Source organism: Triticum aestivum, chromosome 5D (assembly GCF_018294505.1).
Source record: "Triticum aestivum cultivar Chinese Spring chromosome 5D, IWGSC CS RefSeq v2.1, whole genome shotgun sequence".
Taxonomy (NCBI): Eukaryota; Viridiplantae; Streptophyta; class Magnoliopsida; order Poales; family Poaceae; genus Triticum; species Triticum aestivum.
In genome coordinates this window covers 453,995,876-454,067,964 of record NC_057808.1, presented here as the reverse complement: position 1 = coordinate 454,067,964, position 72,089 = coordinate 453,995,876, and the positions used below count along the sequence as shown (strand labels likewise).

Below are 72,089 nucleotides of genomic sequence, written 5' to 3'. Positions count from 1 at the left end.
AGGCAGAGGGGCGGTGCGGCCGAGAGGGGTGAGGCGCACGTCGGGGGGCGTGGTGCCGTGGGTTAGAGAGGCGTCGTGGGAATCGCGAGATGAAACGTGATGGTCGCCGTAGTTGAACTTCCATGGACAAGCTGTCATGTCTACGGACACATGCACTGCATGCCGATCACTGGAAGGAGTAGCAGAGAAAGCTATATATGCGGATAAATAGTTCTTTATAGTCAAGCAGACCCATGCTACTACTCTGTTCCAAAGACATGCACACCATCGAAATAGTCCATCTATATCAATATACACCGAGAGGGAATAATTTTTTTTACAAGAGAGGAAATAGTTCATCCATCCATAATGCCCTCCTGCTGGTGCAGCCTTTTCTTCTTCTTCTTCTTCTTCTTCTTCTTCTTCTTCTTCTTCTTCTTGTTCTAATTCTCTGTGGGAGACGGCTTCGCAACAAGCTCTTTGGACCTTGCAGCTATCTCGAAACTCACACGGGCATCGAGGGCAGCATATTTTATTCGCTCGTACATCAAGGGATAATTCTCCCATCCAGACGACCTTAATGCCACCGTCTTGTCACCCTTCTGAAGATTTGTACCGAGCACAAAATTTGCTACGTCGAATAGGGATGGTGTCTGTTTATCACAATCTTCTACAAGAATTTTGATTCTGGTTTGTAGGTCAGCGATGCTTTTCAAATCAAGGTTGTACGGCTCCAGCTTCTGTTTGTCCCCTTCGATGGCTGCCCCACAGAAGTATACGTCCTCCCGAGACAAGAAATCGTGAAGCTCACCTGGTATGGAGGGCAAGTGTATGATGTGGTACACCAAAACATCATCTTCGAGGCACAGCTGAAGGACGGCGGCGCGCTGGATCTTCCCAAGGGCACGCTCTGTTGGAAATCTGCCCTAGAGGCAATAATAAATAGGTTATTATTATATTTCCTTGTTCATGATAATCGTTTATTATCCATCCTAGAATTGTATTGATAGGAAACTCAGATACATGTGTGGATACATAGACAACACCATGTCCCTAGTAAGCCTCTAGTTGACTAGCTCGTTGATCAATAGATGGTTACGGTTTCCTGACCATGGACATTGGATGTCGTTGATAACGGGATCACATCATTAGGAGAATGATGTGATGGACAAGACCCAATCCTAAGCCTAGCACAAGATCGTGTAGTTCGTTTGCTCAGAGCTTTTCTAATGTCAAGTATCATTTCCTTAGACCATGAGATTGTGCAACTCCCGGATACCGTAGGAATGCTTTGGGTGTACCAAATGTCACAACGTAACTGGGTGGCTATAAAGGTGCACTACAGGTATCTCCGAAAGTGTCTGTTGGGTTGGCACGAATCGAGACTGGGATTTGTCACTCCGTGTAAACGGAGAGGTATCTCTGGGCCCACTCGGTAGGACATCATCATAATGTGCACAATGTGACCAAGGAGTTGATCACGGGATGATGTGAGTTACGGAAGGAGTAAAGAGACTTGCCGGCAACGAGATTGAACAAGGTATCGAGATACCGACGATCGAATCTCGGGCAAGTAACATACCGATAGACAAAGGGAATTGAATACGGGATTGATTGAATCCCCGACATCGTGGTTCATCCGATGAGATCATCGTGGAACATGTGGGAGCCAACATGGGTATCCAGATCCCACTGTTGGTTATTGACCGGAGAACGTCTCGGTCATGTCTGCATGGTTCCCGAACCCGTAGGGTCTACACACTTAAGGTTCGATGACGCTAGGGTTATAGGGAAAGTATGTACGTGGTTACCGAATGTTGTTCGGAGTCCTGGATGAGATCCCGGACGTCACGAGGAGTTCCGGAATGGTCCGGAGGTAAAGATTTATATATGGGAAGTCCTGTTTTGGTCACCGGAAAAGTTTCAGGTGTTATCGGTAATGTACCGGGACCACCGGGAGGGTCCCGGGGGTCCACCAAGTGGGGCCACCAGCCCCAGAAGGCTGCGTGGGCCAAGTGTGGGAGGGGACCAGCCCCAGGTGGGCTGGTGCGCCCCCCCACCAAGGCCCAAGGCGCATGGGAGAGTGGGAGGGGGCAAACCCTAGGTCCAGATGGGCCTTAAGGCCCACCCTAGTGGCGCCCCTCCCCCCCCCCCCCGCTCCTCCCCTTGGCCGCACCCTAGATGGGTTTGGGGGCTGCCGCCACCCCTGGGGAGGGAACCCTAGATGGGGGCGCAGCCCCTCCCCTTCCCCTATATATACTGGAGGTATTTGGGGCTGCCAGACACATGAGAACACCTCTCTCTTGGCGCAGCCCTTCCCCTCTCCCTTCTCTCCTACGGTGCTTGGCGAAGCCCTGCAGGATTGCCACGCTCCTCCACCACCACCACGCCGTCGTGCTGCTGCTAGACGGAGTCTTCCCCAACCTCTCCCTCTCTCCTTGCTGGATCAAGGCATGGGAGACGTCACCGGGCTGCACGTGTGTTGAACGCGGAGGCACCGTTCTTCGGTGCTTTGATCGGAATCAACCGCGATCTGAATCACTACGAGTACGACTCCTTCATCCGCGTTCTTGCAACGCTTCCGCATCGCGATCTACAATGGTATGTAGATGCACTCCCCTTCCCCTCGTTGCTAGATTACTCCATAGATTGATCTTGGTGATGCGTAGAAAATTTTGAATTTCTGCTACGTTCCCCAACAGTGGCATCATGAGCTAGGTCTATGCGTAGTTTCTATGCACGAGTAGAACACAAAGCAGTTGTGGGCGTAGATGTTGCCAATTCTTCTTGCCGCTACTAGTCTTATCTTGTTTTGGCGGCATTGTGGGATGAAGCGGCCCGGACCGACCTTACACGTACGCTTACGTGAGACAGGTTCCACCGACTGACATGCACTAGTTGCATAAGGTGGCTAGCGGGTGTCTGTCTCTCCCACTTTAGTCGGAACGGATTCGATGAAATAGGTCCTTATGAAGGGTAAATAGAAATTGGCATATCACGTTGTGGTTTTACGTAGGTAAGAAACGTTCTTGCTAGAAACCTATACAAGCCACGTAAAAAAAACTTGCAACAACAATTAGAGGACGTCTAACTTGTTTTTGCAGCATGTGCTATGTGATGTGATATGGCCAGAAGATGTGATGAATGATATATGTGATGTATGAGATTGATCATATTCTTGTAATAGGAATCACGACTTGCATGTCGATGAGTATGACAACCGGCAGGAGCCATAGGAGTTGTCTTTATTTTTTGTATGACCTGCGTGTCATTGAATAACGCCATGTAAATTACTTTACTTTATTGCTAAGCGCGTTAGCCATAGAAGTAGAAGTAATCATTGACGTGACAACTTCATAAAGACACAATGATGGAGATCATGATGATGGAGATCATGGTGTCATGCCGGTGACAAAGATGATCATGGTGCCCCGAAGATGGAGATCAAAGGAGCAAAATGATATTGGCCATATCATGTCACTATTTGATTGCATGTGATGTTTATCATGTTATGCATCTTATTTGCTTAGAACGACGGTAGTAATTAAGATGATCCCTCACTAAAATTTCAAGAGACGTGTTCCCCCTAACTGTGCACCGTTGCGAAGGTTCGTTGTTTCGAAGCACCATGTGATGATCGGGTGTGATAGATTCTAACGTTCGAATACAACGGGTGTTGACGAGCCTAGCATGTACAGACATGGCCTCGGAACACATGCAAAACACTTAGGTTGACTTGACGAGCCTAGCATGTACAGACATGGCCTCGGAACACAAGAGACCGAAAGGTCGAGCATGAGTCGTATAGAAGATACGATCAACATGGAGATGTTCACCGATGATGACTAGTCCGTCTCACGTGATGATCGGACACGGCCTAGTTTGACTCGGATCATGTATCACTTAGATGACTAGAGGGATGTCTATCTGAGTGGGAGTTCATTCAATAATCAGATGAACTTCATTATCATGAACATAGTCAAAAGGTCTTTGCAAATTATGTCATACGCTTTAGTTCTACTGTTTAAGATATGTTCCTAGAGAAAATTTAGTTGAAAGTTGGTAGTAGCAATTATGCGGACTGGGTCGGTAAACTGAGGATTGTCCTCATTGCTGCACAGAAGGCTTATGTCCTTAATGCACCGCTCGGCGTGCTGAACCTCAGCGTCGTATGTAGATGTTGCGGAACATCTGACATACACGTTTTGATGACTACGTGATAGTTCAGTGCGTAATGCTAACGGTTTATAATTGTGGCACCAAAGACGGTTTTTGAAACGTCGCAGAACATATGAGATGTTCCGAAGACTGAAATTGGGATTTCGGACTAGTGCCCACGTCAAGAGGTATGAGACCTCTGACAAGTTTCTTAAGCCTGCAAACTAAGGGAGAAAAGCTCAATCGTTGAGCATGTGCTCAGATTGTCTGAGTACTACAATCACTTGAATCGAGTGGGAGTTAGTCTTCCAGATGAGATAGTGATGGTTCTCCATAATCACTGCCACCAAGCTATTAGAGCTTCGTGATGAACTATAAATATCAAGGATAAATGATGATCCTTGAGCAACTCGCGATGTTTGACACCGCGAAAGTAGAAATCAAGAAGGAGCATCAATTGTTGATGGTTAGTAAAACCACTAGTTTCTAGAAGGGCAAGGGCAAAAAGGGATACTTCATGAAACAGCAAATCGTTTGCTGCTCTAGTGTAGAATACCAAGGTTGAACCCAAACCCGAGACTAAGTGCTTCTGTAATGAGGGGAACGGTCACTGAAGCAGTACTACCCTAGATACTTGGTAGATGAGAAGGTAGGCAAGGTCGACAGAAGTATATTGGATATACGTTATATGAATGTGTACTTTACTAGTACTCCTAGCAGCACCAGGGTATTAGATACCGGTTCGGTTGCTAAGTGTTAGTAACTCGAAATAAAAGCTGTGGAATAAATGGAGACTGGATAAAGGTGAGATGACGATGTGCGTTGGAAGTGCTTCCAAGGTTGATGTGATCAAGCATCGCATGCTCCCTCTACAATCGAGATTTGGTGTTTGCGTTGAAACATGATTGGATTATGTTTATCGCAATACGGTTATTCATTTAAGGAGAATAATGGTTACTCTGTTTATTTGAATAATACCTTCAATGGTCTTGCACCTAAAATGAATCTCGATCGCAGTGATACACATGTTCGTGCCAAAGATATAAAATAGTACCACATACTTGTGGCACTGCCACTTGAGTCATATTGGTATAGAACGCATGAAGAAGCTCCATGTAGATGGATCTTTGGACTCAGTCGTTTTTGAAAAGATTGAGACATGCGAACTATGTCTATTGGTATATATGCATGAAGAAACTCCATGCAAATGGATCGTTTGGACTCACTTGATTTTGAATCACCTGAGACATGCAAATCATACCACATGGGCAAGATGACTGAAAGGCCTCGTTTTCAGTCAGATGGAACAAGAGAGCAACTTATTGGAAGTAATACATTTTGATGTATGCAGTCCAATGAGTGCTGAGGCATGCAGTGGATATCGTTATGTTCTTACTTCACGGATGATTTGAGTAGATGCTGAGTGTATTTACTTGATGAAACACAAGACTGAATTATTGAAAGGTTCAAGTAATTTCAGAGTGAAGTTGAAGATCGTCGTGACAAGAGGATAAAATGTCTGTGATATGATCATAGAGATGAGTATCTGAGTTACGAGTTTGGCACACAATTAAGACATTGTGGAAAGTGTTTCACAATTAATACTGCCTGGAACACCATAGTGTGATGGTGTGTCCGAACATCATAACTGCACCCTATTGGATATGGTGCATGCCATGATGTTTCTTATCGAACTACCACTATTGTTTATGGGTTAGGCATTAGAGACAACCGCATTCACTTTAAATAGGGCACCACGCAATTCCGTTGAGACGACACCATTTAGAGAAACCTAAGTTGTCGTTTCTTAAAAGTTTGGGGCTGCGATGCTTATGTGAAAAAGTTTCAGGCTGATAAGCTCGAACCCAAAGCGGATAAATGCGTATTCATAGAATACCCAAAAACAGTTGGGTATACCTCCTATTTCAGATCTGGAAGCAAAAGTAATTGCTTCTAGAAACAGGTCCTTTCTCGAGGAAAAGTTTCTCTCGAAAGAATTGAGTGGGAGGATGGTGGAGACTTGATAAGGTTATTGAACCGTCACTTCAACTAGTGTGTAGCAGGGCACAGGAAGTTGTTCCTGTGGCACCTACACCAATTGAAGTGGAAGCTTATGATAGTGATCATGAAACTTCGGATCAAGTCACTACCAAACCTCGTAGGACGACGAGGATGCGTGCTACTTCAGAGTGGTACGTGATCCTGTCTTGAAAGTCATGTTGTTAGACAACAATGAACCTACGAGCTATGGAGAAGCGATGGTGGGCCCATATTCCGACAAATGGTTAGAAACCATGAAATCCGAGATAAATGGATCTTGAGAAGAAGACGGACGTGGACGGTAATGTTACCGTCTATGAAGCTCGACTTGTGGCAAAGAGTATTTCCACAAGTTCAAGGAGTTGACTACGATGAGATTTTCTCATCCGTAGCGATGCTTAAGTCCGTCGGAATCATGTTAGCATTAACTGCATTTATGAAATCTGGCAGATGGATGTCAAAAACAAGTTTCCTTACCAGTTTTCGTAAGGAAAGGTTGTATGTGATACAATCAGAAAGGTTTTGTCGATCCTAAGGATGCTAAAAGGTATGCTAGCTGCAGCGATCCTTTCATGGACTAGAGCAAGCATCTCGGAGTCAGAATATACGCTTTTATGGAGTGATCAAAGTTTTTGGGTTTATACAAAGTTTGTTAGAAACTTGTATTTACAATAAAGTGAGTGGGAGCGCTACAACATTTCTGATAAGTATATGTGAATGACATATTGTTGATCCGAAATGATGTAAATTTTCTGGAAAGCATAAAAGGTTGTTTGAAAGGAGTTTTTCAAAGGAAGACCTGGATAAAGCTGCTTACATATTGGGCATCAAGATCTATAGAGATAGATCAAGACGCCTGATGATACTTTCAAAGAACGCACACCTTGACATGATTTTGAAAGAGTTCAAAATAGATCAGCAAAGAAGGAGTTCCTGGCTGTGTTACAAGGTGTGAGTATTGAGTAAGACTCAAGACCTGACCACAGCAGAAGAGAGAGAAAGGACGAAGGTCGTCCCCTATGCTTCAGACGTAGGCTCTACAGTATGCTATGTTGTGTACCACACATGAAGTGTGCCTTGCCATGAGTTGGTCAAGGGGTACAATAGTGATCCGGGAATGGATCACATGACAGCGGTCGAACTTATCCTTAGTATCTAGTGGACTAAGGATTTTCTCGATTATGGAGGTGAAAAGGAGTTCGTCGTAAAGGGTTACGTCGATGCGAACTTTGACACTAATCCGGATGACTCTGAGTAGTAAACCGGATTCGTATAGTAGAGCAGTTACTTGAAAGCTCCAAGTAGCGTGTGGTAGCATCCACAAAGATGACATAGATATTCGTAAAGCACACACGGATCTGAAAGGTTCAGACCCGTTGACTAATAACCTCTCTCACAAGCATAACATGATCAAACCAGAACTCATTGAGTGTTAATCACATAGTGATGTGAACTAGATTGTTGACTCTAGTAAACTCTTTGGATGTTGGTCACATGGTGATGTGACCTATGAGTGTTAATCACATGGTGATGTGGACTAGATTATTGACTCTAGTGCAAGTGGGAGACTGTTGGAAATATGCCCTAGAGGCAATAATAAATAGGTTATTATTATATTTCCTTGTTCATGATAATCGTTTATTATCCATGCTAGAATTGTATTGATAGGAAACTCAGATACATGTGTGGATACATAGACAACACCATGTCCCTAGTAAGCCTCTAGTTGACTAGCTCGTTGATCAATAGATGGTTACGGTTTCCTGACCATGGACATTGGATGTCGTTGATAACGGGATCACATCATTAGGAGAATGATGTGATGGACAAGACCCAATCCTAAGCCTAGCACAAGATCATGTAGTTCGTTTGCTCAGAGCTTTTCTAATGTCAAGTATCATTTCCTTAGACCATGAGATTGTGCAACTCCCGGATACCGTAGGAATGCTTTGGGTGTACCAAACGTCACAACGTAACTGGGTGGCTATAAAGGTGCACTACAAGTATCTCCGAAAGTGTCTGTTGGGTTGGCACGAATCGAGACTGGGATTTGTCACTCCGTGTAAACGGAGAGGTATCTCTGGGCCCACTCGGTAGGACATCATCATAATGTGCACAATGTGACCAAGGAGTTGATCACGGGATGATGTGAGTTACGGAACGAGTAAATAGACTTGCCGGCAACGAGATTTAACAAGGTATCGGGATACCGACGATCGAATCTCGGGCAAGTAACATACCGATAGACAAAGGGAATTGAATACGGGATTGATTGAATCCCCGACATCGTGGTTCATCTGATGAGATCATCGTGGAACATGTGGGAGCCAACATGGGTATCCAGATCCCGCTGTTGGTTATTGACCGGAGAACGTCTCGGTCATGTCTGCATGGTTCCCGAACCCGTAGGGTCTACACACTTAAGGTTCGATGACGCTAGGGTTATAGGGAAAGTATGTACGTGGTTAACGAATGTTGTTCGGAGTCCCGGATGAGATCCCGAACGTCACGAGGAGTTCCGGAATGGTCCGGAGGTAAAGATTTATATATGGGAAGTCCTGTTTTGGTCACCGGAAAAGTTTCGGGTGTTATCGGTAATGTACCGGGACCACCGGGAGGGTCCCGGGGGTCCACCAAGTGGGGCCACCAGCCCCAGAAGGCTGCGTGGGCCAAGTGTGGGAGGGGACCAGCCTCAGGTGGGCTGGTGCGCCCCCCCACCAAGGCCCAAGGCGCATGGGAGAGTGGGAGGGGGCAAACCCTAGGTCCAGATGGGCCTTAAGGCCCACCCTAGTGGCGCCCCTCCCCCCCCCTCTCCTCCCCTTGGCCGCACCCTAGATGGGTTTGGGGGCTGCTGCCACCCCTGGGGAGGGAACCCTAGATGGGGGCGCAGCCCCTCCCCTTCCCCTATATATACTGGAGGTATTTGGGGCTGCCAGACACGTGAGAACACCTCTCTCTTGGCGCAGCCCTTCCCCTCTCCCTTCTCCTCTCCTACGGTGCTTGGCGAAGCCCTGCAGGATTGCCACGCTCCTCCACCACCACCACGCCGTCATGCTGCTGCTGGACGGAGTCTTCCCCAACCTCTCCCTCTCTCCTTGCTGGATCAAGGCGTGGGAGACGTCACCAGGCTGCACGTGTGTTGAACGCGGAGGCACCGTTCTTCAGTGCTTAGATCGGAATCAACCGCGATCTGAATCGCTACGAGTACGACTCCTTCATCCGCGTTCTTGCAACGCTTCCGCATCGCGATCTACAATGGTATGTAGATGCACTCCCCTTCCCCTCGTTGCTAGATTACTCCATAGATTGATCTTGGTGATGCGTAGAAAATTTTGAATTTCTGCTACAGCCTTTTCTTCTTCTTCTTCTTCTTCTTCTTCTTCTTCTTCTTCTTCTTCTTCTTCTTCTTCTTCTTCTTCTTCTAATTCTCTGTGGGAGACGGCTTCGCAACAAGCTCTTTGGACCTTGCAGCTATCTCGAAACTCACACGGGCATCGAGGGCAGCATATTTTATTCGCTCGTACATCAAGGGATAATTCTCCCATCCAGACGACCTTAATGCCACCGTCTTGTCACCCTTCTGAAGATTTGTACCGAGCACAAAATTTGCTACGTCGAATAGGGATGGTGTCTGTTTATCACAATCTTCTACAAGAATTTTGATTCTGGTTTGTAGGTCAGCGATGCTTTTCAAATCAAGGTTGTACGGCTCCAGCTTCTGTTTGTCCCCTTCGATGGCTACCCCACAGAAGTATACGTCCTCCCGAGACAAGAAATCGTGAAGCTCACCTAGTATGGAGGGCGAGTGTATGATGTGGTACACCAAAACATCATCTTCGAGGCACAGCTGAAGGACGGCGGCGCGCTGGATCTTCCCAAGGGCACGCTCCGTGTACTCTGCGTCGAGACCGATGACCCTCGTCTCTACCTTTTCGAGGGAGTTGGATACATTCTTGATCCACTGTTGAACAACCCTTGGGTGGACGGTGACGGTGGCAACTATGCGCATCGAGCCTTCGACGAGGACATGTTGGACGCTAAAAACCTGCATCTCGATCTCTTTCGCCATTTGGAACCGCTGGAACGGAGGGCTATGGTTTGGAGAATTAGGATTAGATGGCTAGTCTAAGTGAAGTAGTAGATGATTATTTAAAGAGGTTAAAACAATGTGAACGTAGTGGGGTTTGGATGCAAATGAAGACGAAGGGGAGGTGAAGAAGCCGAGGAGAATCGGTTCCCGATGGAGAAGTAAATGGGAGAAGTGGCATGCAGGCAGTTGATTAGACGACTAGGTAGACTAAACGAAAAGGCTATGCGGGTAGACTGATGAGTCGTACCTGTTCGTGTACGTGCCCATCCTTCCTGATAGGTGGGACCTATGAATACAGATAAAAAAATGTGTCGTGGTTTTTTTTGAGCGCGTGAGTGGGAGACACAACATTCTCTGGTTAAGGAATACTCCCTCCGTTTAGGTGAGTATAAGTCACCTTATGAAAATCAGGTTTTCCTAAAACCTTTAGGCGTGGAGCATTAACTTCCTGCTCGATCCCCTCCCAGCCTCGTTAGCCAGCGTTCTCTTCCTCTGCTGCCGCGTTCTACCTTTCCATTTTTCCTCTTCTCAAGTGTGGAACGATCTGCATGCCATCCTTGATGCACCAAAACGACCATTGACAAAGCTGATACACACTTCTGTGATGCTATTGAACACAATGGCATCATCTACGCGATCGACAAAGCAGATGGCACCACGTATTGCTGGGACGGCGCGTGTAAGTTGTTTTCGCCTCATGTTAATGATGACGCCATGACACTGTTTGAACTTTTTGTGATGATTGGCATATCCCTGTTCGAGCAGAATTTGAGTAGAACTATGGCAATGTATTAGAGACGCCGTAAATCAGCTATATATATTTGGAATGAGTTAATTCATGCGATTGTGACCATGTCATTATAGCCAATTTGTACCCTGAATAATCAAACGGTTAGGAATATATGGTTATTATCCTTATTTTACAGTAATCTATATACTACTACTAAATATGACTGTGTACCAATGGCCATGTTAGTTTCCTCATTTTCATGATGTAGAAACATGCACCACACTGTTGGTTTCATCTAACCATACATTAGGGAAGTAAATGTGCATATGGAGAACTCTATATTTGGAAGTAGTGAAATCCTGCAATGCTTACCATGTGTACATACCTATATTCGCCCTTCAGCAATCAATGGCTAGAATAATATCCTCACAAATTTTTTGCCCACAGAACACGAGTATATAACAATGCATGGTCTGTTAGTTACCTTGAAGAATTTGTTTGTGAGGACAGAACATGATTACTCCCTCCGTTCCCAAATATTTGTCTTTCTAGAGATTTTAACAAGCGACTACATACGGAGCAAAATGAGTGAATCTACACTCTAAAATATGTCTACATGCATCTGTATGTTGTGTCTATTTGAAATGCCTAGAAAGACAAATATTTGGGAACGGAGGGAGTACATAACATGCATGACATGGTAGTTTCCTGTGAAGAATCGATTGCGAGATAACATGAGTATAACCATGCATGGCACTTCTATATTTTCGAACCCAGTATACATTTCCCTGTATTTTCCTCCCAGTTCCAATAGGGACATATCAATGTTGTTTCTTGCATTATCCTACTCATACTCTGAACAATGCTGATCTTACATTAACAACGCCTGTCCTTTTTGATATGATGCAGTGTCCCTACAGTTACTGCCCTTTGTAATCACACCACCTTTGCCAAAAACAGGGAAGCACAACTGGTTCCTCGCTCGATCAGACGATGGCAAAAGACTAATGATCATTCAGACACATGAGCCGGAAAAGTTATATTGCAAAAACCCCCACTGTATACAAGCACCGTGTAATACGTGAGTATCCGGACAGTGGATGTTACGTCTATGAGCAGGATACCAGCTTGTTGGGGCCTTTAGGATTTTTTTAGTAGGAGGCGGGTAAACAGCCTTGGTTCACACTCTCTGTTTCTCGGACTCAATTATCCGATTAATGAGGAGATCACCGTTGGCAAGGACCTTGATGGCAGAGAGGCTCTGTTTGCCATGGAAAACTGTGTCTACACGGCAAGCCCTAGGAGTTCGGGAGCAAACTCCCCTGATTGTCAACGATACAACCTGAGCCAAAAGAAGGTGAGAATGACAAAGGCATTCGGATTAACTTTGATCCTTGGATGTCTCAATTACGACAGGCAGTGATGTGGTTCAAGCCTTCAGGTTGATAGGTAATTGGGTTGTTGCATCGAAAGGGTGGAGTACTGGTGTCTCCGGATCACTGGTCGCTGAAGCGGGGCTGCAAATTATGATGGTGTTGGATCATCTCTTCGAATGACTTTGTTGTCTTTGCTGCTGGTTCTGGATGGGTAGTTCTTTCTTTTGTTATGCATATTCCTTGTCATTTGGTCATCCTCGTCTATGTCACTCTTACTATGTAATATTTGCTTCTGTTTAGAATGTCACTCTCGTCTGGATCTCGAGAGTCTGAGCGCTGCAGATCGGTGTGTTTTGGTGGTGTAGCAAGACTTCTTATGAACTATCATGTCTTGCTGTTTATGTCAGTAGTAGTCACTAGTCAGTGTTTGAATGTTGTATATATCGTTGTTTCGAACTGTTTATTGTCTCGAACTACTGGTGGGCTAAATGAGGGCATCACCATTCTCCAGTGTTCAGAGTGTATCTCCTTTTTTCAAGTTATATTATTTGAGCTCAGTGTCTTTTCGATGATGTACACTTGTTTGGGCCAGTGAGGTGTCGTTGAATATGGGCCGAGTAGTAACGCAATGCCAAACAGGTCAATTATGACTCTCAGGTCGGGCTCTCAAAAGATCCTAAAAAAAGGCCGGGCTCTCCAAAAAAGAAAGAATAAGGACTCTTAGGCCGACATGTGGGTGCCACCGGTGTTTTCGTGCGCTTGCGCGCCGAGAGCATATTGGCGCGTGCTCGAAATTCATGCTACCTTTTCATCCCCAGTCTCCCGCCCCTCCCCCACCTCTAGAATCTCGATTCCTACTCCAGTTCCCCCAAATCCCCCTCCTGTACTCCCTGTACTCAAGCGCACTATCATGTCGCCGGTCAACGCGGATCTCCGAGCCAGATATCCTGAGGTCCGTCCTGCCTTCGGTCGCTGCGTGCTGTCGCTCAACAGTGGCATGGCGGCGCTTGACGACCAGTTTGCCGGCAAAGTGCTGATGGTAACCATCAACGGTGACCGGCCTCCCGTCTCGCCGGACGACCTTGTCAAAGCTCTTGGCATTGCGCACGGCATCCAAATAAGTGACTTGCTCGTCGAAGTCTATCCACCACCGGCTGATTTCTTCGTCAGGTTCCGGACAACTTTCAACTGCAGTCGTGTGTTCGAATCTTCCTGACATTTGTTCTGTGATGGCGCGCTGGTGAGCTTTGATCGGTGGCACCCAGGATGGGGCTCAGTGCCCTCTGAGCTTGAGTTTTTAACAAAGCTTACCTTCCACGGCATGCCTCGACGTGCTTGGAACAGCGAGTCCATGAACGAGCTTATCAACGACCTTGGAGGTGAGCTCGTAAGTATGTTTGTTCCTCCAGACAGCTGGGCTCTGACTGTTATGGCATGGATGAAGAAGCCGTCCACCATACCGAAGGTGATTGGTGTTGAGATACCGGTGAAGGAACCGGGGTTGTACTATTCGTCGCCACAAAGGCCGCCGCGGACCATGTTAGGGATGTACCTGTATCGAGTGTTCGTGCATGTCGAAGAAGTGGGCAACCCATCAATCGAAGTCCTGCCGCCGCCGCTGGTGCCAGGGTCCGTCGACGACGTCCATTACAGGAGTCAACGTCAGACTTTCCCCGTGTTGCTCGGAACGATGGATGGCACAGGGCCTACTCCATCGCGCGGCGGAGGCCACTGCTTCTTTGGGAGAAGAGGCAGGGGTGGCTGCCTGGATGTGCTCTAATTTGAGGTAACAACTGAATCTTGTCAGATACTAGTTAAATCCGAGCTATGGGTGTGAAGCACTGATATGCCAGTACATTTGATTGTGACATGTTCTAATTTTGTACCTGAACTTTTTTTAGAAAGGGTTGTACGTCAACTTAATGTGCTAGCAGAACTTATTGTGTTGTCTGTCTGTTTTCTTTCCACAACATTCAAGATATTTCCCCGTCATTGATAAAGACGATGAACTATTATGTACGACTTTGTTGGTTTCAACATAGCCCTTCCCGTAGCGATCCACTGCTTTCATCCTGATTGTGCCGCCTGCGTGAAATTTTTGTATGCAAGTTCAGTGTGCTATGATGTTCTATATGATTGTGTCAACTATATAAGTTTTTACTGAGCATCAGCAATGCATATGGCTGAAAGATGTATTTACGAGCATCGACTGATGGGTCTCTCTCTCTATCTCTCTATCTCTCTCTCACACACACACACACATGCACACACACACGCACACGCACAAGTGGGACCCGTTGAATTATTTATTTGCTCGTGACAGCTTTTAATTAGGTTCCACTGTAATCTAACTTTTTTCTTAAGTTATTAATTGAGCTCAGTGACTTCAAAAAATTGTACAGAAGCCTTGTTTGGGCCTTTCCGGCGTCGCTGAATGTGGGCTGAGTAACCATGTTAGGTTGTACTGTACTATACGGGCCTTTTTTTTCAACATCAGCAATGCAACTCGGCCGACAGTTGTACACCCCGCTGGGCTGCAAACTTTCCTAGGAGGTATGCATTAGGCTTAACAAGAAAATGGACTTTAAGAAATAATAAATGAGATGTAATTATAATAACTGGACAGTTACTATGCACCAAACACATAATTAGTTTGAAAAATATATTATTTTTGGAATTTGAAATTTTTAATTTCATTACTTGTTGCGCGCGCAATATTTCGTTGGATTTTAACGTAATACAACTTTATTTTGAAATTATATTTAACCTGACTAGAAATTTCGGATAAAAATATTTCGGATCCCATCAAAATGTGGGAATTTTTTTGAATTCTGTTTTGAGCGGTTGTTTGAAATTATTAATCGTTGTCCTAGCTAGAAGTTGGGTTGTAATTTTAACAAACTGTAAATGGGCTGTAGTAAATTCCATTATAATTAAAAAATGGGATGTACATTCTTAGAAATCGCAAATGGGCTATATGTTCTCTGCCAAATCTGAGCTGTGGGCCTACTAAGTTGACGCGTACCAAGGGCTTTGTCAACTTAGTCAATATAAACGATTCTAGCTGCAGTGATCGTACGATGTCCATCCAACGGCCGTAGTGCTTCTTCAACCTCTGGTCTTCTTGCTCCAGCCGCCCAAAGCAGCGCCGGTCGTGTCGCGTGCTCCTGCCTCCCGTGGCCGGCTGTGATGCCGCGGAGGCCTCACCGCCCCGTACTACTCCCACCGCTGGCCAGGCCATCCCTCTACTCACCCACACCCCCTGTTATTCTGCGGCGACGGCAGCCTCACACCGCAGCCGAACCAGTGAACCCTCGTACTCCTCTCCGCGCGGGCTTCCACTGCTGCGTCTTCCCTGGCTCCGCGTCGTCCCCTTCCTAGGCCTCGCCGTCGTCCAGACCACCACCCTGGTGCTCTTGGCGCGGCGTGGTCAACGTGGTCAACGTGGTCAACGACCGACTTCCATCGGAAGAGTACTGTACGTGGAGAGGCTGACAGCTGGGTCCAGGCGGCCGCAAGGAAGTGCCTCCTTATTACGCGCAAAATAAGTATTCCTCCACCTGACAGTAGGGACCCACCGGACGCGCCACCTTATTTCGCGAAAAAAATGTTTCCCCCTTGACTGCCGGGACCCACCGGACGGGCCAGGGTATTTCGTAAAAAAAAAGTCCCCCCTGCTGTCAGCTCGGACCCACCGGAAGTGCCTCCTTATTACGCACAAAAAAATGAATACTCCCCCTGCTAGCTGGGACCCACCATGGTGGGAGGCTGACTTGTGGGCCTACTAAGTTGACTGGGACGGGGGCCTTTGTCAACTTTAGTCAATATGAACGATTCTAGCTCTAGTGACCATACGTTGTCCATCCAACGGCCGTAGTGCTTCTTCAACCTCTAGTCTTCTTGCTCCAGCCGCCCAAAGCAGCGCCGGTCGTGCCGCATGCTCCTGCCTCCCGTGGCCGGCTGTGCTGCCGCGGAGGCCTCACCGCCCCCAACTATTCCCACCGCTGGCCAGGCCCTGCGGCGACGGCAGCCTCACACCGCAACCAAACCAGTGAACCCTCGTACTCCTCTCCGCGCGGGCTTCCACTGCCGCGTCTTCCCCGGCTCCCCGTCGTCCCCTTCCTAGGCCTCGCCGTCGTCCACCGCCGTGGTGCTCTCGGCGCGACGTGGTCAACGTGGTCAAGGAACGACTTCCATCGGACGTGGACTGTACGTGGAGAGGCTGACAGCTGGGTCCACGGCCGCAGCAAGGAAGTGCCTCCTTATTACGCGGAAAATAATGATTCCTCCACCTGACAGCGGGGACCCACCGAACAGGCCACCGTATTTCGTGAAAAAAACGTTTCCCCCTGACTGCGGGGACCCACCAGCTACATCTTCGCACGCAATGAAGTGCATCCGGGCAAAAAAACGATTCGCCCCCCTGACTGCTGGGACCCACCAGCTACATCTTCGCAGGCAAGGAAGTGCCTGACAGTCGGGACCCACCTGGTCGAAGCGTACGTAGCATTGTCATTCTGGTCGCGAACGTGTACGTACATACTGGTCGATGTAGAGGCACGCACGTGTCGTACTAGAGGCGCGCACGTAGCATGTACACGTACGTACAGCGGCCAGTGTGCAAGAAAGAAAATACAGCCACGTACGTACATACGGGCAGGGTCTCGAACGCCTACTCGCGCATACGTACGGCCAGGGCTCGTGTACATGGCTGGGTCGGAACGGAGAAACAGCGTCGTCGTCGTGTTCATGGGGAGCCAACCGGCTGGGTCGGAACGGAATGCGTCGTCGTGTTCATCGGGAGGGCTTGGACGGAACAACCGATGGAAACGAGGCCTGGCGTACCGCAGAATGGAGGAAACGGCCTTGTGTTCGACCGGCCACATTTGAAATGGGATCCTGTTCATCGGGAGGGGTCTGGCGTACCGCAAAACGGAGGAAACGGACCTCCTACGGTCAAAACGGGGGTCCTGTTGATCGGGAGGGGTATGGCGTACCGCAAAACGGAGGAAACGGACTTGTGTTGGAGCGCTACGGTCGAAACGGGGGTCCTGTTCATCGGGAGGGGTGTGGCGTACCGCAAAACGGGACTCCACGGGACACTGTTCATCTCCACCGTCGAGCCCTCCAGCCTCCACGGGCTACTGTTCATCCACCGTCGACCTCCTCCAGCCTCCACCTGCTCCTGTTCATCCACGGGCTCCTGTTCATCCAGCCTCCACCATGCGCTACTCCACCGGCTACTGTTCAACCAGCCCTCTCCACGGGCTCCTGTTCAACCACCCCTCCACGGGCTACTGTTCATCCAGCTCTCCACCGTCTACTGTTCATTCTGCCCTCCACGGGGTGGTCCTGTTCATCCTGCCCTCCACGGGGTCCTGTTCATCCAGCCCCAACCGGCTCGATCGATCGGGGTCCTGTTCATCCAGAGGCAACACCACGGGGTCCTGTTCATCCACCCCCACCGGGAACTGTTCATCCAAACCCCCCAGCAACGCTCACTGTTCATCCAGAGGCAGCATCGATCGGCTTCAGTTAGCAGCAGTAGCGAAGGAATCGCTCGATCGGGTTCAGTTAACAGGCATCGATCGATCACTCGGGTTCAGTAACGCGTAGCCTGCAGTGCAATCGCTCGGGTTCAGTTAGAGCCCAATGCCTCGCTCGGGTTCAGTTAGAGCCAACGCCTCGCACACACACGCGTACGTCTACGAGAGAAACGCGCATCGCTCGGCCCCCGACCTCCCACCGTAACCGGGAACTCCCCGAAATTTACCTCGCCCTCGCTTCTACCCATGGTTTTTTCCGTCATGGACGGCCCAAAGAATGTCATGCAGCTGCGTCTCCGGCCCGCCCAGGACGAAAAGCCCATTTTCTGTCATGATTTTTTGTCATAGAAGTAGGAGCCCACCACATCTATGATGATACCAGGTTTTGTCACAATTATCGTCATAGAAGTGTCATATGTATGACAGAAAAAAATTCGTTTGGCCCAAAATGTCACGGATGTGTCTTTTTTTGTAGTGAACTCTAATGGTGTGAACACAACAATGCTTTATGTAAAAGTGTCAACCCCACTTGTGCTTAAACGATGAGTATGACCTATGATCAAATGTTCTCATTTGACTCCTAAGTCAATATACTCATATATAAATGACCTAGTCATCGCCAAATTGCTTGATAGATGCTAGGGTGACTGTGCATGCTTTGTCACATATTTCATTTGCCATTTTATTGTGTGAGCATGTTGATTGCATATTTTACTCATTTGAGGACATCCATTTGTTGCTTTGATTGTTTGGCTTTTTTTCTTTTGCCAAATGGATGGACAAGAATGCCTAAGAACACCCTCTAGCTATCTATTCTTTTCTCGTCTCAAACTCTATTCATGCTACATCACAAAGTTTGATCAAGTCAGATTCGAACCACTCTGTGTGAGCACTCGGAGTCCACGATTCGTCATAGACTTAAACTTTCAAAACCTCTTTGTGCATTTCGGTATGACCGAGTCATCCACTTCGGTCACACCGAGTTCACTAAGTTGATCTAGGTTTTCCATCTCGGTGCAACCGATTTGAACTTTTTGGTCACACCAAGTTGCAGTAACCGCTTGTGATTCTGCATCTCGGTGCCACCGAGTTGTTCCACTCGGTCACACCGACAAGGTCGGGATATATAAACCCACGGGTGAGAGTTTGGAAATTTCTTCAAACTCCTCAGCCCGTGCATGTGTCCTGCTCTGCCTCCTTGGGTCTCCGGATCGTCTCCTCGCTGCCAGCGACCTCCCGCCGCTGGTTTTCGTCGCCGTCAACGGAATTCTGCTCCGCTGTTGTCTCCATAGCAAACTCCCGCTCAACTAGGGTATGTGTTCGACTCTGTGTGCTATTTCCTTACTCTGATTCATAGCACATTGCTTTGCCATGATCTTTACCACGTATGAAAACAATCTATCCACAGAAAACATCCTTTAGGTTAGGTTAGGTTTGATTTGAAAATTTAGGGTTAGGTCTCCGCCGCACTCATCTCGGACCGACCGAGTTGTAGAAATCGATCTCACCGATTTGGCCTAGGCCATTGCACATGCGTTTTCGGTCTGACCGAAAACTGCAAATTGGTGCGACCGAGTTCGACTCTCTGTGAAACCCTAGAAATCTCGGTGCCACCAAACTGTGACTCGGTCTGACCAAGTTCACAACTTAGGTTCCAAAGTTGCTTCGGTATCACCGAGTTTAACAAATCGGTAGCTCCGAAATGCTTTCTGTGGAGAACTAAAACTAAGTTTTTGAGTCATCTGTTTTGCAAAAACTCTGCACTTTGTGATGCTCATCCACTCTACCTCATCTACATCTATTCACAGGGTTTGCTATCAGTGTGATTGCCAAGATGTCTGACCAGAGTGACAGCCAGAACAGATCTGAAGAGCAAGTGCAATTGAGTGAGGGCTCTGATCCCTCAAGCAACTATGATGAGGGCAGCAGGAGCACACCAAGTAACTTGCTCGAGGCAGCCACCAGAACAAGGAAGAAGAGAACCTCAGACTCTGAGGATGAGGACTATGTGGCTGTTGAGGATGAGGCCACCTCAAGGAAGAAAGTGCTGAAGAAAGAGAATGGCACAGCTGCTGCAACCAAGCCAGGGTTGAACAAGAAAGCACCTGTCAGGAGAGTCCCAATGTCTAAGGCCAGGGGCTCCACTCAGGAACCCTCCAAGTCAACTGGACGAGAAGATGCTGCTGAGGATAAGAAGAAGAAGGAGAGAAAGAGGAGAAGATGGTGCAAAAAGGTAGACCCCATGGCTGAATTTGTGAAGCATTCTTCAGAAGAAGAAGAGGAAGAGGATGCTGCACCAGCACCCAAATCTCAGAAGCTTATGGGAGATGCTATCAAGTCAGGGGCTGCAACATCAAAGCCCAAGACTGCTCCCAAAGCAACAGCTCAAGCTCAGAAACCCCCTAAGCCTAAGAGAAGCACCAGGAACATTCCAGATGAAGAGAAGAACAAGGCCCCAGTGCCTGATGTTGAAGAAGAGGATGATGAATCCCTTGTATTGAGAAAATTGAAACCCAAGATTCCAGACCATAATGATGCTCATCCAGTGGCAGAGGACATGCACATCAGGAAAGATGCTGGACTGAGATTGTGGAGACAGTCTGATCCCTATGCTGTGAGGAGGAGGACTGCAGTTGACTACAGGTTTCATACCAAAGAACAACAAGACTTCTATGAGACCATTCTGCTTGACAAGAAGCCAATTGTCTGTGACATGAGATGGGTTGATTGGGAATACATCAAGGAGAAAGAATACCACTTCCCAGGAGTATATGACAGCTTCAAAGCATGTGGAGTTGATAAGTTTGTTGGGCAGAAGCTCACAAAATGGAATGATGAGCTAATCATGCAATTTTATTCCACTGCTCATTTCTATCCAGATGGGAGGATAGTATGGATGTCTGAAGGTACAAGGTACCAATCAACGGTTGAAGAATGGGCCAAGCTGATCAATGCCCCAGAAGAACATGAGGATGACTTGGATGTGTATGCCAAGAAGAAGAAAGACCACAACTCTATGGCAAACATGTACAAAGAGATCCCTGATAAAGCTTTGGAGACACACAAGCTTGGATCTGTACACTATTTGTTGCCTGGTCTGCCTACTATCAACACCATCCTAAGGCACACTTTGCTACCCAAGTCTGGAGATCACAAGATGATTAGAGGACATTCCATGAACTTGCTGCAAATATTTGATATCCCTCAAAAATTCAAGGTCATGAGTCTGATTGTAGAGACAATCAAGAGGACAGCTGCTGACCAGAAGAGATCTTGTGGGTATGCTCCACATATTCAGGTGCTCATCAACTCCAAGATGGGCACATGTACTTACTTGTTGGACAAGGAGCATCTACCTCTATATCCTGAATTTGAAGAAAACAAAGTTGTGATGAATGAGGATGAACCATCATCAGCTCAAGCACACGAGAAGAGAGCTAAAGCTAAGGCAGAGAAAGCTGCCAAGATGCCAAGTGTTGAGGAAGCATCTCAGGTGTTCCTGAAGAGCAAGCAAGATCAGCTTGCATATCTGATCCAATCTACTTTGAGGATTGAGAAGGGCTTGGCCACCCTGACTCAGAATCAGGAGAGCTTGGAGAGGATCATAGAGACAAAATTTTATGATCTTGATCTGAAGGTTACTGAGATACAGACAACAGTTGAGCAGCTCCAAGAGGAAGCAGAAGAGAGGAAAGAGAAGGCAACTACAGATGCTTTTCAGCGAGTGCCAAGGAGTCAGAGGTCTGCTGCAGTGCCAGTACGAGATTCTAGAGCTACTTCATCTGCACCAGCAGCTACAGCTTCAGTGCCACCGCCAGCAGCCACTCCACCAGCTCCAACTACGTCAACAGATGCCTTCGTCCTTGGAGTTCTCTCTACACCACCTCTCGAAGTCCAAGCCTGAGAGACGCATAGCACTATGCATTTTTGAACTTTTTGGTAACTTGTTGCCAAAGGAGGAGAAATGTATAGATCATAGGCTTTGAGAGAGAGTGTTTTACTTCTTTGTCTCTCTTGATTTTGGTTGAACCTTTTGTGTGCTTGGTTGTTACTCTATGTTTGTGTGAGATACTTGTTTGATCATGTGTTTGATCATATGCTACTTTAATGCTTGCTTGGATGATATTATCTCTTATATTCCATATATGATCATTCACTTTGCTTGGTGATGAGTGCATGCTTTTAATTTCCATCATTTTGAGCGCTCCACCAAGATGTATGTGACACGGAAGAGTAACCCATGATCCTAATCGATTGTGCATTTGCATTCAAAAGCAAATTTTAAATAATGCACAAATTTAGGGGAGCTCTTGCTTATCACATAATTCTCAAAGCGATGATGTATTTCAATCTTATGATCATTTGTCGAAGCTTTGATCTATATATTGTCATCAATTACCAAAAAGGGGGAGACTGAAAGTGCAACTATCCCTGGGTGGTTTTGGTAATTCATAACAACATATAGCTCATTGAGCTAATGATATCTCAACATAAATATTTCAGGAAAGCTCAATGATTGGCATGGCATGTATTAGAAATGTGGACCCCTCAAAATGCTAAGGACAAAAGATTGGCTCAAGCTCTAAAGCTCAAGACTCTACATTTTACTTTTAGTTATCCAAGATCACATTGAGTCCATAGGAAAAGCCAATACTATTAAAAGGGGATGAGGTGTTGCTTAATGGGTTGCTTGCTCAAAATGCTTAGTGATATGCTCCAAAAACCCTCAACCACTTTCTCATATCCACATATGTCCCAAACCAAAAGTCCAACTCGGCCCCACCGAAACTTTCTATCCGGTGCCACCGAGTTCATTTGACATAGCCACTGCCACAAAACCCTAGTCACTTCAGTCTCACCGATAGGGATCTCGGTCTCACTGAGATGGGATTGCAAACTCTCTGTTTCCCTTCGTAACGTCTCGGTCCAACCGAGATGAGCGATCGGTCCCACCGAGTTTGCAATGCAAACTCTCTGTTTCCCCTTCGTAACATTTCGGTCTCATCGAGATGAGCGAATCGGTCCCATCGAGTTTTCCTGACCAACTCTCTGGTTAGCTTATTACCAAAATTGGTCCCACCGAGTTTGTGTAATCGGTCGGTCTCACCGAGATTACGTTATGCCCTAACCCTAATGAAATCGGTCCCACCGAGTTGACATGTCGATCCCACCGAAAAGCCTAACGTTCACATTTTGAACTAAATGGGTCTGACCAGTTCTCTGATTCGGTCCCACCAAATTTGGTGATTTGTGTGTAATGGTTAGATTTTGTGTGGAGGCTATATATACCCCTCCACCCACTTTTCATTCATGGAGAGAGCCATCAGAACATGCCTACACTTCCAACATACATTTTCTGAGAGAGAACCACCTACTCATGTGTTGAGGTCAAGATATTCCATTCCAACCATATGAATCTTGATCTCTAGCCTTCTCCAAGTTGCTTTCCACTCAAGTCATCTTTCCACCAAATCCAAATCTGTGAGAGGGAGTTGAGTGTTGGGGAGACTATCATTTGAAGCACAAGAGCAAGGAGTTCATCATCAACACACCATCTATTACCTTTTGGAGAGTGGTGTCTCCTAGATTGGTTAGGTCTCACTTGGGAGCCTCCGTCAAGATTGTGGAGTTGAACCAAAGAGTTTGTACGGGCAAGGAGATCGCCTACTTCGTGAAGATCTACCCTAGTGGTGCAAGTCCTTCATGGGCGATGGCCATGGTGGGATAGACAAGGTTGCTTCTTCGTGGACCCTTTGTGGGTGGAGCCCTCCGTGGACTCACGCAACCGTTACCCTTTGTGGGTTGAAGTCTCCATCAACGTGGATGTACGATAGCACCACCTATCGGAACCATGCCACAAATCTCCGTGTCTACATTGCGTTTGCTCCCTCCAAACTCCTCCCTTTACCTTCATGTGCACTGTTTTACATTCCGCTGCTATACTCTTAGACTCGCATGTGTAGGTTGTTTACTTGACTTGTGCTAAGTTACTAAAATCTGCCAAGACTTCAAATTAGGAAAAGGCTAGATTTTTATTTGGTCAAGTAGTCTAATCACCCCCCCTCTAGACATACTTTTGATCCTACAGGCATTGCAAGTTTACTTATAACAGAAGGTGAACCTAAAGCAGAACTGGATGGCAGTTCCTTACCTCCCCTTGTCTTAGAGGGACAAATCTTAGTCTTAGCATCCTTCAGGTTCTTCATAATGATAAATTAATAATAATCCCAAGTGACTCAAAAAATATAGCTATGCTCCCCGGCAACGGCGCCAGAAAAATGTCTTGATAACCCACGAGTATAGGGGATCACAACAGTTTTCGAGGGTAGAGTATTCAACCCAAATTTATAGATTAGACACAAGGGGAGCCAAAGAATATTTGAAGGTATTAGCAGCTGAGTTGTCAATTCAACCACACCTGGAGATTAATTATCTGCAGCAACGTGATCAGCAGCAAAGTAATATGATAGTTTTGATAGTAGTGACGGCAGCAATAGTAACAATAACAGTGATAGCAGTGGTTTTATAGCAAGTGCAACAGTAACGATAGCAATAGTAACTTAGCGAGAACAATATAAGATAAATTCGTAGGCATTGGATCGGTAAGTTGTTGGATGATATTCATCATGTGACAGTCATAACCTATGGCGATACGGCACTAGCTCCAGTCATAAATATAATGTAGGCATGTATTCTATAAATAGTCATACGTGCTTATGGTAAGAACTTGCATGACATCTTTTGTCCTACCCTCCCGTGGTAGCGGGGTCCAATTGGAAACTAAGGGATATTAAGGCATCCTTTTAATAGAGAACCGGAACAAAGCATTAACACACAGTGAATACATGAACTCCTCAAACTACGGTCATCACCGGGAGTGGTCCCGACTATTGTCACTCCGGGGTTGCCGGATCATAACACGTAGTTGACTATAACTTGCAAGATCAGATCTAGAACATGGATATAATGGTGATAACATAAACGGTTCAGATCTAAAATCATGGCACCCGGGCCCAAAGTGATAAGCATTAAGCATGGCAAAATCATAGCAACATCAATCTCATAACATAGTGGATACTAGGGATCAGGCCCTCAAAAACTAACTAGATTACATGATGAATCTCATCCAACTCCTCACCGACCAGCGAGCCTATGAAGGAATTACTCACTCCCGGTGGGGAGCATCATGGAATTGGCGATGGAGAAGGGTTGGTGATGATGAAGAACGAAGATCCCCCTCTCCGGAGCCCCAGACAGACTCCAGATCTGGCCTCCCGATGAAGAACAGGAGGTGACGGTGGCTCCGTCACGTGGATCGCGATAATTCTTTCTCCCTGGTTTTTTTTTCTGGAAATATGTGATTTTATAGCGTCGGATTCAGGCTCTGTGGGGCCACCAGGTGGGGACAACCCACCTGGGCACGCCTGGGGGGCAGGCGCTCCCTGGTGGGTTGTGCCCACCCAGGTGCCCCCCTCAGGTGGCTCTTGGCTCTAGAAATTCTCTTTTATTGTATGAGAAATCCTCACAAAGTTTCGTTCCATTCCGAGAACTTTTATTTCTGCACAAAAACAACACCATGGTAGTTCTGCTGAAAACATCGTCAGTCTGGGGTTAGTTTCATTCAAATCATGAAAATTAGAGTAAAAACAAGAGGAAAAGCGTTAGGAAAAGTAGATACATTGGAGACGTATCAACCACTCTGGTGCGGATCGTGCTTTGGTCGACCTACGAAGTTCAGTAGTAACTTGATATGAAGTTTCATGATCATCATCATTAGCTTCCTCTCTAGTTGGTGTAGGCATCACGGGAACAGTTTTCTTTGATGTACTACTATCCAATTCGAGAGAAGGTACAATTACCTCATCAAGTTCTATTTTCCTCCCACTCACTTTTTCGAGAGAAACTTTTTCTCTAGAAAGGACCCGATTTTGCCTTCGGATCCGTGGTAGAAAGTGTACCCAATTGTTTCCTTAGGGTATCCTATGAAGACGCACTTCTCTGATTTGGGTTCGAGCTTATCAGGCTGAAGCCTTTTGACATAAGTGTCGCAACCCCAAACTTTAAAAAACGATAGCTTAGGTTTGTTGCCAAACCACAGTTCATACGGTGTCGTCTCAACGGATTTAGACGGTGCCCTATTTAACATGAGTGCATCTGTCTCTAATGCATAATCCCAAAATGATAGTGGTAAATCGGTAAGAGACATCATAGAACGCACCATATCCAATAAAGTACGGTTACGACGTTCGAACACACCATTACGCTGTGGTGTTCCAGGTGGCGTGAGTTGTGAAACTATTCCACATTGTTTCAAATGAAGGCCAAACTCGTAACTCAAATATTCGCCTCCGCGATCAGATTGTAGAAACTTTATTTTCTTGTTATGATGATTCTCCACTTCATTCTAAAATTCTTTGAACTTTTCAAATGTTTCAGACTTGTGTTTCATTAAGTAGATATACCCATATCTGCTCAAATCATCTGTGAAGGTTAGAAAATAACGATACCCGTCGCGTGCCTCAACACTCATCGGACCATATACATCGATATGTATTATTTCCAATAAGTCATTGGCTCGCTCCATTGTTCCAGAGAACGAAGTTGTAGTCATCTTGCCCATGAGGCATGGTTCGCAAGTATCAAATGATTCATAATCAAGTGATTCCAAAAGCCCATCTGCATGGAGTTTCTTCATGCGCTTTACACCAATATGACCTAAACGGCAGTGCCACAAATATGTTGCACTATCATTATCATCTTTGCATCTTTTGGCATCAATATTATGAATATGTGTATCACTACAATCGAGATTCAACAAAAATTGACCACTCTTCAAGGGTGCATGACCATAAAAGATATTACTCATATAAATAGAACAGCCATTATTCTCTGATTTAAATGAATAGTCGTCTCACACTAAACAAGATCTAGATATAATGTTCATGCTTAACACTGGCACCAAATAACAATTATTCAGGTCTAAAACTAATCCCGAAGGTAGATGTAGAGGTAGCGTGCCGACGGCGATCACATCGACCTTGGAACCATTCCTGACGCGCATCGTCACCTTGTCCTTAGCCAATCTTCATTTAATCCGTAGCTCCTGTTTCGAGTTACAAATATGGGCAACTGAACCAGTATCAAATACCCAGGTGCTACTACGAGCATTAGTAAGGTACACATCGATAACATGTATATCAAATATACATTTGTTCACTTTGCCATCCTTCTTATCCGCCAAATACTTGGGCAGTTCCGCTTCCACTAACCAATCCCTTTGAAGTAGAAGCACTTAGTTTCAGGTTTGGGTCTAGCTTTGGGCTTCTTCCCAGGAGTGGCAACTTGCTTGCCATTCTTCTTTAATTGCCCTTTCTTTCCCTTGCCTTTTTTCTTGAAACTAGTGGTATTGTTAACCATCAACACTTGATGCTCCTTCTTGATTTCTATCTCCACGGCTTTAAGCATTGCGAAGAGCTCGGGAATTGTCTTGTTCATCCCTTGCATATTATAGTTCATCGCGAAGCCTTTATAGCTTGGTGGCAGTGATTGAAGAACTCTGTCAATGACACAATCAACTGGAAGATCAACTCCCAGCTGAGTCAAGTGATTATAATACCCAGACATTTTGAGTATGTGTTCACTGACATAACTGTTCTCCTCCATCTTGCAGCTATAGAACTTGTTGGAGACTTCATATCTCTCAACCCGGGCATTTTCTTGAAATATTAACTTCAACTCTTGGAACATCTCATATGCTCCATGATGTTCAAAACGTCCTTGAAGTCCCGGTTCTAAGCCGTAAAGCATGGCACACTGAACTATCGAGTAGTCATCAGATCGAGCTTGCCAGACGTTCAAAACATCAACTTCTACTCCTGCAGCAGGCCTTTCACCTAGCGGTGCATCAAGGACATAATTCTTTCGTGCAGCAATGAGGATAATCCTCAAGTTATGGACCCGGTCCATGTAGTTGCTACCATCATCTTTCAACTTAGCTTTCTCTAGGAACGCATTAAAATTCAGGGGAGCGGTAGCACGGGCCATTGATCTACAACATAGATATGCAAAAGTATAAGACTAAGTTCATGATAAATTAAGTTCAGTTAATCAAATTACTTAAGAACTCCCACTTAAATAGACACCCCTCAAGTCATCTAAGTGATACGTGATCCAAATCAACTAACCCATGTCCGATCATCACGTGAGATGGGGTAGTCATCAATGGTGAACATCTCTATGTTGATCATATCTACTATATGATTCACATTCAACCTTTTGGTCTCCAGTGTTCCGAGGCCATGTCTGTACATGCTAGGCTCGTCAAGTTTAACCCAAGTATTCCGCATGTGCAAAACTGTCTTGCACCCGTTGTATGTGAACGTAGAGTCTATCACACCCGATCATCACGTGGTGTCTCAACATGACGAACTGTAGCAACCGTGCATACTCAGGGAGAACACTTTTACCTTGAAATTTAGTGAAGGGGTCATCTTATAATGCTACCGCCGTACTAAGCAAAATAAGATGCATAAAAGATAAACATCACATGCAATCAAAAAATATGTGACATGATATGGCCATCATCATCTCGTGCTTTTGATCTCCATCTCCAAAGCATCGTCGTGATCTCCATCATCACCGGTTCGACACCTTGATCTCCATCATTGCGTCGTGGTCGTCTCGCCAACTATTGCTTCTACAACTGTCGCTAACGCATAGTGATAAAGTAAAGCAATTACATGACGTTTGCATTTCATACAATAAAGAGACAACCATATCCTGCCGGTCGCCGTTAACTTACAAAACATGATCATCTCATACAACAACGTATATCACATCATGTCTTGACCATATCACATCACAGCATGCCCTGCAAAAACAAGTTAGCTAGACGTCCTCTACTTTGTTGTTGCAAGTTTTACGTGGCTGCTACGGGCTACTAGCAAGAACCATTCTTACCTACGGCAAAAAGCACAACGGTGATTTATCAAGTTTGTTGTTTTAACCTTCTTCAAGGACCAGCTGCAGTCAAATTTGATTCAACTAAAGTAGGAGAAACAGACACCCGCCAGCCACCTTTATGCAAAACTAGTTGCATGTCTGTCGGTGGAACCGGTCTGATCTACGTGGACATGTAAGGTTGGTCCGAGCCGCTTCATCCCATAATACCGCCGAATCAAAATAAGACGTTGGTGGTAAGCAGTATGACTATCACCGCCCACAACTCTTTGTGTTCTACTCGTGGATATCATCTACGCATAGACTTGGCTCATGATGCCACTGTTGGGAAATGTTGCATGGAAAACAATTTTTTTGTATGCACACACAAAGATCTATCCATGGAGATGCATAGCAACGAGGGGGGAGAGTGTGTCTATGTACCCTCGTAGACCATAAGCGGAAGCGTTTCACAACGCGGTTGATGTAGTCGAACTTTTTTCGCGATCCATCGATCGAGTACCGAACGTACGGCACCTCCGAGTTCTGCACACGTTCAGCTCGGTGACGTCCCTTGCCTTCTTGATCCAGCAAGACGTTGAGGTAGTAGATGAGTTCTGTCAGCACGACAGTGTGGTGACGGTGATGGTGAAGTGATCTCCGCAGGGCTTCGCCTAAGCACTACGAAAATATGATCGGGGGAGTAAACGGTGGAGGGGGCGCCGCACACGGCTAGGCAATCGTTTGGTGTGTGCTAGGGTGCCCCCACATATATATAGGTGGGAGGGGGAGGGGAGGCTGCCAGGAGGCGGCCAAGTAGGACGAAACCTACTTGGGGTCTCCCCTTGGCCGCGCCCCCTGCCATATTTGCCAGAGGGGGAAGGAAAGAGGAGGGAGGAGGGAAGGAAGGGGGAGGCCGAATCCCCCCTTTCCTTTCCCTTCCCCTCTTTCCTTCTCCCCCTGGTTCGGCCCATATGGGGGGTGCACCAGCCCCTAGTGGCTGGTGCGTTTCCCCTCTTGGCCCATAAGGCCCATATCTTTTGCCGGGGGTGCCCGAAACCCATTCCGATGACCCGATAAGTACCCGGTACCCCTCGAAACACTTCCGCTGTCCGAATACCATTGTCCTATATATAAATCTTTACCTCTTGGCCATTTGAAGACTCCTCGTCATGTCCGTGATCTCATCTGGGACTCCGAACAACATTCGGTCACCAAATCACATAACTCATATAATACTATATCGTCAACAAACGTTAAGCGTGCGGACCCTACGGGTTCGAGAACTATGTAGACATGACCGAGACACCTCTCCGGTCAATAACCAATAGCGGAACCTAGATGCTCATATTGGCTCCTACATATTCTACAAAGATCTTTATCGGTCGAACCGTTATGACAACATACATAATTCCCTTTGTCCATCGGTATGTTACTTGCCCGAGATTCGATCGTCGGTATCTTCATACCTAGTTCAATATCGTTACTGGCAAGTCTCTTTACTCTTTCCATAATACATCACCTCGTGACTAACTCCTTAGTCGTTTGCTTGCAAGCTTATGATGTGTATTACCGAGAGGGCCCAGAGATACCTCTCTGATACTCGGAGTGACAAATCCTAATCTCGATCTATGCCAACTCAACAAACACCTTCGGAGATACCTGTAGAGCATCTTTATGATCACCCAGTTACTTGTGACGTTTGATAGTACACAAGGCATTCCTCCAGTATCCGGGAGTTGCATAATCTCATAGTCGAAGGAATATGTATTTGACATGAAGAAAGCAATAGCAATAAAACTGTATGATCATTATGCTAAGCTAACGGATGGGTCTTGTCCATCACATCATTCTCCTAATGATGTGATCCCGTTATCAAATGACAACTCATTTCCATGGTTAAGAAACCTTAACCATCTTTGATCAACGAGCTAGTCTAGTAGAGGCTCGCTAGGGACACAGTGTTTGTTTATGTATTCACACATGTATTAAGGTTTTCGATCAATACAATTCTAGCATGAATAATAAGCCTTTATCATGAATAAGGAAATATAAAATAACAACTTTATTATTGCCTCTAGGGCACATTTCCTTCATCAGGGTCATGTGGGGCGATAGTTCTAGACCACAGAGGTAATTTTATTGCTGCATCGACTTCTCGATTTGAGCATGTGGCAGATGTCGTCTCAGCGGAAGTGGCGACATTACTTGAAGGTTTAAAATTAGTTCAAAGCATGGGGTGTCACAATGTCTTGGTGAGGATGGACAACTCTATTGTGGTTGATGCTATATGTCTAAATGAGAGACATTCTATGGTGGCGGCTCCAGCTTTAGATGATTGTAGAGGGTTATTACGAGAGTTCGGGAAGGTTACTATTGAGCGTTGTTGTAGAGAATCAAATGTAGTTTACTTCATGAGCTAGCTGAATGGGGGCGTCCAAACACCCCTTCCGTATGGGTGGATGCACCTCCAATTTCTATTGCTAAATTTTTAGCAGACCATGTAAGCATGATTTGAGTTTAATAGAGCTAGCCATAAAGGCCTTCCCGTCAGAAAAAGGTCCCACCACAATGTGCAATGCATTGTTAGTTTATGAAATATTCCTATAGGTACACCTAAAAAAATAAATATTCTTATAGGTACCCCTAAAAAAGAAATATTTATATAGGAAAACTAGAATGAAAATCATATTGCGTTCGACATGGAGGCAAATAATATCGAGAAAAGTAAACATGTAAAGTATTTAAACCCCCTTAAAAAGAATAGAAAGACATAAAAGTACAGTTATAAACACAAAAAGAAACGACATGAGGAGGCGCGACCGTTTGAGTATTGGAGGCGCGGTGGCCGGCCCTACTTCGGGCGGCGACGACGGGCCATCTGACCTTGGATCGGCGACGACAGCGTGGAGGGCCTATGGACGGGTCGGCTGCATGCATGGTCTGGCCTCCATCCACGTCTGATCTGGCCGATGCGGCCTGCTCGCTGCGCGACGGCGGAGATCGATGGCAGTCCCGTGCACACGATGCTGGATGGAGGTTCGTCGAGCAGATCCGGGTGAAAACCTTGCTCTGGGCTAGTTGCCAAGGCCGGCAATGGAAACGCTCTTTTGTGTCGCCCCCTTCTTGAAGGCATCGACATGGAGAAGCTCCAAACCTCTATCCGCTACCTCCAGGGAAAACCCTACACCAGTCGATTGGATGATGTCGGCGCTCTTGTGTCGTCCTCCCTGGGGGCATCATTCTTGGAGGTGTGCATTGGCTCGAGGGACCAGTGGACGGTTTCAATGGTGAAGCAGCATTTCATGTGACACATCAACGACGTGGAGTCTTGGCGGCATGGTGCTGCAGGGTCTCGGCAACAGATGCGTGATAATGGATGCGCGTAGGGAGGTGGCGTTGTCTGGCGTCGTGGTGGCATCGACGATAGGTCTGGCAAGGTCGATGTATCGATACTTGCTCTGAAGATGGATCAGTTGAAGACAGTTGTGGCGGCCTGTGCAGGTGCGCATGTGGTGCCCATTGAGAGTGCGCTGGACTGGTGTGTGCCCCAGACCCGACAATTGCGGCTTGGTTGAGGCCTCCGGTTTTAAATGTTGGGTTTGGTGTGAGGATTGGGCAGGCGGCCTGGACAATAGGCACCCCTTCATCAAGTTGATAAGAGTAGCGATAGATGTTGCAAGATGTGGCTTCAGACTTATTGTTGTATTATTTTGTAAGGTCTTGATCAATAATTAGTAAAATGTTTGTATGCATTGCCTTGATGCAGAGGTGGGGGCCATCCTCCTTTAAAAAAACAAAAATAAAAATAAAAAATAAAAACATAGACAAGCGCGATTTTTTTTCTTTGAGCAAGAACAGGCCCGAAAAAATAGAACGAAAAAAAAAAGACGGCGCTGTTGTGGGCCGGGCGGGGTAGGGAATAGGACCCAACACGTAGAGAGAGCTTCTGAACGGCCTGCCACCTACGGCCCACGAGAGAGAGGGCGGATCTGACTCACGTCCGGCCATAATCTAACGGCAGATGGACTAGGGCACGGTTGCACGAAGACGAAGTACCCTTCCCCCTTGGTCGGCGGCGGCGTTGTGTTCTGCGTTCCGGCTCCCTCTCTTGCCCCTTCTCTTGGCGAGCGACGGCTGGGCGATACTGCTACGGTTGCCGCGCGAGTGCGCCATCCTTCGCCTTCTAAGACTCCACACCAGGTAAGACACATTAAACTCTGCTAGTAGATCGGAAAGATTGTTTTGTGGCGGCAGAGGGGTCGTCGAGATCCCACTTTTCTTTTGGTGAAGATGGTGTGATGGTGTTTGTTCTTGGTAAGCCCTGCGCGGCTACATGTGTCGATTTAGTTCATTGGAAAGCTGGGTACATCTTCTCTAGCGGTTCGATTTCTCTCAACAGTATAGCCTGATTGGTTGCATACCGCGTTTGCCTACATATCCACTAAGAGAATCGCATGATTTCTAGGATTATTATCTACAAGTAGCGCGACAAGCATAGCATAGCAGCGCACTGTATTATCCATGTGCAATTCCAGATTAAACTGAGTTCCATGGTATCCCTTTTGAATTTTACCGTGCTTGTTTTGGTGTGGCATACTTAACAACTATGCCCTTGTATCTTCATTGGGCACCGTTGTTTGCATAGCCTTGGGAATTGGGTCTTATAGAATCTACATAGACATAGCCCTCTCTCTCACTCTCTCTCTTTCTTTCTCACTCTGTGCCTCGCCATAAGACTGGTACTAGTGTCTCTTTGATTAGTTAGTCTGTGATAGTTTTTCAATGTTGCTTTATTATTGTTTATATGACCCTGCATTTTGCCCTTCTCAAGAAGAAAATTTTCTGCTTCAGTTCTTGAGAAGATGCTGAAAATTAAGAGGGGTGGTGCTGATCTCACAAGAAGCTTGCATGGGAACAGAAAAGCTAAGAGGGCGGCGATTATCTCAAAAGAATCTCCCATAGGATTAGGAGACACAATCCAGATCTCAGGTCTGCCGGTTCATCTTCTTTTCAGCATGTGGTTTTCACTGCTTTATTTGAGCACTCACGTTTCTGCCGTATGATTCTTCTTTAACTAGGTGACTTGCATAGGCACTCAAATCAAGATGTCTTGACTGAGCTCAGTGATGAAGTTAAATCAAATATGTTGAAAAGTGTTGCCTCACTTGCTGTGTGCAGTGGTGATTACACACTTCTTTATTTCCAAGAAATCTATAGAAATGTTTTTCCAACAAACATCACCACTTACAAATGATTTGTATTACAATCTTCTGTAGGGGACACACTCTTATTTGCATGCTCAGGCATAGCCATAGAGCGTGAATTATATGTTACAAAGTTTGTGACTTCACCAAAATTGGCCCTAGTTTTCAACAGTGCTAGAATGGAAAAGAAGCATGACAACGTAAAGGTTTGTGCTGCCAATCATCCCTTAATAATATGTTTGCTTAAGATGATTGTGATCATTGTGTGCTTGTCCTATCATTGTAGATTGAGGTGCGCCATGTAGGCAGTGAGGTTTACCAGGGTTTCTTAGACAGCGATGATGTAGATGAACACTTTTCTGTTGTCAAGGTCAAGGCCTTCCTTGATGTTAATGTTGGACTTATTGAGCATGCTGAGGGGATTCTGCCTTATGGTAAGGTGGTAGTTCTAGGCCGTGGCACCTCGGGTGAATTAATGGCAAAAAGTGTGATACTGGCTGGCGACGTAAGTTGTTCTAAATATAATGAAGATCCTGTGTTGTCTGTGGAAAAAATAACGAAGGTACACTTGCACTATGATATGAGCATTTTAATCTGTTTCTGTTCTATGCGCTAAACTGTACCTTGGAGGCAATAAAAAATGATTCTTTTCCTATTTAATTCTTGTTCAATTTCACTTCATTTTGTTCAAATGTAACCCTTGTTGTCTGTCACCTGTTATTTGTGTTAGGATTGGGAAGGTGGGCCACTTTTTTCTTTGGATGGGAACTTTATCGGCATGAACCTTTTTCTGGTTATGGAAAGAGCTTTTTTTCTACCATGGGGTGTAATGGTCTATCTGGTGTATAACTTTAAGACTCCCCTAGAGAACAGGTAAAGGTTTTCCACCGTCAGAAAGATATTTCTGTCCATGGGCATGTAGCACAGTTGCCCTGCAATACAAGACTAGTCACATTTCTTTTTCATCTGTTGAATTGAAAAGAAATGTGCTCGCTAGAAGGAATTATGACGTTTCCCTATTCTGATTATTCTTTGGCATTTGCTCAAAGCTCTATGTTTTTGTGAAATATGTATATGCACACAATGTGGTGTCCTCTTTAGTTTATCCTGTTGCATGCATACGACTCTACCATTTAGTTCTTTGGCAGCATGTTGCATATTAATGCACATGTTTGATCCATTTTGCTGCTGGGTTAGCAGTCACATTGATTTTCTTGGGCAGGCATGGAGAAGGACCCACACATGAGATGTTCAATCGCTATCAAGACGGTGAGCACACAGCCACTCTTTGAGACAGCTAAACTTGTGGTATTATGCAAATTGTTGTATTCCCTCTGTCCTGAATTAGTTGACTCAGATTTGTCTAGATATGGATATATGTAGACACGTTTTAGTGTTAGATACATCCGTATCTAGGTAAATCCAAGTCAACTAATTTGGAAAGGAGGGAGCTATTGCTTACTTCGTTGTCTCGCACTCTCATGTCAAGGAAGCCACCACCTGCTCAGGCTCGAATCCTTGTGCTCGCAAAATGTCGGTGCCTCCCTGGAGTGACTTCAGCGAGTTTCAGGGTCTGGCACTCCCCTGTTTTAAGATGAAGCTTGGGGGATGTCATATCTTGTAGTAGTTCTTTTTTTAAGCATCAATTTGTACGGTCTTCATAAGTAGTGCAAGTTCAACTATTGCATTTCTACTCAATAACCATCACAACTAGTTTGGCCTTTTTTACATGTACTTCCATGGCGTTAGTGCTAATCAGTCAACCTTTTCAGACACTGTTCTTGGGTATGCTATACCGTTCTACTCCCTCCGTTCCAAAATAGATGACTCAACTTTATACTAACTATAGTACAAAGTTAGGTCATCTATTTTGGAACGGAGGGAGTAACTTGTAACCTGAAATGTTGCTCAGTTTGTCATCATAAGCTAATTAATTAATTTTATGTGCTGATCACTATGCATAGAATTTTATGTGCATTTACTTGTATTTTGTACTGGTATAATATATATATCTCAGTGTTATAATCACCTGACCTTGTCCTTATTGCGCCAGTTTATAAAACTGGTATCGAGCATAGTCTGTTTGGGGATGTTGACAAGATGGGTTACCCCAAGCTACCAGTAACTATGCTGGATGGTGAGTCAGTGTTTCTAGATTTGCCGACTTTTGTGCATCACGCCTCTTTACAGCTCTGCTGTGCCACTAACAACTATGCCACCTTGTATATAACACCAGATGGCTTGGTTTTGGTTAATACTTTTGAAGACACCTTTGGCGACGTATGGGGTGAAGGTGTCTGGAGGGAACTTGGGAAAAATGCTTCTGACATAAGTCGCATTGTTGTCGCACTTGCTTCCTTCAATGGTAATTTTACACCAATGTGGCATTTACCGGTATATATTTGTATCTGTTTACTGCCTGTTAATAATCAAAATCATGGCAACGGCAGGTGAAAAAATGTTTTCTGCATGCACGGGTTTTTTTATTCGATGGAATGGCTCAACAACCATTCTGACATCTGCAAGCCTGGTTAGAGATCATTGTGATGAAAGCAAGATTGTTGAAAACTTGACGGTTTGCGCTCCTCGCTCTATGATTGATTTCTGTTCTTTAGAGATTGTAGAAAACTTCTGAAATCTCACTGTATAATTTGCAGATTAAAGTATTGCTTCCAAACAAACTTGTCCGAAAAGGGAACATAGAGCATTACAGTCTACATTACAATGTCGCTCTAGTCAGTGTCGAGGATTGCCGTGTTATCCGACCAGCAAAGATTCAGCTTGATTGTATTGGTATTTCCCGTGTAGCAGCTGCAGGGCGTTGCTTCAGATCAGGCACGATAATGGCCACAAGTGGGCGTCTGGTTTCCTGGTCAGGCAGGCTTGATTGCAAGTTCATTTTACGCTCCACATGTAAAATCAGTAAGGTCGGTACGGCTGTTGCTGTTTGTTGCCTACCTTTTACATGGTGGAAGCTAATCGTCGCATCAAAATTACTAGTTGATTACCATGATGTCTGTTTGGATTAAAACTGAGAATATGTTTATGCCACCTTACCAGGCCGGGATTGGAGGACCCCTTTTTAATATGCGTGGAGAGGTTATCGGCATGAACTTCTATTCAGAGAAAATAGGCACCCCATTCCTGCTATGGAATGAGATTGGCAACATCCTGGCGTATTTTAAGGAAAAGAGGTATTTCAAAATTTCCTTTTTGGGGTATTCGAGTGTTTATCCGATATGTTGTTGAGATGAACATTTTGATTGAGAAGCCTGCTGAAGCGAGTTCAGCCAGGCATAATGTTGAGTGATATAAATAAATGTATTTGTTGGTGTGTTTGACGACAGTGATGCTGGTGAGGTTGCTAAGGACAGTGGTTCCTCTTTCTGGAAAATGGATGGGGATAGCACAGTCCGGTTAAACAGGTAAGGCATCCTGAGACACACACACTCCTATCAAATTAGTTACAATGAATAGTTTCGGATATAAAGTGGTACTCCCTCTGATCCTGGTTATCAAATTAGACGCGTTTTATGTGTTTTGTTCGCTCATTTCAGTCAATACATAGTCCATCTTGAAATATCCAAAATGTCTTATACTAGTTCCGTACACTGGCATAAGACGTTTTTGCAGTTCGCAAAAACGTCTTGCATTAGTGTAGAGAGGGAGTAATTAGGAAGGGAGGTGATATTTACATTGAACTGCTGCAGGTGGCCTGTGCCGATGCCATGTTGGCGTGATCCTGACGATCCATCTTGGAGCTATCCTGATGATTGGATTACGGATGCACCCAGGGATGAGCCGAACATTGAAATCCCACCTGGCGAGGAGTTCAGATACGGATACATAAGGGGAACGAGATATAGAAACCTTGTAAAGGAGTGCTGGGTTCCCTTGACCAAGAAGTGGTGATATCTCTCACTGTATATCAATCTCCGTGTTCGATGCAGCTGCTTGGGTTGGCTAACACTCGAGAACGAAGGGACCTTTTTACGCGCCTGCACTGTTTAGAAGCTACTACGACAATCTCTTGTTCTTAGTCTGTCTTAATATTACTCTGTTCTTAGTGAGCTCTTGGGTGTGCACCTAGCTAACTGTTCGTGCGTTGCCAAGGGCAACAAAATTTGTATAAAAGAAAAGACCTTTCAGGATGATGAGTTGATCACACCGTGGTTCAACACAAATACGTCCTGCCATGTGTTGGCCCTGTGCTCTGACGATGCCCGTGCACGCCTCGGCCAGCCCAAGGCAGCCCGCGTCGTCTTACTCCGGTGTACGTTTTCCTTGGTGTTAGAACTAAGAACAAATATGATTAACAATTTCACACAAAGAGCAATTTTATTCGCCAACATCATACAAAATTGCGCTTCATACACTGGAACAAATATTATGAACAATAAGAACAAATTTCGGAAACGGATGATACTATTTTTTAGTTTGTGCGACAAATGGGATATACAGTAGCAAGCAACGGTCGTAGTGCAGCGGAATCCTATTTGGCGCATACAGGCAGCAGCGGAGCTTGGTCTAGACCAACAGATTTTTGCAACCATTGAAGAATATGCTCTATTTTAGGCCTAACCAGTATTTAAACTAGAGAATAGCCCCTCCCCATTAATTTGTCCCCCTTCAGCTAATGGCCTCCTTTTGGATTATGCTGAAGCTCCGCCACTCCATACAGGCAACACTGCAAACCAGCGCTCATAGCTGTCGTTGTACATGAATGGGAGTGTTGTCTCCGGTTTTGGGAAACTTCTCGCCCCTTTTTTGTTTGGTTTTTCTTTCTTTTTTTGATTTTCATGAACTTTTTATTTTTAAATTTTTTTGCAAAGATTTTGAAAGCTGCAAATTATTTCAAAATTGTGAGCTTTTTCGAAACCATGGACTTATTTTTAAATTCATGAAGTTTTTCTAAATTCAAGATTTATATTTTTTTTACTTTTTTTACAAAATTGGAAAATAAGTCAATATTTTGAACTTTTTTTTCAATCATGTGAAGCTTTTTTTTAAAGGAAACTGGTCAACCAAGTGGCTGGTGCACAGTCGATCGGCTCACCATGTTAACGAGTGAACAGAAAACGAAAAGAGCGCTGGCTTGTTGGGCTGGCCCATGCACGAGGAGTGTGCGAGGGCGAACGTGCTAACCGGCGCCAAACGCGCTGAATAGGAGCCCCCGCAAGGGTCATTTTTGTGGGCCAAGGGCGAGACTAGTGGTGCATCTAGCCGCCGCCATGTCTCATGCTTGGCACTCCCTCTGGATTTTTTTTCTGTAGGCGTTTTCGGGTTTTAGATGGGTTTTTTCTGTTTACACCTTGCCTTTCCTAGGTTTTGGAAGCAAAAATTGGCGAAAAAAAGTTCCAAAAAAAGTTATGGGAAAAAATTTGTGCTTCTACAAGAGCACATATTTGCTTTTCGTGGAGGCATAGAATTGCTTCCGCGAGAAGCATAGTGCGCTTCTAAGAAAAGCGAAAAAAATCACAAATTTATTTTTCCTTGAATCTTTATTTGCTTCCACGAGAAAAGATGCATATAATTCCTTCCGTGAGAAGCACAATTCTTCTTCGCGGAAAAGGGGAAGTCACGATTTTTTGCACGAATATTTTTTTGCTTCACGAGAAGCCCAATTTTGCTTCTCGTGGAGTCACAAATTTGCTTCCGCGAGAAGTACAGTTGTGCTTCTTGGAAAGAGAAAAATTGTGATTTTTTTGCGCAAATTTTTCTTTTGTCATGAGAAGCACAATTGTGGTTCCCAAAAAGGGAAAAATTATGAATTTATTTTGCATGATTCTTTTTGTGCTTCCACGAGAAGCACATATTTGCATCTCGTGGAGGCACAAATATGTGCTTCTCGAAAAGCAAAAAAAACACATGTGCTTCCGGCTTTGGGGTTTTCCTTTTTATGGGTTTTTTGTGAAAAAAGTTCGTCGAAACCTATTACATGGGATCTAATTTGAAATATCTCAACGCGGGAAATCCAACAGTGAAATTGGTTGGGGATTTGGATGCACTGTTTGAGAGATAAAATGTAAAAAAAATTCTATGAAAAAAGGAAACTCCCAGGTTGCGACAAGTGCGCACATGTCAGCGTCTGAGAAGGTGAAAATGACCTTTGCAAGGTGTTCAGTGTGTGGAATACATAATGTGGTAGAATGAGAATAGCTATGGTGGCACAAAGTAGGAGTTAGAGACAAAGCTTTTCTTAGAGGCGAAGTGAATTTTGTAATTCCGGTTATCTATCTGTAATTTCCGACTCCTTCCATTCCTATGACTATCATTTTAAATCCATGTTGTGTGGAGGCGTAGCAAATAATAAAATGGGCAAGTCATTCATCTTCGCGGCAGGGAGCTCTCACTTCTTATAAAAGACTTGGGTGGTAGACAACAAAATAAGGTCATTGATACGTTGGTAGGTCAATAGCTAAAAGATCCTCAGTTTATGAGTTTGGTCCTAGTTAGGTTGGAACTATATGAGTGTTTTAAATGGACAACAAATTTGTGGATCTTTTCAGTTTTAATGAAGGATTTTATTGATCCCTTGATCTTTACATCAAGATGCTGCAAGTAGCCAACACAAAGTTTAGAATTACAAAGATCACGAAAACATTTGAATTCATGAACTTTTTTTTAGTTCACGAAAATATTTGAATTCACGAACTTTCTTTCGTGTCCGTGTTTTTTTAATTTCATGAACATTTTTTAAAAATTGGCAAAAGAATCAATATTTTGAACCTTTTTCAATCATGTGAAGCTTTTTAAAAAGTAAACCGGTCAACCAAGTGAATTGGTCCATGGTTGATTGGGTCAACCATGTTAACTGAGTGAACAAAAAACGAAAAGAGCGCTGGCTTTGTTGGGCTGGCCCATGCGCGAGGAGTGTGTGAGCGCCAACATGCCAACATACTAACCGAATAGGAGCCCTCTTGCGGGAGCCGGCAAAGGTCATTTTTGTGGGATAAGAGCCCTCCAGGTGGTGCATCCAGCCACCGCCACATGTCATGCTGGGCGCTACCTCTGTATTTCTTTTCTGTAGGCATTTTCGGGTTTTAGATGATTTTTTTTTGGCTTTTCGTTTTACACTTTTTTTCCCCAAGATTTGGAGAACACAATTGGCGAGAAAAAAGTTCACAAAAGAAAGTTATGGGAAAAAAAATCGTGCTTCTACAAGAGGCACATAATTGCTTTTCATGGAGGCACATAATTGCTTCCGGGAGAAGCATTGTGTGCTTCTCAGAAAAGGGGAAAATCACAAATTTTAATTTTTGCGTGAATCTTTTTTGCTTCCACGAGAAGTGTTCTTTTGCTGATATTATTACCAATATTCGACACTAGGTTATTCATAGATTACTATACCTTCCCTATTCATTGCGGTTGGTTATTTGTTAGGCACAAATTTTCTTCCGTGAGAAGCACAGTTGTCCTTCTTGGGAAAGGGAAAAAAAATCCTGATTTTTTTGCATAAATATTTTCTTTGCTTCAATGATAAGCATAGATTTGCTTCCTGTTGTGCTTCTCAGAAAGGAAAAAAAAATCTTTTTTGATGCGAGAAAGGGAAATATCTGGAATTTTATTTTGCATGATTTTTGGGTGCTTCCACGAGAAGCACACATTTGCATCCCGTGGAGGAACAAATCTGTGCTTCTCGGAAAAAAATAACGTGCTTTCGGCTTTGTTTTTGTTTTTCCTTTTTATGGTTATTTTGTGAAAAAAGCTCGCCGAAACCTATTAACATGGGATCTAATATTAAATATCTCAATGCGAGAAATCCAACGGTAAAAATATTTTCGGATTTGGACGCACGGTTCAAGAGATAAAATGTTAAAAAAAATCTACGAAAAAACAAAAAAAAACAGTCAAGTTGCGACAAATGCGCACATGCAGTGCGTCACTTGTCAGCGTTTGAGAAGGTGAGAGTGACCTTTGCAACGGGTTCCCCTTAACTAGTGATTTCGGCTTTAGTGTAGATTTCAGTATTGAACTCATAACCTCTGTTGGGCCAAATCCACGTTCAAAAGGCCATCTACGTATTAAGATGGATACTTGGTTGGCCCAATAAGTGAATGAGATTGGGCATTTAGAGGGCCACGAAGTGGAATGATCGTTATCATTTATGGGCTGTTGTTTCTCTTTATGAAAATGGGCTCTCACTTTCCATTCTCACATAGTATACGGCTTTTACTTCTGAAAATTCTACATCCTCCACGACTGTGCGTCCGCATATCTTAATCCCGGATTCCTTGCAAGTAGACTCGGCCGAGCAGGTGACTCGTTTCTACTAGGCTCATCAACGCTCTGTTCGGCTGTTCCACCATTTTACTAACGGAAACCAGTCTCCTCTGTGGTCGCCATTCTATCATGGCCAAGCAATAAAACGCCACGCACCTCGTTGCTTGAGATGAGACCAGAGTGTGGCATACATGATGTGGTAGAAAGAGAATAGCTATGGTGGCACGGAGTAGGAGCGAGAGGCATAGTTGTTCTTGGCCGTGAAGTGAATGTTGCAATTCCTGTTTTCTACCTGTATTTTCCGACTCCTTCCATTCCTATGACTACCATTTTGAATCCATGTTGTGTGGAGGCGTAGCAAATAATAAAATGAGCAAGTCATTCATCTTCGGAGCAGGGAGGTCTCACTTCTTATAAAAGATTTGGGTGGTAGACAACGACATAAAGTCATTGATCCATTGGTAGGTCAATGGCTAAAAGATTCTCACTTTATGAGTTTGGTCCTAGTTAGGTTCGAGGCTATATGAGTGTTTTAAACGAACAATAAATTTGTGGATCTTTTCATTTTTAAATGAAGGATTTTATTGGTCCCTTGATCTTTACATCAAGATGCTGCAACTACCCAACACACAGTTTAGAATTACAAAGTTCACAAAAAACAAAGCCCCAATGGCTAATCTCTTATATTTTCGTAGAGATAAAAACGAGCTAAGTAGACCAACGACTCCAAGACGCCAAGTGAGTTGTGTCATGCGAAAGACTGGAGATGCATGAGGCCATGTGATCATTGATGAACTGCTCCGGTACAAGCACTGGTGCTGAGTGTGATGTTAAATCTTCCAGTCATCGACGACGTCAACTATTCCAGGTGGTCGGTAACTCCACGAGCTTGCCAGGATTATCCCATGCATATCGATTACTGAAATTTGAGAAATTGTGCGATACGACGAGGTAGCCGAACTTCTGAAATTAAGTGTCGCCGATTACATGCAACGAAAGAACGTACACAAGCTCCCAATTATTTCACATGCGCAAATTAGCTAACACATATTACTCCTCCTCCGCAAATATAAAACGCGTGTGTTTCGAAAAACTATTTTGAACATGATTTGTATAACATTATGGGGATGATGTTAAATTAATATGCTGGAATTGTATCAGAAATACTTTTTAAATAATATTGTATTGTATAATCAGCACATTTGGACTAATCGTTGGCCGAGTTAAATCTTGTAAAGTATGTGGCCTTTGTATTTCTTGCAATGAAGAGAGTTGTACTTGCATAATAATAACACTAGAGATTTATAAAGTTATAGTTGCACATTCCTTATCCTTAAACTTGACCTTCCATTGTACTCGTGAGAAAAATTCCACAAAAAGAAAATCCCCCTTTGACTTCTTTTCAAAAAATACAAATTTTTGGTCAAAATAGTGTGAATAGTGACCTATAATAGCAAATAAAATTTGTCTTTTTTGCTCTGAAGTCAACGTTGGTTTTTTGTTACTAGTGCAGAAGTAAGTCAAGTTTATTATAAAAATAGTTCTTACCTATTTGACTTCTTGTTTAATTAGTAATCCCCCCCCCCACCCATATAGGTTAGGTGCGGGCCCCACATGTCAGTTAACGGTCAAAGGAATGGTCAAACAAACGGTTCGTTTAGGTGCGGGCCCGACTTGTCATAAACCGGTTTAATTTCTTAGCCACGGGCGTTTTGGGTTTTTTTAAACAGCTGACGCCGGTTTCGGTAGTTATCAGTCACAAACAAAAATATGGTAGTTTTTTGGAACCATAGGACGAAAAGTGGTAGTTTTATGCTATTTACTCGTGTATCTACTACCAGGAACCAAAGTGTATTTCCCCACATTTCCTGTCCCATAACGAGTAGTATGTGCCCCTGTGCTAGTTGTCCATGATCTTGAGGATTTTATATTTCAAACTAATGAAAGCAACACGCCATACATGATATATTTTGATCGTTGGGGTTTAACACAAAATTTGAAGGATTGTACAGTTCCCAAGATTTTTACTATAACTGCTCTTAAGCTGCTAAAAATTTCTATGACATGTATTATTATGCCTACAACTTCGTATGAATCTCAACATAAGCTCAAATTGAGAACTAACGTATGTCGGATGAACAAAAGGGTGCTTATTCCACATTCTACCACGGGCCAAACTTTGTAGGAATCCCTATTTTTTCTATCTTTTGTTGTTCAAAGAGGTAGTTTGCCAATACATATCTTCTTAAGTTTAGTTTGTGCTGAGACAATCACCAGCCTTTATATATATCCCAATTCCTGGAATATTACTAACCGCGTTTCGCAAACCAAAATTCCGAACAACTGAAAGAACAATCCCTAGAATATCACCACCAGCATGTGGTTGTCATCGATAAGGTCAGGTTGGCTCTAGTTGATGAGCAGAGATAGCGGTGTGCCTCGACTGCTCGTCCTGGCGGCAGTAGTGTTCGTTCGGTGGTCAGATTAATCTACGAATAATTTGGTTAAAAATGGAAAGTACACATCGTAGTGCTGTTGCAGGTGTAAAAAAACACCATGCTCATGTGTACATACCACAGCAGAGAGAGGTACGTAGCATCCCTACCCTGCCCATGGGGAGGATCCGTCTCCAACCAGAAGAGATACTACTACTGCTCTACAATGCTCGTGTGCCTTAAGTGGGCTAAGCAATCGCCTATCGGCCGTGACCCATGCCAATCAAGCATGGTGTAGATCGCCACATGGTATGCCCTTGGCTCGTTGGCATGGCCATGGCGATCGTCCGCGGAGGGAGTGGGGGAGACGGGCCGGGGTTATTGATTGGCTGCCGGCTTCGTTGTGTGGGTCCCGGGTATCGTTATCCCGGAAACATGGGCGACAGAGTACAGTGGAGACGTCAATGCGTCGATCGTGAGGTTGACATGACCTGTCAATGGAACAAGCATAAAAGCATCCTTCTCTTCTCTTCTCTGCCTGCTGGCCGTCCGTCCGTGTACACTCTACTTCTCATCACGTCGCTGTCGTTTTATTTATTTATTTAACTCACCCTGAGCAGAACTACCACGAGGCTGGAGAGGTCCGGTCTTGTGGTTTTTGGAAAGTGCAATTTTTCCAAGTTCAAAAGACACACGCCTAGCTCGCGACGACCTCGAGGAGGTACCACTGAGCTAGGGAGATCTTCCTGGAGCAAGAAGCCATCCGACTTTTTTCGCGTCCCTTGCCGAGTGAACCTGAGCTGAAAGATTGGATCGCAAGGTTGAAAAACCGCAACGGGACGCAACGCCAACGTGTAGTACCACCACCATCACTCACTCGCTTTTTCCGCACCCGTACGTGCACCGTTTCGCCCTCTGGTCACGTCTTTTCGACCACGACATACGGCTGCAGTTCCCGTTGCCAAACGGATATGGAGGGAGCGAAAAAGCCTCTGCCTCTCTCTCCCTCTAGCTAGCCATCAGCGAGGAAAAATGCATCGTCGTCGTCGTCCTTGCAAGCTGTTCACCACTACTTACTTATGATCTGCATCAGCTAGCAGTGCATATGCATTCCCATTGTCACATCGGCCGAAAGCGCGCGCTTATCGAGATGGACGCATAAAAAGATCTACTAGCTAGTAGCTAGGATTCGTATATGTTGGTGGTTTTGCTAGCTAGATCTTGCAAGCATATGCCATTGTTAGGCGTCGATCAGAAGTGCTCCCTTTTTTCCAGGCGAAATCGTGTCAGTGGTGTTTTACAGGCAGCTGCTGTCAGATTACGTGTGGAAAACAGTAATCATTTCGGCTTATGATGATTTCGGCAGTTGGGTAAGCTAGCGGTGCAAGCAAAGCTGATGCACATATGCCAACCTTTTCCTTGGTAAACCGATGGGGCATAAGTTGGGGAGAAGGGAGAGGGTACGTGCACAGGAAGGAGGGACGAAGAAGAAAGGAATAAAGCATATGCTAGCGCCCTACAGTAGCTGCACTACCACAAGCACTCGGGCCTTTTCAACAAATGGGTTTGTTTGGAAGCATTGAGCATACGGAAGATTCCGATGTTGCTTCTCAGATTTTTTCCCCCCGTTGGACGGGATGCATCAACCCCTCTTGCATTTCAGATTTTTTTTCGACAAAGTACAATATGTTGTCAACCCACTATACCCGGCCTCTGCAAAAATACATCAATGACCTAATCCTGACATTGAGGATGCACACCTCCAAATACAAAAGGTATCAAATCTTGATACATCAATCCCGGTCACACGTTTCATATCTTGATTCGGAACACCGTTGAGAAAAAAAAAGTACCAAATTCAACTGTGATAGTGTTATTTGCCCACTTTGAGTCTGGTTTGAATTAACTACCGCTTAATTATAACATGTTCCCTTTTTATCTAATGCTGTGTGTCGGACTTTTATGTTAGCAATTTTTTGGCATGATAAATGTACTTCTGTATATACATACAGAATTATTTATGCTTTTATACAGTATTTGTCTAGTTATAACCTGGCTGCACCACGAGAACATGTTCATCGGATGTTGTATTTTCTCCAGGCAGAATGCCCGTGTGAATATCTAGCACGTATGATTGTACCGATGCTACTATCTTTTATCTTCAAAAGTGTACCTTATTCACATGTGACTAATACTCATTTCTTAGGCATTTCATAACTATGTTTTCCTTCTCGACATATTGAGTAAAATAACATGTCTCAAGTAGTTACAATGCCAACAAGTGATCATGGTACGTTTTTACAGGTTGGACTTATGAGATGAGGTGGTTGGCTCGCGATAAAAACCCGGAGGCACGCCGTCAAAATAAGAGAGAGAAGGGGGGTGGGGCTAGTGTGGAAGAGGACGCATACGTCTATAATGCTTTGCCACCAATCGAGGGATGGGCCCGAGGCTCAGGGATTTGGCTTTAGCCCCATAGGTACTAACGGGAGTCTGTGATCAAATTTTTTTGAATGCAAGAAGATCACGAAAAGTTATTGCTTTTGCCCCATGCGCAGCCCCTCTATGGCTCTGCTCACCCAATCATCGTCAAGCAGGCATCGCCCCGCCGCTCCTTCTTCGCCGTGCATCGTCAGTTGTAGCTCAGATCATCATCGTGAGAGATTCCTCACTGACATATCACAACGCGCACGTCATGCAAACAACTAACAGTTGTTGTGCGGCTGGCCCTTCTAATTTCTCGACATTTTGAGTAAAATAACACGTCTTAAGTAGATACGATACCAAAACGTGATTATGATACCAAAAAGTAATGCTACATCCACGGAAAGGCCTTTACGGGTTGAGAACAAGAAAGCCATCCATCCTGACCCTTTCTTCCAATTCCTCAACATTTTGAGTAGAATAACACATCTCAAGTTGTTATGCTACCAACAGGTGATCATGGTACACACTTGAGTAATGCTACATCCACGAAAAGGCTTTTACGGGTTGGATTTATGGGATGAGGTGGTTGGCTCGCGATAAAAAACTAGAGGCACACCGTGAAAAAGAGGGGGGGGGGGGTAGTTTGGAAGAGGACACATACGCCTATAATGCTTTGCCAACCATCGATGGATGGGCCCAGGACTTAGGGATTGGCTTTAGCCTCATGGGTAATAACTGGAGTCCGTGTTTATCTTTTTAAAATAAATAAGATCACAAAAAATTATTGCTTTTGCCCCATGCGTAGCCCCGCTGTGGCTCTGCTCACTCCATCATTGTCAAGCAGGCATCGCCCCTCCACTCCTTCTTCGTCGTGCATCGTCATTTGTAGCTCAGATCATCATCGTGAGATATTCCTCACCGACACATCACAACACGCACGTCATCCAAACAACTAATTGTTGTTGTGAGCCTGGCCCTTCCTTCTACATTCTCGAAATTTTGAGTAAAATAATACGTCTCAAGTAGATATGATACCAACAAGTCATTATGGTACGCACTGGATGCTACATCCACGGAAAGGCCTTTACGGGTTGGGAACGAGCAAGCCATCCATCTTGACCCTTCCTTCCAATCCCTCGACATTTTGAGTAGAATAACACATCTCAAGTAGTTATCATACCAACAAGTGATCATGGTACTCACTCGATTAATGCTACATCCACAGAAAGGCTTTTATGGGTTGGATTTATGGGATGAGGTGGTTGGCTCACGATAAAAATCCAGAGGCACATCGGGAAAATAGGTGGGAGGGGGGCGGGGGGGGGGGGGGGGGGGTTATAGTGTGGAATAGGGCACATATGTTGGTAAGGCCCCCTCCCCTTAGGTTTGGCATTTTCCCACGGATCCAGTGTCCTCCTTCTTTCCACCCATCGAGGGATGAGCCTGGGGCCTAGGGATCCATAGGTAGTAACCGGAGTCCGTGTTTTAATTTTTGTATTTTTTTAAAGGGGAATATATTAATATCAAGTAGATACCAATTACACCCAGCCTCTGCACCAACATGATGCTTAAAAATATCTAGGATGACCCGACCAAAAACAAAAAAAAAGAGAGAAAAAAGAAAAGAAAAAGAAAAAATGACCCTGCCACGATGATCAATCACCCGCAGTAGTAGCACTCTAACCATCACCAAATACGCATCTGGACTACAAAGAAGGTTCTCCAAAAGCAACGCCTCCAGGAAGGAAACAATGCACAAACTTTGTCGTTACCCGATCAAAGATCATATGTTTTCACCCTGAAGAAAGACCGCATTCCCAAAATTAATGCGTTCAACAAGGCCACTATCAGGCACAACCAATAAAGGCCAGACCTTGGGTTTTCACCCTGAAAATCATGACTCACCAATAAAGAATTCCTCCAATGCTGCCGCTCCCACTTGCTGAGGCTACTACTACAAGTCACGTACCACCAGGCTCACAGGAACTCGTGCCCGGTCTGGACGGGAACTTTAATTTTTGTAAATACAAGAAGATCATGGAAAAATATTGCTTTTGCCTCATGGACAACCCCATTGTGGCTCTGCTCACCGCAGCATCGTCAAGCGGGTGTCGCCCCTCAGCTCCTTCTTCGTCGTGCATGTGAATTGTAGCTCAAATCATCATCGTAAGAGATCCCTCACTGACGCATCACAACACACACGTCAGGCAAACAACTAATGACTGCAGTGTTCCTGGATTCTGATATGGCTGTGACTAAAGAGCTGAATTTGCAAAAAGAAAAGAGCTGAATTTGCTGGAAAAAAGTGGTGTAAGCGAGAATGTATTTTTTTTTGCCGCAGGTGCGCTTGCACCCTTAGTTTAGAAGAGTCAAAAAAATATATTTGATAGCTAAAAAATCCTCAAAAAATTACGTCGCTTACACAGGGTAGTATACTACAGACGTGCAATTTTGCATGAAAAATATTATACCAGTTCATGTTACTCATAAGAAGACAAAGAAAATAGTGGCCGGAACAACACCTTTTGTGCACTGAATATATTATCTGGTCACGTGGCAAGAAATCAATTTCGCACCGAGACTTGTATTAAAGTCTACATGTACAACTATTAGTCACATCACGCGCGTATGTGAATTTGTTTTGTTTTTAGCCAGGCGTGTGTGCTCCCGAGTTTACGTTTCGAGTCCTTGCGCTACAACGGGACGACGTACGGGGTTTCTTGATGGATCCCCCACGGGCCGCGGCCACGGAGGCACAAAGGCCCAGCCCACCCTGGGACGAAAGAGGAAAGTTTACCCTGTGAGTGGGGATGGCAATGGGTACCCATTACCCACGTACCCTGTGGGTAAAAACCCTATTAGGGAAAAGGTATGGGACAAAAATTTACCCATGAGTATGTAAATAGAGAAATCTCAAACCCATCAGGTAGAGCGGGTATGGGTATGAGATCATATAACGCATACCCACATACCCATGTACCCTTACAAAATCTAACAAGTACGGAAAAAATATCTCTAGCCTTTGTCATGAAGTTTGTGAACTTAAAAATGTATGACTATGTACTACCGCTTTTGACTATGTGTTGATGTTTTGATGTGTTGTTGTTTACAAGAAAGTGTTGAAGTTTGTAAAATGTGGTGTGTTTATGATATGTTGTTGTTTATAAGTACGTATTGATGTTTATTATGTGTTGTTCATAAGTATGTATTGATGTTATTATGTGTTTATGATTGTATCTTGTTGTTTATGATTATGTGTCACTCCAATTGATATTATGCAGACATGGGTATTTTTACCCACGGGTACCCATTTACCCTGTCGGGTGATGGGTATGGGAAAAGTTTATACCCACTCACGGGTATGGGTACGGGTGATGGGTATGCTTAGATGGGATGGGTAAGGGTATGGGGTGGCTCCACCCGTACCCAAACCCTGTGGGTGCCATCCCTACCTGTGAGCCACCTGGTCACACACACGCCAGTCCCTATAGCCTAGCTAGGCACCCTTCACCTTTGTGGCGTATACATACATACCCGTCCCTGCACACTTGGCTGCAACCGTATATCAACTTCCTTGTAGTGGCTCCAAATAACCCTGGAGCGTTCGGTTGGATACTCCTTATCTTGGAGACACATGCCTGAGTTCATCCCTCATCCTAGTGCATGTATGGTCCTATCTAGCAGAGTAGCTAGCTAGCCTCACGGTCAGGGAGCAGGCCACCAGCTAGTAGCGACCACAGGAGCACACGCGCGTGCGTGCGAGGGGATACCGCGTATAGGCGCGGCGGCATGGCCGCACGGAGGCGTTGGCATGGTCACCACGCTCTCAGGTCGCAGCCGTGCATCCCGTCGCTGCCACATGACCCGCCTGCCATTAATAAACACGCAGTATGCTGTATTCCAGACTTTGTTAACAAGTATACTATACTAGTATGGTAATAATATAATACGACGTACGTGCTGGACCGATGATCATGGGTGCAGTGAAGTGCAGGGTGACAGAAGGTGGATCAAAAGCGTCCCGTCGAAATGACACAACATGGGTCTGCTCCCGTGCCTGCATCCGGTCCCGGTCGGGGCCCCCCGCCCGACCCGGCCTCTTGGTTCGGTAGGTGGAGATCGCCGCGACCCCCGGCCCTGCGGCTGGCTAGCTTTCTCACCGGTAACTCTATCTCTTTGTTTTGGCCCGTTCATTATCGTGTACTCTCTTCGTCACAAAATAAATATCTTAACTTTGTACTAATTCTACTATAAAATTGCACGAGTCACTTATTTCGGAACAGAGGAAGTAGTTATGTAATTTTTCATGCCAGAGAAAGTTGTTACGTAAGTATATGTAGGAGTACGTAGAAAGTGAGAGGTCGATGCTGGCCGTACGCACGCAATTAATGGCATATATACGCGACGGGACGACGAAATCCAAGCGAAGCGACTGCAACGGCGGTTGAAAAGGGCCAAAGTGGCACGGCGGAACGGGACGTTTCACTGATCTCACGGTACGGTTTACGAACGTGGTGTCTCGCTCACCGGTTTGCCGTGGTGGCCAATTTGGACTTGTCATCGATCGCCCCATTAATCCCCCGCTCACGGCCGAGTTGTCCGCGTCACGAAATCTGGAGGAACGCATAGCCAGGCACGGATTAATTCGGTGGCACCAAAGGGAAAGTCGTTTTTCTCAAGATGAGATCTCCGTCAGGGTCAGTGTGTGCGTGTGTGCACATCCTCTCGTTGGCTCGTGCAACAGTGGATTAGATCCACGATGTAGATAGGGGAAAGGTCCAATCACCTATCCAAGTTTTTTTCAGGGAAATCATCCGTCTACGTTTTTTTAGGAAAATATGTCTAGTTTTTTTTGTTTCGGTACATACGCATATACACTCACTCCTGTGAACACATGCACGCGTACCCCACCCCTATTAGGCATGTACAATTCATAGCTCCAGAGAGATGCCTCGCATGTCATGTATGATCGGATATCGAATAAAGTAGGTTTGGATAGGGAAGCGGGTCCTCTGCAGGAGGCGGGTGCTTGGAGAGAAAAACTGTGGTCCAACACCACAAGCTGAAAAGGTTGGAGTGAAAATTAGAGATGCATTTGTAATAAAGTCTTTATTTTCTATTTCTTAATGAGGCCCACAAGTGGTAGCTTGCATTGGGGAGAAAAAAAAATATAGATGCCTCAAACTACTTTTTGTCATGGAGCATCAGTATCCAATGCCGCCATTGTACATGCCTTAGCACTTCCGGGAGACTGAGCCGGTACATCATCTTGAGATTGACGACAGACGACTTCGTAATCGACCAGAGCGTCTCTTCCCACTGAACGCACATCGTCAGAAGGCCTAAAATAAAGCCAAAAAAATGCGAGCATCAGTGTCAAGTTTAGAATTCAAACTCTGGTGAGCTGGGATACCGTTAAGTAGTCAAACTAACCCTAGGCTTAATTACAAGGATGTGCCGAGTGCATATGCACTTGGATACTTTTTCTCTACATAATTTTTTGGAGAGTTTTTAGTGTTGGAAATATGCCCTAGAGGCAATAATAAATTAGTTATTATCATATTTCCCTGTTCATGATAATCATTCAGTATCCATGCTAGAATTGTATTGATCCGAAACTCAGGTAAATGTGTGGATACATAGATAACAATGTGTCCCTAGTGAGCCTCTACTAGACTAGCTCGTTGATCAAAGATGGCCAGGGTTTCTTAACCATAGACATGAGTTGTCATTTGATAACGGGATCACATCATTAGGAGAATGATGTGATGGACAAGACCCAAACTATAAGCATAGCATATGATCGTGTCAAGTTTATTGCTATTGTTTTTCTGCATGTCAAGTATATGTTCCTATGACCATGAGATCATGCAACTCACTGACACCGGAGGAGTACCTTGTGTGTACCAAACGTCGCAACGTAACTGGGTGACTATAAAGGTGCTCTACAGGTATCTCCGAGGGTGTCTGTTGAGTTGGCATGGATCAAGACTGGGATTTGTCACTCCATATGACGGAGAGGTATCTCAGGGCCCACTCGGTAATACAACATCACAATAAGCTTGCAAGCAATGTGACCAATGAGTTAGTCATGGGATCTTGTATTACGGAACGAGTAAAGAGACTTGCCAGTAACGAGATTGAACTAGGTATGGAGATACCGGGTCATGACCATCATAACCGAAAGGGGTTTCGGGGGGCCCTGGCAAGTGTTGGGGGGCCTCATGGGCCAAGGGGAGGGGGCAAACCAGCCCACTAAGGGACTGTGCGCCCCCCTCACACCATCCCACATAACCAGAAGAGGTGGGGGCCCCCTAGTCAGCCAACCCCTTTGCCTTGGGGGCCAAGGCTCCCGGGGGGAGGCGCCCAAAAGCCTGTGGCTGCTTCCCCCTAGATTGGATCTAGGGCGCCCCCTCCTTCTCCCTTCCCCCTATATATAGAGAGGTAGAGAGAGGGCAGCCGCACCCATCTATGCCACGGCGCTGCCCTTCCTCTCCCTCGTAGCCATTTTCCTCTCAGTAGTGCTTAGCGAAGCTCTGCTGAGATTCCACCACCACCACCGCCACCACGCCTTCGTGTTGCCGGAGGACTCGAGCTACTACTTCACCATCGCTCGCTGGGTCGGGGAGGTGAAGGCGTCATCAAGCCGTACGTGTGTTGAACGCGGAGGTGCTGTCCGTTCGGCACTTGGATCGGAGTTCGCAGGACGTATCGTGATGGGATCGCGAAGACGTTCGACTACATCAACCGCGTTTCTTAACGCTTCTGCTTAGCGATCTACAAGGGTATGTAGATTCAATCTCTCCTCTCGTAGATGGTCATCTCCTGAATTGATCTTGGTGAGCATAGGAATTGTTTTGTTTCCCATGCAACGTTCCCCAATAGTGGCATCATGAGCTAGGTCTATGCGTAGATGACATCACGAGTAGAACACAAGGAGTTCGTGGGCGTTGATATTCAGATTGCTTCCTTCCTTGGTCTTTTCTTGATTCGACGGTATTGTGGGGTGAAGTGGCCCGGACCAACTTTACATGTCCACGTACATGAGACCGGTTCCATCGACAAACATGTGACTTTGTTGCATAAAGATGGCTGGCGGGTGTCTGTCTCTCCCACCTTAGTTGAATCGGATTCGACAATGGTGGTCCTTGTAGAAGGTTAAATAGCAACTTGCATATCGCCATTGTGGCTTTGCGTATGTAAGAATTGTTCTTGCTAGATACCCATAGCAGCCACGCAAAACATGCAACAGCAATTAGAGGACGTCTAACTTGTTTTTGCAGGGTATGTTGTGATATGATATGACCAAAGACATGATGAAATATATTTGATGTATGAGATGATCATGTTTGTAATAGTTTATATCGACTTGCATGTCGATGCATACGGCAACCGGCAGGAGTCATAGGGTTGTCTTTAATTATTGTATGACCTGCGTGTCAATCATTAAACGCTATGTAATGCTTTACTTTATCGCTAAGCGGTAGCAATAGTAGTAGAAGCATGGTTGGCGTGACAACCCCAATGGCGACACGATGATGGAGATCATGGTGTCATGCCGGTGACGATGGAGATCATGCTGGTGCTTTGGAGATGGAGATCAAAAGCGCAAGTTGATGGCCATATCATGTCACTTATGATTTGCATGTGATGTTAATCCTTTTATGCATCTCATTTTGCTTAAGACGACGGTAGCATTATAAGGTGATCCCTCACTAAAATTTCAAGATAAAATTGTGTTCTCCCCAAGTGTGCACCGTTGCGGAAGTTCATCGTTTTGAAGCACCACGTGATGATCGGGTGTGATAGACTCTACGTTCACATACAATGGGTGCAAGCCAGTGTTGCACATGTGGAACACTTGGGTTAAGCTTGACGAGCCTAGCATGTACATACATGGCCTCGGAACACAAGAGACCGAAAGGTCAAACACGAGCCATATAGTAGATATGATCAACATAGATATGTTCACCATTGAAACCACCTCATCTCACGTGATGATTGGACTTGGGTTGGTGAATTTGGATCGTGTTACAATCAGACAACCGGAGGGATGTCGATTTGAGTGGGAGTTCTTAGGTAATATGATTAATTGAATTCATTTATCATGAACAATAGCCTAAGTTATCTTTGCAAACTTATGTTGTAGATCAATAGCTTGCGCTGTAGCTCCTTGTTTTAATACGTTCCTAGAGAAAGACTAAGTTGAAAGATATTGTAAGCAATTATGCGGACTAGGGCCATAGTCTGAGGATTGTCCTCACTACTGCACAGAAGGCTTATGTCCTTGATGCACCGCTCAGTGTGCCAACCCCTCTAGCGTCGTCTATGGATGTTGTAAACATCTGGCAGACACGTTCTGATGACTACTTGATAGTTTAGTGCGCCATGCTTTACGGCTTAAAATCAGGGCTCCAATGGAGTTTTGAACGCCATGGAGCATATAAGATGTTCCATGAGTTGAAATTGGTATTTCAGGCTCATGCCCGTGTTGAGAGGGATGAGACCTCTGACAAGTTATTGTCCTACAAGATGGAGGAGAATAGCTCTGCCAGTGAGCATGTGCTCAGAATGTCTAGGTGCTATAATCGCTTGAATCAAGTGGGAGTTAATCTTCCAGATAAGATAGTGATTGACAGAGTTCTCCAGTCACTATCACCAAGCTACTAGAGCTTCATGATGAACTATAACATGCAAGGGATGGAGATGATCCCGGAGCTGTTCGCGGTGCTTAAGGCCGTGAAGGTAGAAATCAAGAAGGAGCATCAAGTGTTGATGGTTAACAAGACCACTGGTTTCAAGAAGGGCAAGGGCAAGAAGGGAAACTTCATGAATGGCAAGCCAGTTGCCGCTTCAGTGAAGAAACCCAAGGTTGAACCCAAACCCGAGACTAAGTGCTTCTATTGTAAGGGGAACGGTCACTGGTAGCGGAACTGCCCCAAATACTTGGTAGATAAGATAGCTGGCAACTTCAACAGAAGTATATTTGATATACATGTCATTGATGTGTACCTTACTAGTACTCCTAGTAGCACCTGGGTACACTAGTAGAAAAAGGGGCTTTCGTTCGGGCCTGGCCAGCCCATTAGTCCCGGTTCTTATACGAACCGGGACCAATGGGTGCATTCGTCCCGGTTCGTGAGCCCAGGTGGACGGCCGGGGCCTCGTGGGCTTTGGTCCCGGTTCGTCTGGACCCATTTGTTCCGGTTCTAGGCACGAACCGGGACCAATGGGCCTCGCTCCTGGCCCACATCCATTGGTCCCGGTTCCAGCCACGAACCGGGACAAATGATTTGCCTATATATAGCCCATCGCCGGCGAGCAGAGCACTCCACACTGCTCTGTTTTTTGCTGGCCGGCGAGGGGAGGGCATTTGGGTGCTCTAGCTCACCTCCTATGCACATGAGGTGTTCGATGAAATGTCCGAGCCACACTAGTTAATATTTCTTCTCTCAAAACTTGACCTCAGAGCTCCATTTTCCCCGAGATTTTTCTAGGTTTAGCGGTCCGTCACGCCCCGTCCCCGTCTTCACCGCCGTCGATCGCCGGCGCCGATCTCGTCGCCGGCACCACCGTGGTGAGCCTCTTGTTCTTATCTTCTTTCTGAAAGAAAAAAAATTCTTACTTGAGATAGATACTTGTCTAATTTTCTTACTTTTATTATTCCTTGTTATTATATAGTGCGATGGTTCTGGTATCCGCCCCCGTCGGCCCTCGTCCTGTCTATGATTCGGATGTGGTATATATTATCTTTTTATAACTATTTGGTTCATTTATTGTTTATGACAATTATGCCGACCAACGTGACATAGATTTTATTTATGTAGGAGGTGGTTGAACCGGAAATTCCAACCGACCCTATTGTCGAGAGGTTAAATTTAGTTGAAGAAGAAAACAATTACTTGAAGGAAAAAATAAAAAAAATTGAGGAGGAGAAGATGATATTGGAGTTGCATGTTGCGGATGTCGTCGATGATCACAAGATCAAGATGGATGCAATGCGGTTGAAGATTAGAAAGATTAGAAAATATGCCATTCATACCGAGGCCTGGTATCATTATGCCGTTGGATCAATTGTTACCTTAGTTGTGATTATGATCGCATTTGTCGTTGCATTGAAAGGTTTTACATAGTTTCAATGTATGGTTTAACTAGATGCTCTGGAGAGCTATATGTTGTTCAATTTGAACTATGTATGTACTTTGGTTTTAATGTGATGATGAACTACTATTAATTTGGTCACTTATCTATCCATGTTCATTTGTAGTGCTTTTCAATTTCAGGGTCTTATAGATGAAAAAAATCAATAAATGCATGAAAAATAACAAATGAAGTCAGAAAGGGTTGAAAATTGATGATGTGGCTTTGAATGATGCATTTTGAACACAGAAAAAGTATGGAGTTCAAATAAGTTCAAAAAAATGAAATCCCTTTGTAACAGACGAGTTTCCGTATGAAACCCTGATACTTCGAAAGAGATTGTCCGTTTTGAACACGAAGTGCATCCAGTTTTTGCCGTAAGCCTCTCTACTTTCTTGCACATGCTATGTGTGTGAAATGATGATACCATGCCAACTTTCAACCTTTTCAGAGTTCATTTGTAGTGCTTTTCAATTTCAGGGTCTTATAGCTGAAAAAAATCAGTAAATGCGTGAAAAATAACAAATGAAGTCAGAAAGGGTTGAAAATTGATGATGTGGATTTGAATGGTGCATTTTGAACATAGAAAAACTATGGAGTTCAAATAAGTTCAAAAAAATGAAATCCTTTTGTAACAGACGAGTTTCCGTATGAAACCCTGATACTTCGAAAGAGATTGTCCGTTTTGTACACGAAGTGCATCCAGTTTTTGCCGTAAGCCTCTCTACTTTCTTGCACATGCTATGTGGGTGAAATGATGATACCATGCCAACTTTCAACCTTTTCAGAGTTCATTTGTAGTGCTTTTCAATTTCAGGGTCTTATAGCTGAAAAAATCAGTAAATGCATGAAAAATAACAAATGAAGTCAGAAAGGGTTGAAAATTGATGATGTGGCTTTGAATGGTGCATTTTGAACATGGAAAAACTATCGAGTTCAAATAAGTTCAAAAAAATTAAATCCTTTTGTAACAGACGAGTTTCCGTATGAAACCCTCATACTTCGAAAGAGATTGTCCGTTTTGTACACGAAGTGCATCCAGTTTTTGCCGTAACACTCTCTACTTTCTTGCATATGCTATGTGGGTGAAATGATGATACCATGCCCACTTTTAACCTTTTCAGAATTCATTTGAAATGCTTTTCAATTTCAGGGTCTTATAGCTCAAAATAATCAGTAAATGCATGAAAATTTAATAGCAAAAAGAATTATCATAAAATAAAATAAATACGTAATTTGAAACAAAATAATATAAACTTTAATAAAATATATAAGTAGAAACAAAATAAAATAAACTTTAATAACATAAATAAAATTTATGAAACTATCAAAGTATTTTCTGTTCAAAACATTATAAGCAACCTCTAAAATTTATGAAACTAAAATTATATAAAATTGATGCAACTAAAATTATCAAAGTATTTTCTGTTCAAAATTATTAAAAGCAAAAAGAATTTTCATAAAGAACTTTGTTTGTTAGAAACTTTAATAGCAAAAAGAATTATCATAAAATAAAATAAATAAGTAATTAGAAACAAAATAAAATAAAATAAATAAGTATTTTGTTGTAAGTAGAAACAAAACAAAAAATAAAGCAAAAAAGAAAACAAAAAAACTGGGAAAAAATAAAAAAAATTGCCACCTACTGGGCACCACGGCCTGAATACGACTAGAAACCCATCCATGGGCCAGGATTCAGGCCCGCAGAAGGCCCAGTAGGCCCATCAGGCATAGCAGTCACAATTAGGCCCGTAAGCCTGCAATGGAGAGGAGCTCGAGAGGGGTGCGGCAGTGGGGCTTATAAACCACTGCGCGCCCCTCTCAACTAGCGAGGTGGGACTAAACTCCCACCACCACCCTGCTGTGCAAGGCCTTTGGTCCCGGTTGGTGGCACCAACCGGGACTAAAGGGGTGCATTGGTACCGGTTCGTGGCACCAACCGGAACCAATGCCCCCCTTTAGTCCCGGTTGGTGCCACCAACCAGTACCAAAGGCCGCCGCTTCCCGCCCTTTGGGCTGCTGAAAAGAGACCTTTGGTCCCGGTTGGTGGCACCAACCGGAACTAAAGGGGGCATTGGTCCCGGTTGGTGCTGTTGGGTAACGTAGCAATAATTCAAAATTTCACCAAGATCAATCTAGGAGATGCTAGCAACGAGAGAGAGGGAGTGCATCTTCATACCCTTGAAGATCGCTAAGCGGAAGCGTTACAAGAACGCGGTTGATGGAGTCGTTCTCGCGGCGATTCAAATCGCGAAAGATCCGATCTAGCGCCGAACGGACGGCGCCTCCGCGTTCAACACACGTACAGCCCGGGGACGTCTCCTCCTTCTTGATCCAGCAAGGGGAGAGGAGAAGTTGAGGGAGAACTCCAGCAGCACGACGGCGTGGTGGCAATGGAGCTCGTGGTTCTCCGGCAGGGCTTCGCCAACACTACGGAGGAGGAGGAGATGTATGAGGAGGAAGGGGGCTGCGCCAAGGGAAGGGTGCGGCTGCCCTCCCACCCCCTCACTATATATAGGGGGAAGGGGAGAGGGGGCCGGCCCCTCTAGATGGATCTAGAGGAGGAGGCGGCGGCCAGGGGAAACCCTAGATGGGTTTGGGCGCCCCACCCCCTAGGAAACTTGCCCCCCAAGCCGGGAGGGGCGGCTGCCCTAGGGGTGGCACCCCCACCTCTCCTGGTTACGTGAGAGGGGTTGGGAGGGGCGCACAGCCCCTTAGTGGGCTGGTTTGCCCCTTCCCCTTGGCCCATAAGCCCCCCCCAACGCTTGTCGGGGCCTCCGAAACCCCTTTCGGACATGCTGGCCATAGCCTGGTACCCCCGGAACAATTCCGGACTCCAATACCCTTCGTCCAATATGCCGATCTTCACCTCCGGACCATTCCGGAGCTCCTCGTCATATCCGGGATCTCATCCGGGACTCCGAACAACCTTCGGTAACCACATACTATTTCCCATAACAACTCTAGCGCCACCGAACCTTAAGTGTGTAGACCCTACGGGTTCGGGAACCATGCAGACATGACCGAGACACCTCTCCGGCCAATAACCAATAGCGGGATCTGGATACCCATAGTGGCTCCCACATGTTCCACGATGATCTCATCGGATGAACCACGATGTCGGGGATTCAATCAATCCCGTATACAATTCCCTTTGTCTATCGGTATGTTACTTGCCCGAGATTCGATCGTCGGTATCCCAATACCTCGTTCAATCTCGTTACCGGCAAGTCTCTTTACTCGTTCCGTAACGCATGATCCCGTGGTTTACTCCTTAGTCACATTGAGCTCATTATGATGATGCATTACCAAGTGGGCCCAGAGATACCTCTCCGTCATACGGAGTGACAAATCCCAGTCTCGATTCGTGCCAACCCAACAGACACTTTCGGAGATACCTGTAGTGCACCTTTATAGCCACCCAGTTACGTTGTGATGTTTGGTACACCCAAAGCATTCCTACAGTATCCGGGAGTTGCACAATCTCATGGTCTAAGGAAACGATACTTGACATTAGAAAAGGTCTTAGCAAACGAACTACACGATCTTGTGCTATGCTTAGGATTGGGTCTTGTCCATCACATCATTCTCCTAATGATGTGATCCCGTTATCAATGACATCCAATGTCCATGGTCAGGAAACCATAACCATCTATTGATCAACGAGCTAGTCACTAGAGGCTTACTAGGGACATGTTGTGGTCTATGTATTCAGACATGTATTACGGTTTCCAGTTAATACAATTATAGCATGAACAATAGACAATTATCATGAACAAGGAAATACAATAATAACCATTTTATTATTGCCTCTAGGGCATATTTCCAACAGTCTCCCACTTGCACTAGAGTCAATAATTTAGTTCACATCACCATGTGATTAACACTCAAAGTTCACATCAGCATGTGACTAATACCCAAGAGTTTACTAGAGTCAATAATCTAGTTCACATCACCATGTGATTAACACTCAATGAGTTCTAGGGTTTGATCATGTTATGCTTACGAGAGAGGTTTTAGTCAACGGGTCTGAAACATTCAGATCCGTGTGTGCTTTACAAATCTCTATGTCATCTTGTAGATGCAGCTACCACACGCTACTTGGAGCTATTCCAAATAACTGCTCTACTATACGAATCCGGTTTACTACTCAGAGTCATCCGGATTAGTGTCAAAGTTTGCATCGACATAACCCTTTACGACGAACTCCTTTTCCACCTCCATAATCGAGAAAAATTCCTTAGTCCACTAGATACTAAGGATAAGTTCGACCGCTGTCATGTGATCCATTCCTGGATCACTATTGTACCCCTTGACTAACTCATGGCAAGGCACACTTCAGGTGCGGTACACATCATAGCATACTGTAGAGCCTACGTCTAAAGCATAGGGGGCGACCTTCGTCCTTTCTCTCTCTTCTGCCGTGGTCAGGTCTTGAGTCTTACTCAATACTCACACCTTGTAACACAGCCAAGAACTCCTTTGCTGATCTATTTTTGAACTCCTTCAAAATCTTGTCACGGTATGTATTCATTTGAAAGTACTATTAAGCATTTTTGATCTATCCTTATAGATCTTGATGCTCAATGTTCAAGTAGCTTAATCCAGGTTTTCCATTGAAAAACACTTTTCAAATAACCCTGTATGCTTTCCAGAAATTCTACATCATTTCTGATCAACAATATGTTAACAACATATACTCATCAAAAATTCTATAGTTCTCCCACTCACTTCTTTGGAAATACAAGTTTCTCATAAACTTTGTATAAACCCAAAATCTTTGATCATCTCATCAAAGCGTACATTCCAACTCCGAGATGCTTACTCCAGTCCTTAGAAGGATTGCTGGAGCTTTGCATACTTGTTAGCATCTTTCAGGATTGATAAAACCTTCTGGTTGTATCACATACAACCTTTCCTCAAGAAAATCGTCGAGGAAACAATGTTTTGACATCCTATCTGCAAGATTTCATAAATAATGCAGTAACTGCTAATATAATTCCAACAGACTCTTAGCATCGCTACGAGTGAGAAAGTCTCATCGTAGTCAACTCCTTGAACTTGTCGGAAAACATCTTAACGACAAGTCGAGCTTTCTTAATGGTGACACTTACCATCATTGTCCGTCTTCCTTTTAAAATCCATCTGCACCCAACAGCCTTATGACCATCAAGTAGTTCTTCCAAAGTCTATACTTTGGTTTTATACAAGGATCCTCTCTTGGATTTTATGGCCTCGAGCCATTCGTCGGAATCCGGGCGCACCATCGCTTCTCCATAGCTCGTAGGTTCATTGTTATCTAGCAACATGACTTCCAAGACAGGATTACGTACCACTCTGAAGTAGTACGCACCTTGTCGTCCTACGAGGTTTGGTAGTGACTTGATCCGAAGTTTCATGATCACTATCATAAGCTTCCACTTCAATTGGTGTAGGTGCCACAGGAACAACTTCTTGTGCCCTGCTACACACTAGTTGAAGTGACGGTTCAATAACCTCATCAAGTCTCCACCATCCTCCCACTCAATTCTTTCGAGAGAAACTTTTCCTCGAGAAAGGAACCGTTTCTAGAAACAATCACTTTTGCTTCCAGATCTGAAATAGGAGGTATACCCAACTGTTTTGGGTATTCTATGAAGATGCATTTATCCGCTTTGGGTTCGAGCTTATCAGCCTGAAACTTTTCCACATAAGCGTCGCAGCCCCAAACTTTTAAGAAACGACAACTTAGGTTTCTCTAAACCATAGTTCATACGGTGTCGTCTCAACGGAATTGCGTGGTGCCCTATTTAAAGTGAATGCAGTTGTCTCTAATGCCCAACCCATAAACGATAGTGGTAATTCGATAAGAGACATCATGGTATGCACCATATTCAATAGGGTGCAGTTATGATGTTCGGACACACCATCACACTATGGTGTTCCAGGCGGTATTAGTTGTGAAACAATTTCTACAATGTCTTAATTGTGTGCCAAACTCATAACTCAGATATCTCTATGATCATATCATAGACATTTTATCCTCTTGTCACGACGATCTTCAACTTCACTCTGAAATTACTTGAACCTTTCAATAATCCAGACTTGTGTTTCATCAAGTAAATATTCTTAGCATCTACTCAAATCATCTGTGAAGTAAGAACATAACGATATCCACTGCGTGCCTCAGCACTCATTGACTGCACACATCAAATGTATTACTTCCAACAAGTTGCTCTCTTGTTCCATCTTACTGAAAACGAGGCCTTTCAGTCATCTTGCCCATGTGTTATGATTTGCATGTCTCAAGTGATTCAAAATCAAGTGAGTCCAAACGATCCATCTGTATGGAGTTTCTTCATGCATATCTACCAATAGACATGGTTCGCATGTCTCAATCTTTTCAAAAATGAGTGAGTCCAAAGATCCATCAACATGGAGCTTCTTCATACGTTTTATACCATTATGACTCAAATGGCAGTGCCACAAGTATGTGGTACTATCATTACTATCTTATATCTTTTGGCATGAACATATGTATCACTACGATCGAGATTCAATAAACCATTCATTTTAGGTGCAAGACCATTGAAGGTATTATTCAAATAGACAGAGTAACCATTATTCTCCTTAAATGAATAACCGTATTGCGATAAACATAATCCAATCATGTCTATGCTCAACGCAAACACCAAATAACAATTATTTAGGTTTAACACCAATCTCGATGGTAGAGGGAGCATGCGATGCTTGATCACATCAACCTTGGAAACACTTCCAACACATATCGTCATCTCACCTTTAGCTAGTCTCCGTTTATTCCGTAGCCTTTTATTTCGAGTTACCAACACTTAGCAACCGAACCGGTATCTAATACCCTGGTGCTACTAGGAGTACTAGTAAAGTACACATTAATATAATGTATATCCAATATACTTCTGTCGACCTTGCCCGCCTTCTCATCTACCAAGTATCTAGGGTAGTTCTGCTTCAGTGACCGTTCCCCTCATTACTGAAGCACTTAGTCTCGGGTTTGGGTTCAACCTTGGGTTTCTTCACTAGAGCAGCAACTGATTTGCCGTTTCATGAAGTATCCCTTCTTTCCCTTGCCCTTCTTGAAACTAGTGGTTTTACTAACCATCAACAATTGATGCTCCTACTTGATTTCTACTTTCGCGGTGTCAAACATCGCGAGTTGCTCAAGGATCATCATGTCTGTCCCTGATATGTTATAGTTCATCACGAAGCTCTAATAGCTTGGTGGCAGTGACTATGGAGAACCATCACTATCTCATCTGGAAGATTAACTCCCACTTGATTCAAGCGATTGTAGTACTCAGACAATCTGAGCACATGCTCAACGATTGAGCTTTTCTCCCTTAGTTTGCAGGCTTAAGAAACTTGTCAGAGGTCTCATACCTCTTGACGTGGGCACTAGTCTGAAATCCGAATTTCAGTCTTTGGAACATCTCGTATGTTCTGCAACGTTTCAAAAACGTCTTTGGCGCCTCAATTCTAAACCGTTATCATTAGGCACTGAACTATCACGTAGTCATCAAAACGTGTATGTCAGATGTTCGCAACATCCACAGACAACGCTCGAGGTTCAGCACACCGAGCGGTGCATTAAGGACATAAGCCTTCTGCGCAGCAATGAGGATAATCCTCAGTTTACGGACCCAGTACGCATAATTTCTACTATCAACTTTCAACTAAATTTTCTCTAGGAACGTATCTTAAACAGTAGAACCAAAGCGTAAGCTATGACATAATTTGCAAAGACCTTTTGACTAAGTTCATGATAATTAAGTTCATCTGATTATTTAATAAACTCCCACTTAGATAGACATCCCTCTAGTCATCTAAGTGATACATGATCCGAATCGACTAGACCGTGTCCGATCATCACGTGAGACGGACTAGTCATCAACGGTGAACATCTCCATGTTGATCGTATCTACTATACGACTCATGTTCGACCTTTCGGTCTCTTGTGTTCCGAGGCCATGTCTGTACATGCTAGGCTCGTCAAGTCAACCTAAGTGTTTCGCATGTGTAAATCTGGCTTACACCCGTTGTATGCGAATGTTAGAATCTATCACACCCGATCATCACGTGGTGCTTCGAAACAACGAACCTTCGCAACGGTGCACAGTTAGGAGGAACACATCTCTTGAAATTTTAGTGAGGGATCATCTTATTTATGCTACCGTCGTTCTAAGAAAATAAGATGTAAACATGACAAACATCACATGCAAATCATAAAGTGACATGATATGGCCAATATCATCTTGCGCCTTTGATCTCCATCTTCGAGGCGCGGCATGATCACCTTCGTCACGGGCATGACACCATGATCTCCATCATCGTGTCTTCATGAAGTTGTCTCGCCAACTATAACTTCTACTACTATGGCTAACGGTTAGCAATAAAGTAAAGTAATTACATGGCGTTTTTCATTGACATGCAGGTCATACAATAAATTAAGACAACTCCTATGGCTCCTGCCGGTTGTCATACTCATCGACATGCAAGTCGTGATTCCTATTACAAGAACATGATCAATCTCATACATCACATATATATAATTCATCACATCCTTTTGGCCATATCACATCACATAGCATACCCTGCAAAAACAAGTTAGACGTCCTCTAATTTTTGTTGCATGTTTCACGTGGCTGCTATGGGTTTCTAGCAAGAACGTTTCTTACCTACGCAAAAGCCACAAAGGTGATATGCCAATTGCTATTTACCCTTCATACGGACCATCTTCATCGAATCCGATCCGACTAAAGTGGGAGAGACAGACACCCGCTAGCCACCTTATGCATCAAGTGCATGTCAGTCGGTGGAACCTGTCTCACGTAAGAGTACGTGTAAGGTCGGTCCGGGGCGCTTCATCCCACAATGCCGCCGAATCAAGATAAGACTAGTAACGGTAAGCAAATTGAACAAATCATCGCCCACAACTACTTTGTGTTCTACTCGTGCATAGAACCTACGCATAGACCTAGCACATGATGCCACTCTTGGGTAACGTAGCAATAATTCAAAATTTTCCTACGTGTCACCAAGATCAATCTAGGAGATGCTAGCAACGAGAGAGAGGGAGTGCATCTCCATACCCTTGAAGATCGCTAAGCGGAAGCGTTACAAGAACGCGGTTGATGGAGTCGTACTCGCGGCGATTCAAATCGCGAAAGATCCGATCTAGCGCCGAACGGACGGCGCCTCCGCGTTCAACACACGTACAGCCCGGGGACGTCTCCTCCTTCTTGATCCAGCAAGGGGAGAGGAGAAGTTGAGGGAGAACTCCAGCAGCACGACGACGTGGTGGCAATGGAGCTCGTGGTTCTCCGGCAGGGCTTCGCCAAGCACTACGGAGGAGGAGGAGATGTATGAGGAGGAAGGGGGCTGCGCCAAGGGAAGGGTGCGGCTGCCCTCCCACCCCCTCACTATATATAGGGGGAAGCGGAGAGGGGGCCAGCCCCTCTAGATGGATCTAGAGGAGGAGGCGGCGGCCAGGGGAAACCCTAGATGGGTTTGGGCGCCCCCACCCCCTAGGAAACTTGCCCCCCAAGCCGGGAGGGGCGGCTGCCCTAGGGGTGGCGCCCCCACCTGTCCTGGTTACGTGAGAGGGGTTGGGAGGGGCGCACAGCCCCTTAGTGGGCTGGTTTGCCCCTTCCCCTTGGCCCATAAGGCCCCCAACGCTTGCCGGGGCCTCTGAAACCCCTTTCGGACATGCTGGCCATAGCCTGGTACCCCCGGAACAATTCCAGACTCCAATACCCTTCGTCCAATATACCGATCTTCACCTCCGGACCATTCCGGAGCTCCTCGTCATATCCGGGATCTCATCCGGGACTCGGAACAACCTTCGGTAACCACATACTATTTCCCATAACAACTCTAGCGCTACCGAACCTTAAGTGTGTAGACCCTACGGGTTCGGGAACCATGCAGACATGACTGAGACACCTCTCCGGCCAATAACCAATAGCAGGATCTGGATACCCATATTGGCTCCCACATGTTCCAGATGATCTCATCGGATGAACCACGATGTCGGGGATTCAATCAATCACGTATACAATTCCCTTTGTCTATCGGTATATTACTTGCCCGAGATTCGATCGTCGGTATCCCAATACCTCGTTCAATCTCGTTACCGGCAAGTCTCTTTACTCGTTCCGTAACGCATGATCCCGTGGCTAACTCCTTAGTCACATTGAGCTCATTATGATGATGCATTACCGAGTGGGCCCAGAGATACCTCTCCGTCATACGGAGTGACAAATCCCAGTCTCGATTCGTGCCAACCCAACAGACACTTTCAGAGATACCTGTAGTGCACCTTTATAGCCACCCAGTTACGTTGTGACGTTTGGTACACCCAAAGCATTCCTACAGTATCCGGGAGTTGCACAATCTCATGGTCTAAGGAAACGATACTTGACATTAGAAAAGGTCTTAGCAAACGAACTACACGATCTTGTGCTATGCTTAGGATTAGGTCTTGTCCATCACATCATTCTCCTAATGATGTGATCCGGTATGAGAACAAAGTATGGACTTTGTTGGACTTGCCCGATGATCGGCAAGCCATTGAGAATAAATGGATCTTTAAAAAGAAGGCATACCCTGATGGTAATGTCACCATTTATGAAGTTCGACTTGTCGCAAAGAAGTTTCCAACAAGTTCAAGGAGTTGACTATGATGAGACTTTCTCACTCATAGCGATGCCGAAGTCTGTTGGAATTATGTTAGCAGTTGCTGTATTTCAATTACAAAATCAGGTAGATGGATGTCAAAACAAAGTTTCCTTGACGGTTTTCGTGAGGAAAGGTTGTATGTGATACAACCAGAAGGTTTTGTCGATCCTAAGGATGCTAAAACATATGAAAGCTCCAGCGATCCTTCTATGGACTGGAGCAAGCATCTCGGAGTTGGAACATACGCTTTAATAAGGTGATCAAAGCTTTTGGGTTTATACAAAGTTTGCAAGAGACTTGTATTTACAAGAAAGTGAGTGGGAGCACTACAACATTTCTGATAAGTATATGTGGATGACATATTGTTGATCGAAAATGAGGTAGAATTTCTAGAAAGCATAAAGGGTTGTTTGAAAGGAGTTTTTTAAAGGAAGACCTGGGTAAAGTTGCTTACATATTGGGCAACAAGATTTATAGAGATAGATCAAGACGCCTGATAAGACTTTCACAGAGCATATGCCTTGACATGATTTCAAGGAGTTCAAAATGGATCAATCAAAGAAGGAGTTCTTGCCTGAGTTGTAAGGTGTGAAGTTGAGTAAGACTCAAAGCTCGACCACGGCAGAAGAAAGAAAAGGACGAAGGTCGTCCCCTATGCCTTAGCCATAGGCTCTATACGGTATGCCATGCTGTGTACTGCACCTGATGTGTGCCTTGCCACATGTCTAGCAAGGGGGTACAAGAGTGATCCAGGAGTGGATCACTGGACAGCGGTCAAACTTATCCTTAGAGGAATAAGGAAATGTTTCTCGGTTATGGAGGTGATAAAGAGTTCGGCGTAAAGGGTTACATCGATGCAAGCTTTAACACCAATCCGGATGACTCTGAGTAGCAAACCGGATACGTGTAGTGGAGTAGCCATTTGGAATAGCTCCAAGTGGAGCGTGGTAGCAGCATCTACAATATGACATAGAGATTTGCAAAGTACACGCGGATCTGAATGTTGCAGACCCGTTGACTAAAACCTCTCTCACAAGCATAACATGATCAGACCCCAGAACTCATTGGGAGTTAATCACATGGTGATGTGAACTAGATTATTAACTCTAGTGCAAGTGGAAGACTGTTGGAAATATGCCCTAGAGGCAATAATAAATTAGTTATTATCAAATTTCCCTATTCATGATAATCCTTTATTATCCATGCTAGAATTGTATTGATCCGAAACTCAGATACATGTGTGGATACATAGACAACAACGTGTCCCTAGTGAGCCTCTACTACACTAGCTCGTTGATCAAAGATGGCTATGGTTTCCTAGCCATAGACATGCGTTGTCATTTGATAACGGGATCACATCATTAGGAGAATGATGTGATGGACAAGACCCAAACTATAAGCATAGAATATGATCGTGTCAAGTTTATTGCTATTGTTTTTCTGCATGTCAAGTATATGTTCCTATGACCATGAGATCATGCAACTCACTGACACCGGAGGAGTACCTTGTGTGTACCAAACGTCGCAACGTAACTGGCTGACTATAAAGGTGCTCTATAGGTATCTCCGAGGGTGTCTGTTGAGTTGGCATGGATCAAGACTGGGATTTGTCACTCCGTATGACGGAGAGGTATCTCAGGGCCCACTCGGTAATACAATATCACAATAAGCTTGCAAGCAATGTGACCAATGAGTTAGTCACGGGATCTTGTATTATGGAACGAGTAAAGAGACTTGCCGGTAACGAGATTGAACTAGGTATGGAGATACCGACGATCGAATCTCGGGCAAGTAACATACCGATAGACAAAGGGAACTACATACGGGATTAGCTGAATCCTTGACATCGAGGTTCGACCGATAAGATCTTCGTAGTATATGTAGGAACCAATATGGGCATCCAGGTCCCGCTATTGGTTATTGACCGTAGAGGTGTCTCGGTCATGTCTGCATAGTTCCCGAACCCGCAGGGTCTACACACTTAACGTTTGGTGACCATATAAGTATAGTTGAGTCATTATGGTGGTTACCGAAGGTTGTTTGGAGTCCCGAATGAGTTCCCGGACATGACGAGGAACTCCGGAACGGTCCGGAGGCAAAGATCGTTATATAGGACGAAGGGTATTGGAGTCCAGAATTGTTCCGGGGGTATCGGGTCATGACCAACATGACCGAAAGGGGTTTCGGGGGGCCCCGACAAGTGTTGGGGGGCCTCATGGGCCAAGGGGAGGGGGAAAACCAGCCCACTAAGGGGATGTGCGCCCCCTCACCCCATCCCACATAACCAGAAGGGGTGGGGGCGCCCCCCTAGGGCGTCCCCCTAGATGGGATCTAGTGCGCCCCCTCCTCTTCCCTCCCCCCTATATATAGAGAGGTAGAGAGAGGGCAGCCGCACCCATCTATGCCACGGCGCTGCCCTTCCTCTCCCTCGTAGCCGTCTTCCTCTCCGTAGTGCTTAGCAAAGCTCTGCTGAGATTCCACCACCACCACCGCCACCACGCCGTCGTGCTGCCGGAGGACTCGAGCTACTACTTCACCATCGCTTGCTGGATTGGGGAGGTGAAGGCGTCATCAAGCCGTACATGTGTTGAACGCGGAGGTGCTGTCCGTTCGGCACTTGGATCGGAGTTCGCAGGACGGATCGTGATGCGATCGCGAAGACATTCGACTACATCAACCGCGTTTCTTAACGCTTCCGCTTAGCGATCTACAAGGGTATGTAGATCCAATCTCTCCTCTCTTAAATGGTCATCTCCTAGATTGATCTTGGTGAGCGTAGGAATTTTTTTGTTTCCCATGCAACGTTCCCCAACATTTAGGGTATGCTGGCATCTTTTTTATTGCAAAAAAGACCAGATCTATTATAAAAGTTCATGAAGACAAAGCATCTTAAACCTAGTACAAGTTACATCAAGATTCCAATACCACCCAACGACCACTACTACCGCCAGAACGAGCAGTCGACGCGCCATAGTCGCCGCTCCTATACCGGAGCCGGTTTAACCTTGTCATTGACAGCTAGGAAGTCTTCGTGCACGTGCCCCTAAGGACCAACGCAGCCGTAGTCGTCACCTTGTTGCATAGATCTGAAGCACCTGATACCAAATCGCACTACATGACGAGAAACTCTAACCTCACCGCCCCAAGAAGACGGTGGGAATCTACACCGGAGCTCCGTGTACTATGTCCGGATGGACGAACTCGAGGAGGACCAGATCCTGGAAGACAAACTCGAAGAAGAAGCGCCGCCATCCGCCCGAGTGGTGCACCTGCGTGTACTAAAAAACCCTAACCTAAACTACTAAGTGAAGCGAACGATATACTGGTATCCCTTAGGCCTGGTACCACTTAAATCAAGCTGTTCATTTAGGACCCTCCCCTAGACACCATAAAAAAGGCACTTCCCTAAAATGTTCCCAACCCTAGCTACCACCCAAGCTCTCCTCCATGCCACCACCTCTGCCCTCTCCTCCCTCTCCCACCCGGCAACCTCGCTGGTGGTCAGAAAAGGGAGACCCGGCGCTTTTAGTTCTTAGTTATTTAGGTCCTTGTTTATATTAGGTTTTGTTTCCCTAGTGGCATCGACAAAGGCAGCGGCAATTGCGAGTTGGAATAAGGTCTCTCCAGCATCCCCTACCTCAACAATGTCCAATCTAACGCTGACGAAGAGCTTGTGAGGGTAGGTGTTGCGAGATCTGATGGCTCTTTTCGGATTTTGTCAATTGGTGTGTCAATCAAGGGAAGAAATTGCATGTCTTTTCATGTGATGATTTCGACCTCTTCTTTCGATTTGATTTGTGGCATGGTGTAGTTTCTCTAGCCCTTAGGACTAGCGTTGAAGGATTGCAAGCCTACATTGCATGGGGTGATGCCCCAACCGATGTTTAGTTGGAGTTAACAGGATCTTGTTTGTATAGGTGAGTGGCTATTGCGATCTTCAAAGCCTAGTATGACGAGGGTGTTGCAGGTGTCCTCTTGTTTATTGAAGGTTTAGTGTAATTGTTAAGCTCTGACGGGCGCCGTAAAATCAAAGGAAGACGACCAATTTCGCTTTAGTTGTAATTTAATACTTTTGCTGGTAGTTTTGTGTCTATTGTCCTTTTAC

At 45.0% G+C, this 72,089-nt stretch overlaps 1 protein-coding gene across 1 annotated transcript; it reads left to right on the top strand.

Annotated features, from left to right (window-relative positions):
• Positions 1 to 32,871: 32,871 nt before the first annotated feature.
• LOC123122694 (uncharacterized) lies at positions 32,872 to 38,229 on the top strand. The gene is made up of 14 exons (XM_044543016.1): positions 32,872 to 33,060; positions 33,712 to 33,849; positions 33,939 to 34,040; positions 34,137 to 34,270; positions 34,351 to 34,626; positions 34,795 to 34,937; positions 35,287 to 35,333; positions 36,118 to 36,201; positions 36,301 to 36,429; positions 36,515 to 36,639; positions 36,722 to 36,991; positions 37,125 to 37,258; positions 37,412 to 37,489; positions 37,775 to 38,229. Exons 2-14 carry the CDS (start codon positions 33,723 to 33,725, stop codon positions 37,974 to 37,976), a joined length of 1,851 nt encoding a protein of 616 aa, XP_044398951.1. The 5' UTR covers positions 32,872 to 33,060; positions 33,712 to 33,722; the 3' UTR covers positions 37,977 to 38,229.
• Positions 38,230 to 72,089: the final 33,860 nt, after the last annotated feature.

Excerpts from the sequence above, each read along its gene's own strand:
- LOC123122694 (XM_044543016.1), top strand. The coding sequence starts at position 33,723 with ATGCTGAAAATTAAGAGGGGTGGTGCTGATCTCACAAGAAGCTTGCAT. Across the intron at positions 36,430-36,514 it reads CGCACTTGCTTCCTTCAATG|GTGAAAAAATGTTTTCTGCA; the intron begins GTAATTTTACAC and ends TGGCAACGGCAG. Across the intron at positions 37,490-37,774 it reads AGCACAGTCCGGTTAAACAG|GTGGCCTGTGCCGATGCCAT; the intron begins GTAAGGCATCCT and ends GAACTGCTGCAG.